Source organism: Solanum verrucosum, unplaced genomic scaffold, assembly GCF_900185275.1.
Source record: "Solanum verrucosum unplaced genomic scaffold, falcon-dt-bn FXZP01000130.1, whole genome shotgun sequence".
Classification (NCBI taxonomy): Eukaryota; Viridiplantae; Streptophyta; class Magnoliopsida; order Solanales; family Solanaceae; genus Solanum; species Solanum verrucosum.
Window position 1 is genome coordinate 242,040 of NW_026020341.1, and position 72,089 is coordinate 314,128.

Genomic DNA, 72,089 nt, shown 5'->3' on the forward strand with positions numbered 1-72,089 from the left:
GTTTTCCTTAGCTTTGAAGAATTGAAGTTTTCCATCTTTGAGAAATTGGAAGTGGGTCTTTGAGATTCTTCAATTGGGAACTTTGTAAAGACGAAATTAATCGTACCAAGTTGATGGAAACACAAATTGGTAATGATTTTTATATTTTTATGATGTCTAGCTAAAACCCCAATTCTTGGGGTGTGATTATGTGATCATGGGATTATTTAGCTTGTGAGTATTGTTAATTGTTAGTTTAAAGGATAAATTACATAAATCTCATAGTTTTAATATGAAATTGCAATCTATCCCTAATAAGTTTCAAATTACATTAATCCCAAAAAAATTTAAAAAATGGATACAATAATTGAAGCTCGGATACATTAATATGTAGCTTAAATACATTAATATGTAGATCGGATACATAATATGTAGCTCGGATACATTAAATGCTGGCTTGGATACATTAAAAACTAGCTCGGATACATAATATGTAGCTCGGATATATTAAATACTTGCTCGGATACATTAATATGCATCTCGAATACATTAGAGAAATAAGGGATTTTTGAGATTTTTAAAAGTAATAGGGGATAATGGAAATAAGTGAAACAAAAGGTGTGTATTTCTGTATATTGTCCTAGTTTAAATGTTGTTTACAAGTGATTTCAATCAGTAATTGTGGTTCAATTTAAAGAATTGTAGTTGCAAATGCAGTTCTACCTTCGTGCTTTTGGCTTGCTCGAAATAGAGGTTTCAAAACCAAGATTACTGAATTGATGGTCTGTGGGTATTGGGTTGTCATGGGTTCAGCTCGACAGAGTGAATCCTAAACCATTTTCCACACATTCAGCTCGAGAGAGTGAATGGACTAAAGTGTAGGTTGTTCTTATTTGCATGCTTGTTGGTGTTCGAGAGAAACCAACTTCATTCGAGGTAAATTATTCGAGAGAAAATTTATCCCCTCTAAATTATAGCTTATTCACTAATTTACAGCTATTTACTAACAATTGCAATTACTCATTTGTGTACATTAGCCTATAATCGAATCACATCCCAAGAACCCGTCTCATTATTGTTATTTTATAGTATTTGTTGTTGCTGTAGTTGATAATTACAATCAAAATCTCCTTATTTGACATTCGTGTCACCCCCTAATTGACATTATGTTTTTATTCGATAATGTCTATTCCTATGATTGACTTGAACATATTCGTACTTTACTTTTGAATCTTAAGCACGTACCATTCTCTGTGGGATTCGACCACAACTCATTTCGTTGGGTTATTATACTGACTAAAGATTGTAGATGCTTAGAACTGGATTAAGTGTCCTTGATAACGTTAATCACTCATCAACATCCTTGGCTCAACTAGAGCCCACCATCGACGACCCTCTCAAAGAATCCTGCACAGCTATCTCAACCATTGCTCCCTCAAGATCTGCTAAATCATCATACATATTTGCGTCTCTAACACCGAGCTTCTCCTCATCAGTCTCAGCCTCAGACTCAACAGTTGCACCCTTTCTATCAATATCTTTGGTCGTAGTAGCTGGAGGAATCTCTGAACTGGCAGGGACACCTGCACTCGGGATATCGAGAATCTCCACCATACCAAAAAGCATCGACAAATCTATGGACTTTAGCTCGTCCACATCTCTTCTCTACCCAGCAACGTCGGCCTTCAAGGCCGTCACAGCAGTAGAATTACCCCAACCCTGTTCACAAGCATCTACCCTCACAACAAGGGCATCTAGTGCAAGTTGGTGTCCATTAATCAACTCTCTATGCTCTCTCATCTCAACCCTAATCAAGGCCAAGGCAGCAGCAATCACTCGCTCCATCATCCCAGGCACAGCGGCCTCAACTCGGGAGGCACGCACATCAGCAGATTGAGCTAGATTGCCCATCTTGTATAGCATTGCCTCGGTGATAGGGATTCGGGAGGCAATAGTAGTAGCAACACAGAGGGAGGGGGTACAACAGATGAACTAGGAGGTGCAGAAGTAGAGAGGGCAGATGTACCTGTAGGCTCACTTGTCAAAGAAGGAATTATTGCCTCAATCGGCAACATATCAACATCAACTACCAAGGACGTATCCACTGATGCAGCTCTCCTCCTATCGGCCTCATCTCTCATGTATTCGGCATCGATCTATCGAATTTCAATAGATGAAGTGGTAGTCACCTCATATTCGTCTTCTTATTCATATGGACATGGGCCCGCCTACATAGCTCAGTGATTAGCATCGAAAAGGGAAGAGAAGTATGAATCTGCTTGGCCCTCATGGCCATCTTCTGCTCTATAATCAAGCCTAAGTTCAGCTTCTCCCAATCCAAGATACAGCCCAAACACGCAGCCTTCGGGTGCCGGAGGATCGACTTATTCTGCTATGGCATAATAATGTTGTTGATGAATACGAACCAATATCTAGCTTCCATGTTGAAATTCTTCTTCTCAATAGGAATACCAGCCTCCATCCACCGCGTCGTGGTTTCAGAAATCAGTGGTGCTAACCAACCCTTCAAATCGTCGAGGGTCTTTATTTGGATTTTCTCTATATAATAGTGCATGAAGTTCAGTGTATACTCGAGTACCTCATTAATATTCGTGTTGCTGCACTTCACATTCTTCCCCCAAACTACCACATAATCAACCGACTTGAAAGCACTAGCTTTTTTCTTTCCCTTCGGCACCAACTCCCCGTATGACGAATAAGACTCCGAATCCAAGTAGGGACGTAAATGCCTTTGGGCTTCGTGAAGATTTCAAATTGTGGAACTTCAAGGTGCTCCACACTTCTTGATACATGTCTACCACACTGTCTGTAGACAACCAATTCTCTTCAAGAATGGTCCTCAAACCCTTGGCCTTTAGCCTGTTGAGTGATCAGGGTGGATGAACCTAGACTGGTGAAGGGGCCTGTACTACTGCCTGAGCTGGAATTGGAAGAGGCGGAGGAGTCACCGGGATCCTAGACGGATCATTCACTGACTTGGAGCATAGCTCCGCTCTCCTAGCCTGTAGGAGCTGGTCATCTTCCGGCTCAGAGACGGAGGCCGGAGAACTACCCTCAGAATAGCCCTCACTCTTAGACGTAGTGAGGTGAGTGGCATAGAAACCCTTACTGTCAAATCTCCTATCTTCTAGTGTGGATTGTATATGAACTTTGCCCTTGCCTTTTCCCCCTTTTGGAAGAAATTTGGAAACCGAGATCCGGGAAGCTGCAGCATCCTCATTAATAACAATCCCTCTAGCCCATTTTCGGGGAGGTTGATTCCTTCCTTCAACCTTGGGTCTAGCAATTTCTACAAAACAAAACCACACACGTTAGATGCAATTCGAAAGAATTTTCAAAGTTTGAAAACTACACAGAAAGACTCGAAGAACCGTTCGGGGAGTCGCCAAACTCCTTTGGCGAGCCAAGTCGGGCTCGTCGAAAGTTTCAGAGTAAAATCTTTCAAATGTAAGAATAAGTCGGTGATGTCCAAGGTCATTCGGCGGATCACCGACACCATTCGGTGAACTAGAAGTAGCTCGCCGAATGTTGCAGAACAATTTCAGGAATTAGGGGCGCAGAAGGGCGATCAGAAGGAACTTTCGGCGAGCTCACGCATATCGCTGAAAGTTATAGATCTCAAGCCAACAAAATGGATAATTCTAAGGCGATCGAGGGGTCTATAGGCGAACCGCTGAACCATTCGGCGAGCTCTACCCAGCTTGCTGAATAGTCCAACCTGCCAAATTTTCACCCCGACCTTCAAAATCTAACCCGCAGCCCACGAAAACAAAATTATCCCACTATTCCATGTGATTGGGTTCAGACCCATACTACTCATGCCCACGGGATACTCATACTTCCCCCGATTTGGCCAAAATTGGCCAATTCAATCTTTTCCCCTTAAGAATGACTTCAACCACTCTATCATTGAGCAAAAAGGTGAAAATTGGCACAATTCAGGGTTACTCAGTCATCACCCCCACTAGACCCACAATAAATTCACCACAACCCAACAAATTTAACATGCTTAGACACGGGATTTCACAATTTACGGTCGGTTACCAACAATTTAAACTAAATACAGGCAAACATTAACGCCATACATTCAACAAATCATAATTAAATAGAGAGAGAAACTACACAATGATCATGCATTCGATTTCTCCAAAATGTAAAGATGGGGTTCGGAAAACCAACCTTATATGCAGTGAATTTGAAAAGTTAGGCAAGAAACGAATCTAAAAATCCTCCCCGAGTTACCGATCCCACACAAAAATCAATTAAAATAGTATGAGAATAAGAAAATATGTAGTTGTGAAAGTTTGGAAGTCCAAAAGTATGAAATGCGGGAGAATTTTGAATTTAAAACGGCTTGGCCTATTTGACTCTTTAGTTCGTGTGCCGATCGGCGATCATGACGTACGTCACCGACCCACTCAGCGAGGCACCGAGTAGCACTTTAGCCCACCGAGTTTTACAGAACCTCCAGTAAGCTAAGTGGTTCAAATGGCGGTCCAGGTCGGGCTCGCCGACCTGTTTGGCGAGTCGCCGACTGGACCTTTGGCTCGCCTAACTGCCCATTTTCCCAAAATTTCAAATTTTCAACCTGCACATTCAGCACCCATTATTCAAACCACAATAATAAAAACTTAAACACTTGTGTTGCCACCTAAGAAGCGCCTTATTTAATGTCGTGGCATGACGTGGATATGCTTTTAAGGTTCATTTTTTGGGTTGGCCAATGTATCACTTGGTAGACCCCCTTTTGGCCTTGGGTTCAAATGAGACGAGATTTGACCCATTTCTGTTTCCAGTTGTTTGATGGATACCGAGTGAGAGGTATCAGTCTGATTTAGTTCGGAGACATGCTCTTTCATTTCTTTAAGCACCTTGTCCGACCCTTCTACTTTATTGAGAATGCGTGCAAGCATGTCTTCAGTACGAAAGTTCTCCAGATCAACCCTTTGCTTTTTTGGCTTTTGACACATATGGGGAGGAACATATATTTCCTTGTCACCATCACGTTCCTTCCAATTAGTCCCACAATCACGCCATTCCCTATCACGGTCTCTCCAACTGTCATCACTCTCTCTATTCCAACCTTGATTCCTTCCCGGCCTTGGATAGTTCAAACGGAAACCTCCTCCTTGATTTGCAAGAAAGTTTACTTCCTCATTATATAGAGCCTCAAAGTAATCATCATTCGAGTTTACCCCACTGACACCAACAGCATTCACAACTTTAGACCCACTACCCATCACATTTTACAACAAAATATCAAATTGGGTCATCATTTTGGCCATGTTTTGGTCTCGCTCCTGTTCTTTCTCTATCTGCTCCTTTTTCATCCTAAAGGCCAGAGTAGACACCTGATCCTCCCGATTGTACCAGGCTATGTTTATCTTGCTCATACCATCGAGGAGATTTGATGTTATTTCGAAAGGTTGCTGCAGATACCTCGAACAAGTTCATCCGCCACACCTTTGTTCATCGAATCTAGACTCCTGTAGAAGTGTTGTAACAACACGTTGTGTGGAAGCCCATGAGTCGGACATTGAAGTAACAACTTCTGAAATCTCAGCCACGTCTCATGGATTGGCTCACCTTCTAAACGTTTAAAGCCCTGAATATTATCTCTCAAGGACATCATCCTCGAAGAAGGAAAGAACCTTACGTAGAATGCTTGAGTAAGTTCATCCCAATTGGTAATGGAATCCCTCGGTAAATCAGCTAACCATTTGCTAGCTTCCCGCCATCAAAGAGAAAGGGAATAACCAGAGACGGACTGGCTCTTATGAGATGTCCTTGAATGAGAATGGACCACACACGTCCACAAAGTTCCGAATATGATCATAGGGATCCTCATGAGCTAACCCTCTGAATAAGTCTTTCATTTGAAAGAGTCGCAACATCGTGATAGTTACGTGGAAGACAGCATTTCCCTCGATCGGAGTTAAACATATAGCACCTACGCCACCCAATTGAATTGGTTTATTGACATCATTCAGATTTCCAATGTCATCTTGGTGTCCAAGTTGGCTACCGTTACTTCCGTTCATACTCATCTCGTCGTATGTTCACAAACAGCTAACAACAAACACAAAACAAGGTAAGTCGATTCAACTACAACACAAAACGATCACAATCTAAACTTCAATAATAGAATTCTAAACACCACTCCCCGACGGTGGCGCCATTTTTGATAAACTCTCAACTACGCCGCATCCAATACTAGGTGTAGGCGGTCACAATCTAGTATAAACCCAACAAAGAGTTGGGGTCGATCCCATAGGGAGTGATACAAGTTAGAATTTCTGTTACGAAGTTATAAATATGGTTTAATCAATTGTAGGAACAGAAATTATCAAAATCATTTAAATAAATCAAAGGGGTTGACATAAATCTCAAATGGGGGAATTAGGTTTATCAATTAACAACTACAACAATTAGAAAAACAAGGGAGTAATCAAGTAGATAATTTGGATACTTGGGGATGTGATCAATTAAAGGCTAATTTTGATATATGTGTAATTATAATTTACTAAAAATTGTTGAATCTAAGTTAGTAGGCTAGGCTATAGATGAAATAGCTTTCTCTCAAACAACTATTACGATTTAATTGAGTTCTCTCGAACCTTGACATAACACTATAATCCGCCCAATACCTAAATTTACCTACTCTCTCAAGCTAGATAGGTAGGATCGAGCTAAGATTCACACTCTTGAGCTAAACCCACAACAACCCAATTACTACAATCATCAATCAATAACCTTAGTTCTAAAACTTCTTTCTCAAGCAAGCCTAGAACACTAAGTTAGAACTGCATTTGGAACTACAATTCATGGGTTAATACATAGCTATCAATTAAACTCACTTCAAATCAGCATTTAAATCAGTAAACAGTAATACCCGTAAGCTAATTAGAATAAATAATCACATGATCACACCCCCAAGAATGGGGGTTTTAGCCACACATCATAAAAAGGAAGAAATCAATACCAATTACGTTCTCCATAAACTGGGTATTGCAATCCACGTCTTTACAATGATCCAAAATTCTCAATATCGAAATATCAACTCAAAATCTACTAAAAACTCCTAAAACAAAATCTCCAACACAAGCTTAAAGTTCTACAATGGAGAAACTACTCAGGAAAAATGACTGGATCTATTTTCTACCATTTAAATTTCAATTTATACGTTCTCAACATTTGGCCTTCAGGACCACTAGGCGAGGTTACTCGAGCATTGCCGACCAAGTCGGCGACGCACCAATAGCTCCATTCCATCACCAGTTTTTCCTTGGCTCTTTAACCTTAGAATTCAGTGACTCTAGGCGATCAGGATCGAGGTCGTCGATCCATTCAGTAGTTCACCAACTATCCATGTCCATTGCCAAGTTGGTTTTTCCATAGGGTTGGCACGCTGGAATTTTTGGCAAGCTGAAGAGCAACTCGGCGGTTCACCGAGTGGTCTTGGCGACCACCAGGAATGCCTTTCTTCAACTTCTTCATCTCTTTTGCTCCTTTTTTCTCGGTAATATCCTTACCTTGCTCCTTCGCCTTCATTTCTGAAAATTAACACTTTAACATCAGTTTAGAGCATAAATTAGGCACTAAGGACAATAAAACTATGAAAACAAAGCCCTAAATGAGTCAAAATCTCAGACTCATCAACCATCAGCTTAAAACAATTTATGGTCATATTTACGGGTGTAAACTGATTTGGTTCAGTTTTCACAATCCTAATTACTCTTAGAGTTTTAGAAGAAATTTCAAGAGAAAAAAGGAGAAAGTTCAAGGCGTTCGTCGAAATTTCTTGCAGATCGAAGGTTGTTTCGCCAAGGGTTTGATCCCTAAAAGGTATGTGAGTTCTCATAGTGTTGGGTTCGTTCATCCACACGTCAATCATGCTATTTTAATGTGATTTCATTCCCAAAGTTGAAGGATTTGAGTTCTTGATAATTTTTTCTTGGAATTACATTCGTAATCTTGATTGTTGGAGTTCTGATAAGTTCTTGTGATGAGAATCTTGTGTTTGAGTATTGTTCTTGAATAGTTTAGAGAGGATTTCATTGTAATTATGTTGGGTCTATGAATCAGAAAGAGTTTGAGGGAAAATGTTGGATTTTAGAGGAGTTAGAGCGTCAAAAGAATAAGAAAATTCTTCAGTTTCAAGGAAAAAGCATGGGGCACCGCGCCACTCAGTGCGCTCCAAGCATCTTTCTGTAAGTAGAGCCCTAGGGCACCGCTCCACTCAGTGTGCCCTATACCACCTGTTGTAGTATATGGGCTAGCGCCCCACATCACTCAGTGCGCCAGGGTCGCCAGGTCCTTTACCCTTCTGTCTTTCTTTCCGGGTACATTCCCCTGAACCATACCTATATTGTCTACTTGATATCCACACTCTAAACTACTTCTAAACATCTAGAAATCATTCATAACATGAATCATAGCCTTAAATTCATAATTCAAATTCAATGTAGAGTTAAGAGTCAAGTCTTGAGAGTTCTTCGAATCATTTTAAGAAGTCTTTTTACAATCTTTTAAACTTTTTTGTAAGACTTGAGCAATTGAGTTTAAAGAAGAGTGGAGTTGAGTTCACTTTCTTTAAAATGAAGTATTCCAAAGAAAAATGTTTTTACATTTTGGAAAAGAGGAAACATCGATTTCCAAAAGAGTTCATGAGTAGTTTTGAGTATTATCTCTTTTAAGAGAAACCTTTTGAGTAATAATCTGAGAGTTGAGGATGAGGAAATATTTTATTTAAAACATATGAGCTAAGTTATATTTTGGGAGTAGTATTGAGCACCGATATGGTGGAGAGTTCTAACAACTCACAGCCCCCATAAACAATGTAGCCAACGTGGGTAGAAAGGGTCATACTTTTTAGACGATTCCTTATTGTTTTTTAGCATAAACTAGTGGATCCACTTAGTTGAGGAGTTATATACCCCTGGCAAGGTATAGGACAGTTCTGGCAGTGTGGGCGAGATATTGTATCATCACATAACTCATAGTGAAGGTTGTCAGTTAAAGAATCTCCTAAACATAGTTTATTTCATATTTTTGCATACAAACTAACTTATATTGTATTTTTCAATACATTGAGTTGTTATCTACTGTTTTTAAAAGCTTTTCTTTATATCGCATTATCCTTATTGCTTTTATATTGAAATAAGTTGAGAATGAGTTGAGTTGAGACGAGGTAAGTTGTTTCTTCAGTTCCAGTTCAATCTTATGTCATGTTTTAGATTTCCCCTCGCATGCTTGTACATTCCATGTACTGACGTCATTTGTCTTGAATCTTTTATGATGTAGATACAGGTAGCCAGGATCAGCTTCCAACGCTTCGTTGATCTAGTTGAGATTCCAGAGTTGTTTGGTGAGCCTCCTTGCTTTCGGAGGATCCCTCAGTTATTTCTGTCATGTTATTTCAGTTTTGTTAAAATGATCGGGGATCTTTTCCCAACATCCCTCATAGTATTAGAGGCTTCATCGATAGATATATAGTAGTTCATGAGTCTTTTGATTTTCATTTTTATGTTGAGACTTGAGTTGTCTCTTTTGCTAGTTGAATGTTTATTTCTAAATCTTTCTGAGTTTATCTTTTGAGACAACTGAGTAAATTTTATCTTATTTTGAGTTAGTCTTCCACGGAGAGTTCATCCAGGTCAAGTGTTCGCATGGGGCCAGCAATGGTTCTCGAGTGCCAATCGCGTCCAGGGTGTAGGCTCAGGGCGTGACAAACTTGGTATCACAGCCCAGAGTTCAAGAGTCCTAGGGTCTCTATGAAGTTGTGCCTGTAGAGTCCTAGTTATCAGTGTGAAGAACACAACATCTATAATTAGGAGGCTGTGACATTTGGGAACTATCTCACTTATTTCATACTCTTTTCGTGCAATAGAGTTCATCTCTACAAAAGTTTCTTTCTAATTTGTGCTTGCACGTATCCTTCAGATCTTGCATCCACGAAGAGTTGTCTAACCTCAAGATCAAAGGGATCCTAATGCACCAGAAGTGCAATCCCGAGGAGTGGTCACTAATGTCGAGTTCTGCGATGCTATCCGGATGTTGAGTCAAATGGTTACCAACCAAGTTGGGTAATAGAGAGGGGTTCGATAGTAGGTGGTTTATACATCCAGGATCCATGAGTTTCTATGTATGAATCCTCCAAACTTCACTGGTTCAAGTGTCACTGAGGATCCGGAAAACTTTGTGGAAGAGATGCAGAAGCTTTTTGAGGTTATGCATGTTGCTGATGTTCAGCAAGTGGAACTAGTTGCATACCAACTAAAGGGAGTTACTAGAGTATGGTTTGACCAATGGAAGAAGAGTAGAGCTGAGGTGTCATGACCCAAGGGTACCCCTTAGACGTAACATGGCACATAGGACCCCAAAAGGCACTATGTAAGCCACTTAGCATATCATAACATAAGTAAAGAACAATAAAGAGTAAAAACATAATTAAGAGTCTTAATATATTTCATAAAGCAAGCGAAAGTCTAGACTTGTCTCAATTAGCCATCTACTATAATCGAGTATCAAAATAGGGTCACATCCTTTACAATATAGTTCTCAAATGAAAGTACAAGAAAGGAAACTAGAAAATCATCATCCGTCCTCAAACCATGAGGACTCACCACTAAGCAAGAAGAGTAATCGATCCAAGCTTTGACCAAGAAGGAAATCACCTCAAGAACCGGGTCCTACACTTATATAAAATGTAGAAGAAATAAGGGTTAGTACAAAAATGCACCAAGTATGATAGCCATGCAAGAAATCGTTAAAACATGTTAAAAAGGACATTTTAGTTGAAAACCATGCACTTTATCAAGTTTGAACTCATCATGAATACATTGGAAAATCACGAGTCATAAGCCTTATTGTCATGCATATATCACTATATCATAATGGCAACATATCATAAATACCCTCGAAATCCACTTGTGCAATGCATAAGTAAGATCCCATAATCATACATATACTAAGTAAAGCTTCTTGAGTAACTATGGTCTATAAATCATATTCTTGTCTATTTTAACATATTAAGGAATAAGCCTTAACCGACATAGACTATGTGAGCTAAACATGGAATCCAGTGTCTACCCCACACCATAAAGGGGTTGTCCTACTTGCCTAAGGTAGAACTATACTCTTAGCTTAGGTAGATCCACTAGCTAAGGACCTATGTGGGCATATAGTTTATGGGATAAAGAGATTGCTTCTAGAAACCCGGACTCTACTAAGGTATAAGGTTTCCATCTCATGAGATAACTACTTTGGGAACCAGGACTCAACTAGTGTATAAGGACCCATTTATAAAGCCAGACTCAACTAGTGTATAAGCTTACATTGGGAAGCCGGACTCAACTATCATATAAGCTTCCATATCATATTCATATCCACTCGGTGCTATGCATTAATTCCCATAGGTTACATATTAAGTCTTGACTCAAGTGCATATTTATGGAAGGGCGTCTTGACACTCAATCCACATAAATCATAATATAGCTCCTAGATTCAAAAGGTGAGACTAGTCTTCCAACCTTAGAATCACTACATGTGACCAACCTTTCAAATCACATTATAATTAATCCAAAGTGTGTACATGAGAATAATCATCCAACCTACACAACAATTAGTTCATAATCACATTCACTTTACTCTCAAATTGATCTAAATGCATATACATGAACCTCATAAACATACATACTTTTCATGCTTTGCCCTTTAAGGATCATAGGTCACATTCAATCAGCATATGTAGAATCACTACATTAGACATGAATGATAGTATGATTCAATTACTATCATTACTATAAGCATGGTTTCATAATACTTCTCTTTCTACAATTCACCCACACCCTTAGATCCAATTTGGGTAAAATAGGGGAATTCATGGGTTCTTGGGAGAATTCATCATAAATCAACAATAAATCATAAATTCAATCATAATCCATCATAAATAAACCATTAGAAACATTTTTGGAAAGAACCCACAAGATTGAAGACAAACCCTAACTTTGGGGAAATCACTAGTTTTGAAATTGAATTTGGAGGGACTCCTTGGATGGAAATTAACCAAGGATGAAAGACTATCATACCTTAGTAATGATTCTTCAAAGAAATTGAATGCATTATCCTTGATTCTTCAAGCCCTAGCTCCAATTTGCTCTTCTTCTTCCTTGAGTTCTATAGAGAGAAATACTTTTGGAGAAGATGAAGTTTTGGGTTTTCTTTTTTATTCAACGAAAGTGACTTAATTGGGGGGGATTTTGAGCCTAAAAAGCTTATATACTTACTAGGGAAAGAGTAAAACATTGTAGGATCATTTTTGGAAGACTAACTAAAGACCCCTAAAGTTCTAACTTAAAACCACCTAACTTGCGCGATTTGGCTCGCCAAGTGGACCCTTGGTCCGCCAAAATTTCCAGAATCCCTCCCCAAGGAAGTAGCCTACTAGATGATGGGGAGGGACCTTAGGCGATGAGCCAACCTGGTTGGCGATCCCCGACCAAGCTTGCCTAAATTTTCAGCAGCTAGGTCTGGGGACAGTCCACTAAGCGACCCCAAGTGCAATTTTGGCGACTCGCCAAGTCACTTGGGCGACCATGCTGCCCCCTTCACCAAAAGGTACAAAGGATAAAATGTTTTCCTTCACTCTTTCTAGGTAGTTTAGGCCCTTGCCCTTTTTCTTGACTCTTACCCCTTTTGTTTTAGTTCTAGTTAAGTCTACAAATTTCCAGAATGTTACAATATCTCCCCCTTGGGAACATTCGTCCTCGAATGACGATCTAGACACCTTAAGGAATTAGAGACTCAAGACTAGCTTCTCATCATGCATGAAACATCAAAATAATGCACAATCCAAAGGAGGAAACATCAACTCCTTCTCAAAACATAATCAATGCAATACAAGGGAGTAGGAACTACATCTATCAACACAATATGCACGAAATTCCATATATCTCATATTCATAGGAGGAACTATCTTCTCCAACTAAAATAATGCTTAACACAACATCATGGAGCCAATATGCAATTACTCTCAAAAGCATACTAAAGCATGTTCATCAACATATCTCATGAAGTCAAATAGGCAACTCATATTAAATGCACAACAACATGAGGAACATAAATCATGAAAACTCATTTTTCTCACTAAACATGAATTTTATCAAGAACATGAATAAAATAAGGAAATCATGGAAGCACAAATTCACACATGACTCCCAAAACACTAAAACTCAAGAGGGACTAATTACCTCAAGTTTGATTAGGAGTAGAAGGAAAGAAATGAGGATATCGAGATTTCATATCGGCCTCGGCCTCCCAAGTAGCACCCTCGACTAAATGATTCCTCCATAAAACTTTAACGGAAGCTATTTCCTTGTTTCTCAATCTCTTGACTTTCCGGTCTAAGATTTCTACCGGAACCTCTTTATAGGAAAGGCTTTCATCAACTCCCAACCCTTTTAGGGGAACAATGGATATTGGATCCCCAATACACTTTTTAAGCATGGAAACATGAAATACCGGATGAACCGGGGCAACTCATTTGGCAAATACAACTCATAGGCAACTTTCCCAATACACTTCAAAATTTGATATGGGCCTATATACCGAGGACTAAGTGTCCCTTTCTTGCCAAACCTCGTCACACCCTTCATGGGTGAGATTTTCAAATAGACCCAATCACCAACTTCAAAGTCTAGGTCCCTTCTCCTCACATCGGCGTAAAACTTTTGCCTACTTTGAGTCGTTCTCAACCTCTCTCTAATGATTCCAACTTTCTCAATAGCCTCATAAACCGATTTGGGACCAATAAGAGCAATTTCACCTACCTCAAACCAACCAACTGGAGACCTACATCTCCTACCATACAAGGCTTCAAAAAGAGCCATACCGATACTTGAGTGGTGACTATTATTGTAGGCAAACTCTATTAATGGCAAGTGGTCATCCCAATTACCCTTGAAATCTATAACACATGACCTCAACATGTCCTTTAAGGTTTCAATGGTGCGCTCCACTTGACCATCCGTTTGACGATGAAAAGTCGTGCTAAGCTTGACCTTAGTACCAAGCCCTTTTTTGGAATGACCTTCAAAAGTGTGAAGTAAATTGAGTACCCCGATCTGAAATGATGGATAAAGGAACTCCATGTGACTTTACTATCCCTCTTATATACAAGTTGGCATAGTCCTCCGCCGAATGTGAAACCTTGATGGGAATAAAGTAGGTTGATTTTGTCGTCCTATCTATAATGACCTAAATGGAATCATGTTGCCTTCGAGTACGAGGCAAACCCAAAATAAAATCCATATTCACTTCTTCCCACTTCCAAGTGGGAATTGGTATGTCTTGTAAAAAGCCTCCCGGCCTTTGATGATCAACCTTAACTTGTTAACAATTAGGACATTTGGCTACAATTCCACAATATCCTTTTTCATGCCATTCCACCAATAGACATCCTGTAGATAACGATACATCTTGGTGGCTCCCGGATGAATAGAATACCGAGAACTATGAGCCTCTTCTAAGATCTGCTTTCTCAAACCATCGACATTCGGAACACATAATCGACCTTGGTACCTAAGTACACCATCTCCCCTTTGGGAGAAAGTCTCAACGGACTTCTTGAGTACCGACTCTTTCAACTCAACCATTAAAGGATCAAGATCTTGTTTAGACTTCACATCAACGACAAAGGACGATGCGGAGCCATTATGAACCATTAAACCACCCTTGGTAGAATCCACTAGTTGGATACCTAGTTGGGACAATCTATGCACATCACAAACTAACTCTTTCTTTTCGTCTTCTATATAAGCCACACTACCCATGGATAATCTACTAACTGCATCTGCTACAACATTAGCTTTGTCGGGGTGGTAAAGTACACTCATGTCATAATCCTTCAAAAGTTCTTACCATCTTCTTTGCTAGAGAATCAAGTCTTTTTGAATAAACACATATTGAAGACTCTTGTGATCGGTGAAAAAATCCACATGGACTCCATACAAGCAATGTCTCTATATTTTCAAAGCAAACACTATCGCCGCTAATTCAAGATCATTGGTCGGATAATTCTTCTCATGCACCTTAAGTTGCCTTGAAGCATAGGCAATCACCTTACCATGTTGCATGAACACACATCCCAACCCCACCCTAGAGGCGTCACAATATACCACAAACCCATCAGTACCCTCTAGTAAGGTCAACACCAGAGCGAAAGTAAGTCTATCTTTGAACTCTTTGAAGCTTTTCTCACAAGCCTCCGACCACTCAAACTTAGCTTTCTTTTGAGTCAAAGCAGTCAACGGAGAAGCAATAGAGGAAAACCCCTCAACAAACCTCCTATAGTAACCGGTCAAACCCAAAAGCTTCTAATATCGAAAAGGGTTAGAGGTCTAAGCCAACTCTTGACCGCATATGTCTTCTTCGGATCTACCTCAATACCCTCACTTGACACAATATGACCTAGGAAATCTACGGACCTTAACCAAAATTCACACTTGCTAAACTTTGCAAAAAGTTGTTGGTCCTTAAGAACTTGCAATACAATTCTCAAATGGTTCACATATTCATTCTCACTCCTTGAGTAGATCAAGATATCATCAATAAAATGATCATAAACATATCAAGGTATTGTCAGAACACTCTATTCATTAGGTCCATGAATGTCGTCGGGGTATTTGTCAACTCGAATGACATAACCACAATTCATAGTGTCCATACCGGGTCCTTAAGGTCGTCTTGGGAATATCAACCCCTCTCACCCTTAGTTGGTGATAACTTGAACGAAGATCAATTTTCGAGAAGTAACTAGCCCCTTGGAGTTGATCAAACAACTCATCGATTCTCGGAAGGGGATATTTATTCTTAATGGTTACTTTGTTCAATTGGCGATAGTCGATGCACATTCTAAGAGACCAATCTTTCTTCTTAAAAAACAACACCGGAGCACCCCATGGAGAGATACTCGGATGAATAAAACCCTTATTTAACAAATCCCTTAATTGCTCCTTCAACTCAGCCGAAGCCATTCTATAAAGAGGAATAGAGATAGGTTGTGTATCTCGTAAAAGATCAATGCCAAAATATATTTCTCGTTCGGGAGAAATACTGGGTAAATCTTCGAGAAAAACTTTCGAAAACTCATTCACTACAGGAACTAACTCTAGAGAAAGGGTTTTGGACTCAAAATCCATTACCCTTACAAGATGGTAAATGCATCCTTTGGAGATCATTTTCCTAGCTTTGAGGCAAGAAACAAATTGACCTCGAGGGATAGAATTTCCTCCCTTCCACTCTAAAATAGGTTCATGTAGAAATTGGAATTTAACCACCCGAGTCCTACAATCTATAGAGGCATAACATGCATGCAACAAATCCATACCCAAAATCACATCAAAATCTAGCATGTCTAATTCTACCAACTCTACCAAATCCACCAAAGTAACTTTATGGGACAAAGAAATAGGACAATTTCTATAGAGTCTTTTTTCCACTATCGAGTCACCAACCCGGGTAGAGACCGAAAAAGGTTCTATTAACACTTTGGGGAATATTTCAAACTTCATGGCCACAAAAGGTGTAACAAAGGACAAAGTGGCACCGGGGTCTAACAACGTATATACATCAATAGAAAATACTTTTAACATACCAGTCACCACATCTGGGGAGCTTCTCTTGGTCACCATGGGATTGGAGAGCATAAAAGTGGTTTTGCTTTTGAGCATTGGAGTTGGAACCGCTTGGAGGAGCTTATTTATCTTCCCTTCCCTTGGCATTGAGCATAGGACAATCTCTCATCTTGTGGCCACTCTTCCGACAACCATAGCACCCATCTGATCCAACTAAGCATTTACCCTCATGTTTTCTACCACATTTTGCACAATTAGGCCTAGCAACATAAGAGCCACCACTATTACCTCCTTGAGGTTTAGGGTTAGAGACCCTATCATTGTTGGCCCTTAGGGGAGCATTAGAGGAGCCTTAGTTAGGGAACCTTTTCTTGAACCTTGTTCGACTTTGTCCATCAGACCTAGCATTGGAGAAATTCCCATCTCCAGCTCTAGCCCTCTTCACTTCTCTATTCTTGTCTTGAAGTTTGTCCTCCTCCATTTGTTGAGCATACACCATGGGACGAGAGAGATCCATATTATCATGAAGCATAACCGAACGACATTCTTTTCTCACCAATCTAGACACACCTGTCAAATACCTACTCATCATGCCCCTTGAGTTCGCCACCATAGCCGGATCATACTTGGACAATTGGGTAAACTTTAGAGAATATTTTTGAACACTCATACCTCCTTGACGAAGGTTGAAAAATTCTTCCACCTTAGCTTCCTCAACTCTCAGGGAAAGAACCTATCAAGGAATGCTGATTCGAACACTTCCCAATCTATTGAGCCCACTCCTACCAGCCTATTGTTCTTCCATTGAGTATACCAAACTTGACAAACACTCTTCAATTGATAAACGGCTACCTCCGCTTTCTCTACCGAAGTCACCCCCATAGCATCAGTTATCTTATAATACTCATCCAAAAATTCTTGAGGATCCTCTCACACTTTAGAACCAAGAAACACGGGAAGGTTCATTCTAGAAAAATCCCTCAATCTAGAAGTTGTGGAATTCACATTAGTGTTCATAGGAGCAATCACCTCTCTATTGGCTTGAGTTGTCACAACTTGAGCCAACAATTGGATAGTAGACCAAAATTCTGCATGGGTCACCTTTTCAACCACGAGATCAACCGGAGTTTGGTTAACTTAAGGAGCTTGATTACCTTAAGGAACTCCTTGATCCACATTCTCCTCCTCCACATTTCTAGCATTAGCCCTTCGTGTATTCATTTCCTAAAGACACAAGAGAGGGACTTTATACAGTAATACTCTATGGAACGACTCAAGAATAATTAAAGAAGTGACATTTTCCTAAACATCTTATAGCCTCTCATTCATAAGTGAGGCGCGCTTCATACTCATGAACAAGACTCTACTAGATGTGGCTTATGAGACATCATCCTAAAATCAATCTAAACTTTTTTCTCTAATTACCAAATTTGTCACGACCCAAGGGTACCCCCTAGACGTAACATGGCACATAAGAACCCAAAGGGCACTATGAAAGCCACTTCGCATATCATAACATAAGTAAAGAACAATAAAGAGTAAAAACACAATTACGAGTCGTAAAAATTTTCATAAAGCAAGCAGAAGTCTAGACTTGTCTCAATTAGCCATCTACTACAATCGAGTATCAAAATAGGGTCACAGCCCTTACAAGATAGTTCTCAAATGAAAGTACAAGAAACGAAACTAGAAAATCATCATTCGTCCTCGAACCATGAGGACTCACCACTAAGCTAGGAGAGTAATCGATCCAAGCTTTGACCATGAAGGAAATCGCCTCAAGAACCAGGTCCTACACTTATAGAAAATGTAGAATAAATATGGGTTAGTACAAAAATACACTAAGTATGATAGCCATGAAAGAAATCATTAAAACATGCTAAAAAGGACATTTTAGTTGAAAATCATACACTTTATCAAGTTTGAACTCATCACGAATACATTGGAAAATCATAAGTCATAAGCCATATTGTCATGCATAAATCAGCATATCATAATGTCAACATATCATAAATACCCTCGAAGTCCACTTGTGCAATGCATAAGTAAGATCCCATAATCATACATATACTAAGTAAAGCTTCTTGAGTAACTATGGTCTATAAATCATATTCTTCTCTATTTTCACATATTAGAGAATAAGCATTAACTGACATAGACCATGTGATCTAAACATGGAATCTGGTGTCTACCCCACACTGTAAAGGGGTTGTCCTACTTGGCTAAGGTAGAACTATACTCTTAGCTTAGGTGGATCCACTAACTAAGGACCTATGTGGGCACATAGTTTATGGGACAAGGAGATTTCTTCTAGAAACCCGGACACTACTAAGGTATATGGTTTCCATCTCATGAAATAACTACTTCGGGAACCCGGACTCAACTAGTGTATAAGGAACCCATTTAGAAAGCCGGACTCAACTAGTGTGTAAGCTTTCATTGCGAATCCAGGCTCAACTATCGTATAAGCTTCCATTGCGAATCCAGGCTCAACTATCGTATAAGCTTCCATTTCATATTCATATCCACTCAGTGCTAAGCATTAATTCCCATAGGTTACATAGTAGGTCTTGACTTCATTTCATATTCATGGAAGGGTGTCTTGCACTCAATCCACATAAATCATAATATAGCTCCTAGATTCAAAAGGTGAGATTAGTCTTCCAACCTTAGAATCACTAAATGTGACCAACCTTTCAAATCACATTATAATTAATCCAAACTGTGTACATGAGAATAATCATCCAACCAACACAACAATTAGTTCATAATCATATTCACTTTACTCTCAAAGTGATCTAAATGCATATACATGAACCTCATAAACATACATACTTTTCATGCTTTGCCCTTCAAGGACCATAGGTCACATTCAATTAACATATCTAAAATCACTACATTAGACATGAATGATAACATGATTCAATTAATATCATAAATATAAGCATGGTTTCATAATACTTCTCTATCTACAATTCACCCACACCTTTAGATCCAATTTGGGGAAAATAGGGGAATTAATGGGTTCTTGGGAGAATTCATCATAAATAAATAATAAATCATCAATTCAATTATAATCCATTATAAATCAACCATTAGAATGTTTTTGGAAAGAACCCACAAGATTGAAGACAAACCCTAACTTTAGGGAAACCATATCTTAGTAATTATTCTTCAAAGAAATTGAGTGCAATAACCTTGATTCTTCAAGCCCGAGGTCCAATTTTTTCGCTCTTCTTCTTCCTTGAGTTCTATAGAGAGAAATACTTTTGGAGAAGATGAAGTTTTGGGTTTTCTTTTTTATTCAACGAAAGTGACTTAATTGGGGGGGATTTTGAGCCTAAAAAGCTTATATACTTACTAGGGAAAGAGTAAAACATTGTAGGATCATTTTTGGAAGACTAACTAAAGACCCCTAAAGTTCTAACTTAAAACCACCTAGCTTGCACGATTTGGCTTGCCAAGGGCACTAGGCGACTCACCAAGTGGACCCTTGGTCCGCCAAAATTTCCAGAATGCCTCCCAAGGAGGCAGCCTACTAGGCGATGGGGAGGGACCTTAGGCGATGCATCAACTTAGTTGGCGAACCACGACCTAGCTCACCTAAATTTTCAGCAGCTAGGCCATGGGGACAGTCCACTAGGCGACCCCAAGTGCACTTTGGCGACTCGCCAAGTCACTTAGGCGACCATGCTGCCCCCTTCGTCAAAAGGTCCAAAGGAGAAAATGTTTTCCTTCCCTCTTCCTAGGTAGTTTAGGCCCTTGCCCACTTTCTTGACTCTTACCCCTTTCGTTTTAGTTCTAGTTAAGTCTACACATTTCCGAAATGTTACATGATGGTGCACCAATTGTGAGTTGGGTTTTGTTCGAAGAGGCTTTCATGTGGTGTTTATTTCCCCATGAACTAAGAGAGGTAAAGGTAAGGGAATTCCTCACTATTAAGAAGGAATCTATGAGTGTGCATGAGTATAGCTTTAAGTTCGCCCAACTTTCCTGTTATTCTTCGGAGATGGTTATGGATATGAGGAGCATGATGAGTTTGTTTGTTTCTGGGCTATCTCATCTGTCAAGCAAAGAGGGTAAGGCAGTTATGTTGATATGAGATATGGACATAGAAAGACTTATGATCCATATGCAGCGGGTTGAGGAAGATAAGCTGAGAGATAGAGAAGAGTTTCGAAACAAGAAAGCTAAGACAACTTGGAACGAGTCCGGACAGCAAAAGAGTAATGCAAACCGGTCTTCTTTTCAACACAAGCCAAACGGAACTGCTCCATCATCTGCTAGTTCACCTTCACCAAGGAGCAGAGGTGAGTTGAAGAATCAGAATTTCAGAGCTAGACCTACACAGTTTCAGGGTAGTGTGGCACAAGGAGGTAATGGGACTCATGTATGTGTTATGTGTGGTAGGAACCACTCAAGAGTGTGTCGTGATGGCTCCACTGGTTACTTCTAGTGTGGTCAAAATGGTCACTCCATGAGAAAGTGCCCTAAGAACAGGCAAGGTAGTGGTAACGGGGGTAATAGAGCCCGATCTTATTTAATGGCTCCACCAGATAGAGTTTCACCTAGAGGAGCTACTTCAGGGATAGGCAGAGGAGCAGACCATCTGTATGTTATCACCAGTCGCCAAGAGTAAGAGAATTCACCTAATGTTGTCACTGGTATGATTAAAGTCTTTACTTTTGATATATACACTTTGCTAGATCTAGGTGCGTGCTTATCTTTTGTGACTACATAAATAGCTATGAGATTCGATATTATTCTTGAAAAACTTCTTGAGCCCTTCAGTGTTTCCACACCTGTTGTTGAGTCTATTCTAGCTGAGAGAGTTTATCGTGATTGTACCATTTCCGTCAATCACAAGGACACCATAGCTGAATTAGTCAAGTTAGACATGGTAGATTTTGATGTTATTATATGTATGGACTAGCTTCATGCATGTTATGCCTCAATCGATTGTAGAACTCGAGTAGTTAAGTTCAAGTTTTCTAATGAGCCAGTTCTAGAGTGGAGGAGTTGTTCAGAAATGCCTAAGGGTCATTTTATTTCATACCTTAAGGCAAGAAAGTTAGTTTCCAAGGGGTGCATCTATCACCTAGTCCAAGTTAATGACTCTAGTGTTAAGACACCACCTATTTAGTCAGTTCCAATTGTGAGTGAGTTTCTAGAAGTCTTTCCAGATGATCATCTCAGAGTCCCTCCTGAGAGAGAAATAGGCTTCGGTATAGATATTCTTCCTGATACTCGTCATATCTCTATTCTGCCATATAGAATGGCTCCAGCTGAGTTAAAGAGCAGTTGAAAGAACTTTTTTTAGAAAGGCTTTATTCGACCAAGTGTCTCACCTTAGGGCACTCCGGTCTTATTTATGAGGAAGAAAAATTGTTCTCTTAGAATATGTATAGATTACCAGTTGAACAAGGTAACTATTAAGAATAAGTATCCTCTTTCGAGAATCAATGATCTCTTCGATCAACTTCAGGGAGCCACTTGTTTTTCTAAGATAGACCTCAGATCAGGCTATCATTATTTGAGAGTAATAGAAAGTGACATCCCTAAGACAACTTGCAAGACCTGCTATGGTCATTATGAGTTTTTGGTTTTGTCTTTTGGCCTAACGAATGCTCCTGCAGCTTTCATGGATCTTATGAACAGAGTGTTTAAGCCGTATCTAGATATGTTTGTTATCGTATTCATTGATGACATTATAATCTATTCAAGGAATGAGAAAGATCATGCTAGTCATCTCGGGGTAGTTCTTCAAACTCTTAAGGATAGAGAGTTGTATGCTAAATTCTCTAAGTGTGAATTTTGTCTTGAGTCTATGGCATTCTTAGGCCACATTTTTTTCTAGTGATGAGATTCGAATTGACATGATTGAGGCAGTGCAGAACTGGCCTAGACCCACATCCAACTAATATTAGGAGCTTCTTGGAATTGGATGGTTATTATAGAAGGTTTGTCGAGTGGTTTTCATCTATTTCATCCCCGTTGACCAAGTTGACTGAGAAAACAGTTAAGTTTCAATGGTTTGAAGCTTATGAGAAGAGCTTTCAGGAATTGAAAACTAGGTTGACTACTGCCCCAATATTGACCTTACCAGATGGTACACAAGGTTTTGTGGTATATAGTGATGCGTCCAGAGTTGGACTAGGTTGTGTATTGATGCACAATGGAAAGGTTATAGCTTATGCCCCCAGACAGCTTAAGATTCACGATATGAATTACCCAACCCATGATTTAGAGTTGGCTATCGTAGTGTTCACTTTGAAAATATGATGTCACTATCTCTATTGTGTTCATGTAGATGTGTTCACCGATCACAAGAGCCTTTAGTATGTGTTCAATTAGAAAGATCTTAATCTCAGACAGAGGAGGTGGTTGGATTTACTCAAGGATTATGACATGAGTATTTTCTATCACCCACGTAAGGCTAATGTTGTTGCTAATGCATTGAGCAGGTTGTCTATGGGTAGTACTCCCCATGTTGAGGAAGACAAGAAAGAGTTACCCAAAGATGTGCATAGACTTGCATGATTAGGAGTCCGGTTAATGAATTCCAATGACGATGTAGTGGTGGTGTGAATCATCATTAGTGTCCGAAGTGAAACATAAACAAGATAAAGATCCTATTTTGCTTGAGTTACAGGCAAATGTTCACAAGCAAAAAGTGATGGCTTTTGAAAAATGGGGAGATGGTGTATTGAGTTATCAAGGTAAACTGTGTGTGCCAAGGGTGGATGAACTTCAAGAGAGGATCATGGAGGAAGCTCATTGCTCCAGATACTCTATCCATCCGGGTTACACAAAGATGTATCGTGACTTGAGAGAAGTCTATTGGTGGAGTAGTATGAAGAGGTGTATTGCAGAGTTTGTTGCTAAGTGACCGAATTGCCAACAAGTAAAGGTAGAGCACCAGAGGCCTGGTGGTATGGCTCAGAACATAGATCTTCCGGAGTGGAAGTGGGAGATGATCAATATGGATTTCATTACTAGGTTGCCACGGTCTCGCAGACAGCATAATTCAATTTAGGTGATTATACATCGAATGACTAAATCAGCCCATTTCTTACCGGTAAAGACTACCTTTTCAATAGAAGATTATGCTAAGTTATATATTCAAGAGGTAGTCAAACTCCATGGAGTTCTGGTGTCCATCGTTTCAGATAGAGGTGCACAATTCACCGCACAATATTAGAAGTCTTTCCAGAAAGGTTTGGGTTCCAAGGTAAATTTGAGTACTGCATTTCATCCTCAGACTGATGGTCAAGAAGAGCGTACGATTTAGACTTTAGTAGATATGTTGAGGGAGTGTGTGATCGATTTCAAGGGTAATTGGTATGATCACTTACATCTCATTGAGTTTGCTTACAACGATAGTTATCACACTAGAATCCAGATGGCTCCTTATGAGGCTCTTTATGGTGAAGATGTAGATCTCCTATTGGATGGTTTGAGTTTGGTGAAGCTGGGTTGATATGACCAGACTTGGTTCATCAAGCCATAGATAAAGTGAAGGTCATTCAAGAGAGGTTGAAAACAGCGCAAAGTCGTCAGAAATTTTATACTGATATTAGGAGAAGAGACTTAGAGTTTGAGGTGGATAATTGGGTTTACTTAAAGGTTTCACCCATGAAGGGTGTTATAAGTTTTGGTAAGAAGGGGAAGCTTAATCCTCGGTATATTGGTCCTTACAGGATATCCAAGAGGATTGGCAATGTAGCTTATGAGTTTGAGCTAGCGTCAGAGTTAGCAGCAGTCCATCCAGTATACACATTTCAATGTTGAAAAAGTGTATGGGCGATCCTTCACTTATTATACCGACTAAAGACATTGGTATTAAGGATATATTATCTTATGAGGAGATTCCCGTTCAGATTCTGGAGCGTCAGGTTCGCAAGTTGAGAACCAAGGAGGTAACATCAGTCAAGGTCTTGTGGAGGAATCAGCTTGTTGAGGAAGCTACTTGGGGGGTCTAAACTGATCTGGTTCAGTTTTAGAAGAAAATTCAAGAAGAGAAAAATTGAGAAAAGAGGAGAAGGTTCAAGGTGTTCGTCAAAATTTCTTGCGGATCGAAGGTTGTTTCGCCAAGGGTTTGATCCCTAAGAGGTATGTGAGTTCTCCTAGTGTTGGGTTCATTCACCAACACTTCAATCATGCTATTTTAATGCAATTTCTTTCTCAAAGTTGAAGGATTTGAGTTCTTGATAAGTTTTTCTTGGAATTCCATTGGTAATCTTCATTGTTGGAATTTTGATGAGTTCTTGTGATGAGGATCTTGTGTTTGAGTATTGTTCTTGAATACTTTAGAGAGGATTTTGTTGTAATTATGTTGGGTCTAAGAATCCAAAAGAGTTTGAGGGAAATCGTTGGATTTTAGAGGAGTTAGAGTATGAGAAAGAACAAAAAAATTCATCGGTTTCTGGGAAGGAGCATGGGGAACCGCACCACTCAGTGCGACCCAAGTATCTTTTCTGTAGGTAGGGCCCTTGTACTCCATACCACTCAGTGTGCCCCAACCCACCTACTATAGTATATGGGCTAGGGTACCACGCCACTCAGTGTGCGAGGGTTCCCAGGTCCCCTACCCTTCCTTCATTCTTTTCGGGTACATTCCCTTGAATCGTACCTATGTTTTCTACTTGATAGCCACACTCTAAAATACTTCTAAACATCTTGAATTCATAATTCAAATTCAAGGTAGAGTTAAGAGTCAAGTCTTGAGAGTTTTTCGAGTCATTTTAAGAAGTCTTTTTACAATCTTTTAAACTTGTTTTAAAACTTGAGCAATTGAGCTTGAGGAAGAGTGGAGTTGAGTTTATTTTCTTTAAAGTGATATACGGGAACTAAGTATTCCCAAGAGAAATGTTTTTTACATTTAAAGAAAGAGGAAACACTAATTTCTAAAAGAGTTCATAAGCAGCTTTGAGTACTATCTCTTTTAAAAGAAAACTTTTGAGTAATAATCTCAAAGTTGAGGATCAAGAAATGTTTTCTTTAAAACATAATGAGCTAAGTTATGTTTTGGGAATAGTATTGAGAACCGATATGGGGGAGAGTTGTAACAACTCACATCCCCCATAAACCATGTAGCCAACGTGGGTAGAAAGAGTCATACTTTTTAGATGATTCCTTATTGCTTTTTAGCATAGACTAGTGGATCCACTTAGTTGAGGAGTTCTATACCCCAGCAAGGTATAGGAAAGTTCTGGCAGGGTGGGCGAGACGTTGTATATCACATAGCTCATAGTGATGATTGTCGGTTACAGAATTCCTCAACAGAGTTTATTTTGTATTTTTTCATACAAACTGAGTTATATTGTATTTTTCAATACATAGAGTTGTTATCTACTTTTTTAAAATCTTTTCTTTATATCGCATTATCCTTATTGCTTTTATATTGAAATAAGTTGAGAATGAGTTGAGACAAGGTAAGTTGTTTCTTCAGTTCCAGTTCAAACTTAAGTCATGTTTTAGATTTCCCCTCGCATGTTCGCACATTCCATGTACTGACACCATTTGACCTACATCTTTTATGATGCAGATAAAGGGTAACCAGGATCAGCATCCAGCACTTCGTTGATCCAATTGAGATTCAAGAGTTGTTTGTTGAGCCTTTTTGCTTCCGGAGGATCCCTCAGTTATTTCTGTGAAGTTATTTCAGTTTTGTTAAGATGATCGGGGGTCTTGTCCCGAAATCCCTCATAGTATTAGAGGCTTCATAGATAGATAAACAGTAGTTTGTGAGTCTTTTCATTTTCAGCTGTTTATGTTAAGATTTGAGTTGCCTCTTTGGCTAGTTGAATGTTTATTTCTAAAGCATTCTAAGTTTATCTTTTGAGACAGTTGAGTAAAGTTTATCTTTTAAGTTTATCTTATGTTGAGTAAGTCTTTCGCTGAGAGTTGAGCCAAGCCAAGGGTTCGCTTTGGGCCATCAAGGTTCTCGAGTGCCAGTCGCATCCAGGGTGTAGGCTCGGGGCATTACAAGGAGCAAGTGCCAAGTAGTGTCTTGTAGATCGGTATATTTACGTATGTATTCCATCCTTAAGAGGCTCTAGGACATTCTTAGGAATACTTAATTGTTTCTTGTTTCATATCATGCATTGGTTATTGTAACAATATCTAAAATCCATTTGTTTCACTCTTTCTTAGATGGCTAGGATGAGATCGTCTGTGGGTGGGCAGAGCCTCCCGCACCTCCGCGTGGAGCCACAGATAGGTGTAGAGGTCGACGCCGATTAAGAGGTCGAAGTAGAGCAAGGATTGTAGCACCAATTTGAGATCAGGAGAGGGCATTATCACCTGATCTTGAGATACAGGCAGAGCATGTATAGCACCAGCCGGATGGTAGAGCAAGCCAAGCCTCAAAGATTTATGGTCATGCTAGTGCTACAGGATACTTTGGCCAAGATTCTCAGCTTCATGGAGGATATGCCACAAGCATGGACTTTGCCTTGCTCTTCAGCTGAACCCCAGGTTCAAGGATCAGACTTGTAACATCCCGCCCTATAAAGAGCTAAATTTAGAAAGCGTTAAATTGGAAATAGCCAAATCTGGAATTTTACAAGTTATGCTTGAGTTATAAGTTTTGGGTCAACTTCAAATGACCATAACATTCAGTACAGGATGAGTTAGTGGCACATAAGATATCAAATGAAAGGTCTTGGAATCCTCTTACCAACACCACTGAGTTTGCTACATTTTGAGCTCGTATGAGGGAGATATGCCTATTTAAAGTTAGGTTGTCCAGTTAAGGAAAGTCACCCGAAAATATGAGGGGTATTTTGGTCTTTTCCTAACCCAATCAGATTAATTTGATTTTTAGTAATATTTTGGGGTCAAATCTGATTTGGTTTAGTTTTCATAAATCAAAATATGCTTAGGGTTTTGAGAGCAGATCGAGAAGAGGAGAGAAGGAGAAAAGTTCAAGGCGTTCGTCAAGATTCTTGAGTTTTGTTGCGGATTTCACCAAGGGTTTGATCCCTAAGAGGTACGTGAGTTCTCATAGTATTGGGTTCGTTCACCCACACGCCAATCATGATTTTTTAAAACAATTTCATTCTCAAAATTGAAGGAATTGAGTTCTTGATTAGTGTTTTTGAAGTATTGTGTTCGTTCTTGAATTAGGATGGGTTTGATGAGTTCTTGAGATAATTTTTAAGAGTTGTTGTTGAGTAGATTCTTGTGTACTTTTGTGGAGTATTTGATTCAAAGTGATTGGGCAAGAAACCATTCGATTCTAGGAGAATTAGAGTTAGAAATCGAAGAGGAAAATTGATCAGGTTTTCTCAGCAGTGCCTGGGGCGACGCGCCACCGATGCGCCAGCCAGGGGTGGCTGGCTCCCCGCGCCACTCAGTGCACCAGGGTCGTCTGCCCCCACCCCTTCTCCGTCGTTTAGCCCGTCTGAGTTCTTTCAAAGGGTACCTTTACTCCCCTTTGATTCTAACTATTCTAAACTACTTCTAAACATCTAGAAATCATTCACAACATGAATCATAACCTTGAATTCATAATTCAAATTCAAGGTAGAGCTAAGAGCCAAGTCTTGAGAGTTCTTTGAGTCATTTTAAGAAGTCTTTTACAAAAAAAAAATTAAAACTTATTTTAAATGACTTGAGCACTGAGTTGAGGAAGAGTAGAGCTGAGTTAATTTTCTTTAAAATGATATATGGAAACTAAGTATTCCCAAGAGCAGATATTTTTACATTTAAGAGGAGACGAAACACCAATTTCCAAAGAATTCATGAACAGTTTTCAGTATTATCTCTTTATAGAGAAACCTTTTGAGTATTAATCTCAAAGTTGAGGAAGAGGAAATGTTCTCTTTAAAACATAATGAGCTAAGTTATATTTTGTGAGTAGTATTGAGCACCGATATGGGAGAGAGTTCTAAAAACTCACAGCCCCCATAAACCATGTAGCCAAAGTGGGTAGAAAAGGGTCATACTTTTTAGATGATTCCTTTATTGCTTTTTAACATAGACTAGTGGATCCACTTAGTTAAGGAGTTCTATACCCTGGCAAAGTATAGGACTGTTCTGAAAGCGTGGGCTAGACGATATATCATCACATAGCTCATAGTGATGGTTGTCGGTTAGAGAATCTCCCAAACATAGTTTATTTTGTATTTTTGCATATAAACAGAGTATTGTTGTATATTTCAATACATCGAGTTGTTATCTTCTGTTTTAAAGTTTTTCTTTGTACTGCATTATTTTTATTGCTTTATATTGAAATGAGTTTGAGTTGAATTGAGACGAGGTAAGTGTTTCTTCAATTCTAGTTCAAGCTTATGTCATGTTTTAGATTTCCCCTCACATACTCGTACATTCAATGTATTGACTTCATTTGGCATGCATCAATTTATAATGTAGAAACAGGTAATCAAGATCAGCAACCAGTGCTTCGTTGATCCAGTTGAGTTCCAGAGTTATTTGGTGAGACTCCTTCCTTCCAGAGGATTCCCTATTTACTTTCAGTTAATTCATTTTGATATTAGGATGTTGTGGGTCTTGTCGCGACGTCCATCTCAATTAGTAGAGGCTTCATAGATAGATAGACAGTAGTTCATGAGTCTTTTCCATTTTCAGTTTTAAAAGTTTAAAGACTTAAGTTGCCTCTTTGGCCAGTTGAATGTTCCTTTACAACATTCTGAGTTTACTACGTGAGTTTATCTTTTGTGTTCTTTTAAATGTTGAGCAAGTCTTCCGTTGAGAGTTGAGTCAGGCCAAGGGTTCACTTGGGGCCAACAATGGTTCTCGAGTGTCGGTAATGTCTAGGATGTAGGCTCAGGGCGTGATAAAACTCCAGCTAGGTAAGCACTCAGGGTGTTCAGACTCCAGGAGCATATCATGTTGTTGCGTCTCCCCATTTAGTAGTCATGCCGGTTTTGACTTTTGCTCCACCTATGATAGTGATGAGTCCACAAATTGGACTCATTCAGGGGTTTATTTTAATAGAAATAGTGTCCTTGAATGCTTGTTTTATCTCAATACCTGATTAAAATGCTTAAGTTTCAGGCATTTGAAGTTTTACTGGAAGCATGGATACTTAGGCGTAAAATGGAGCAAAATGCCTGAAAAGAACAAGAAATGAAAGTCTGCGGATCACCGAGTCCAACTTGGTGAGTCGCCGAAGTGACATGCACCGCCCTTTGTTCCAGTATGCAAAGCCTCGAAGGAAGTGGATCAAAAGGTGAGGAAAGGAGCAGTCGCCAATTAGTTAGACGAAGCAGTACTGTACCGCCCAATGATCCAGAATATGAGGATGCTGAAGGCAAGACACTGAAGGCGATGAGCTGATTAAAGGGCGGATCGCCGAGTTCATCGGCGATCTCGACTAATGCCGCCGAACGATCCTCCGCAACACAATATGTGAAAACTATAAATACTAGTTAGAGTTGTAGTCTTAGAGAGGAACATTTTTAGAGTAAAAATTATTATTAGTGTATAGTATTTTTCTGTAATTTTCTCTCGAGTTTGGAGAGGGTTTTGTGGAGACTTGAAGAAAGCAGTTTATCTTCCCCAAGTTGGAAGTGAGTCTTCTTTATTCTTCTTCCGTAGCTTAATTCAATGTTTAATTTCTTATACCCAGTTGATTTCTTTATCATGTTAGGTATAATTTCTTATTTCTTGATGTGTGGCTAAAAATCCTCATTCTTGGGGTGTGATTTAGCAAATATGGGTTGATATTCTTGTTGGGTCTTGCTTGCTGATAGGTTAGATGTATGTTAATGGTGATTTCACCTAGTGGTTGTGGTTTAATCTAAAGGGTTTGTAGTTGCAAATACAAAGCCACCCATGTGTTTTTGGCTTGCTCGAGAGGGAGGTCGCGAAACCAAAACCACTAGACTAATGGCTTAAGGAGTGGTTCGACATGAGGTTCAGCCCGAGAGGGTGAGCCCTAGTACCATATCCTAATACTCAGCTCGAGAGAGTGAGTAGGGTAAGGCGTAGGCTGGTCTTCATGCGGCAAATGGGTGTCCGCGAGGAACGCATTTGAAACGGGGTAAGTTGCCCGAGAGGGAACTTATTTCCATTTAAAGCTTAGCCTAGTCACTATTGTCTTGCAAATTTCCTATTGAAAGCATGTACCCAACGATTTTATCTCAACTTGTATTGCGGTCACATCCCAAGAACCTTTCCCCATACTTGATTTTCTTGTTTATTTTGTTGTTTTATCACTTGTTACAAAACCCCCATTTGATATTTGACACTTATGTGTCACCCTCTTTAATTTACTATGTTTTTGTTCGTTATATCTTTAGCTACGACTAGTTAGAATGTAATTTTATTTTTCTATCAATTCTCAAAACCGGTCCCTTGGGACACGACCCCAACCTTTAGTTGGGTTCCTATACAATCGATGATCGTAGACACTCATATTGTAGGTTAGTGTCGTTGGTCACGATAAGCATCAGGTAGCTGGGCCAACTATGTCTTCTGAGGAGCAGAAAATATTGGGACAATTCATTATATTAGGACCTCTCAGGTTCTTAGGTGTTTCGAGCAAAAATGCCCACGAGTTTCTAATCACTTGTCAAGAGAGGTTGCATAACCTCGGGTTAGTGGAGTCTCATGGGGGATTACATTACTTTTCAACTAGATGGGTCAGCAAACCAGCATTGGAGGTCCTATCTTGAGTATAGGCCAGTCAGGTCACCTTTGTTGACTTGTGCTTCACAGCCTAAGGGAGCGGATGAGCTCACAGACTTGACTCGGGGATCTATGTTAGTTTCTTACTATGAGACACAATTCCATGAGTTATTTTAGGCAAAATAAATATTTTTCTTTCTAACTGTTAAGCAATTATTTTAGACAATCGTTAAACTTTCAGCCACGTATGTATACACATTTTTTAAAGTAACTATGGAATCTTGGCGAGCGACCAACTACCACGATTTGTATCCTTAGCAGACTGAAATTGCTTCAAGGCAATGACTTACCACGATAAAATATTTATAATAAATTATTTACTATTTTATAATTTTTGTCAAATATCAATAATATACTATTTTTTTTCAACATAACGCTTTAATCATTTCTCGGCATAATAAATTTATCACTTAAATTGTTGTATATCCGCGATAAAGTGAATACTTATTCCTCTAATGGAAGACTATTATAATAATTCAGTTAAAATTTTAATAACATAATATAACTATTACATCAAAGTTATAAGGAGTAAAAACTAATTCATGTAAAAGATAGAGCTTGATTAAATTTGTTAATATTCGAAGATAATTATAATATTTTTCTTGATTAATTGAAATACTCGAACTCATATATATATATATATATATACACACACCAATATGACATGTAAGATTTCACTTAAATAATATTTAAAACAAAGAGTTATATATCTTTTCATTTCAAAAGATTAATTCAAAACATATTCTTTATATTTTCAATTTCCTCATTTACTCTCGTGATTTCATATCATATCATCATCATCGTTATTACGATAAAGGAGAATTTTTTTTGACCTTTTTTTTGTCTATCCTATATGATATATAATTTCACTTTCCTCATGCATTAACTAATATTTTTATCTTAATAGTTGTCAATTTCTATTAGCAATCATATAAAGCGAGAATTCAAAAACATATTTATTAATATACTAATATTTTTCAATTTATTTGTTGACTATCAAAAATAACACAAATATTATTGTATATCCATTTGAATTTCAATGTAGTGAGACTTACGACCTAAGACTAAAAATTTTCATTGAAGAAAATTCGCAATAGAGTAAAACTTTTTTGCGTATGTCAAGAAATACAATTCATTTTTCCGCAAATAGTAAACACAAACAGTAATTTTGATGAAGTCCCAAAATTAGACGAAGTACACTCCAATCATATGACTTACTCTCTTTTTTATGGCTATTTACCTCTAAAATTAGTTAAAAGATGGTGAAAAATATTTTTTTGTGTATGAAAAAAATGTGCATTTAAAAAGACACATACAGACTTTGACTTACCATATTCTTTATTAAATACTTCATTAAGTATATTCAATTAACAATGACCATTCAAATATATTTATACTAATAAGATAAATAAAGTGTAATCATTCAGATATACACTTCATTTTATAAATATATCCAACATATTACTTATAATAAATTAATTGCAACTCTTCAAATCTTTTTATTATTATTTTGGACAGCATGATAACATCTTAAATATTCATTAATCAAATGAATTAAAAAAACCACTAAGTTAAATGATTATATCATCGTATTAGCATCACTAAAAGAAATTCTCAATAATATATATACATATATATATATATATGGTAAATGAATATGTGTTCATACAAGAATGAACATTATTTACGGTTCCTTCAAAATTCATTAATAAACTATAAAATTAAAATAATAATTCATCTATTTTAAAAGAAGCAAAATATATTCAAGAATTCAATAAATCATAGAAATTAAAATAGCAAATTAAATTTAATTAAAATGCTCAATTTACAAATCAAGAAAATATCCAGTCAACAATATATAAAATTTTGTTCTTGCCAAGTATGAAAGTCCATTGAAAATTTACCACCAGCACATAGCCATACAAATATAAATTAAAAATAAAGATATCAAACTATGAAAAGTAAAAAAAAAAAAAGCAAAGAGTACATTCGAATTGTGGTGAATAAATAAGCTTCATTACAACAAAAATAGAAAACATAAAAAAGTTATAAATTAGATAATTTAATTTAAAGTCGATAAATGAGAGAAAAAAAATAGAGAAAACTATAAAAAAAAAAAATTACGAACAATCAAGAACTTATATAAAGTACAAACACAGCTAAAATTTTAATCCATCAATTTATCTTCGTGATCAGATCTCTTCATTTAGACAATGCCTCAAATTACTTGAGCTAATATATTTATAAAAGTAAAGAAAAAATGGGAGAGACCAAATAGTATTCCTGATAAATGTTATTTAATTATTACTCCCTCTGTCCAATAATAGTTGTCTACTATTGACTTGGCTCATCTCTTAGGTAATATTACTATATTATTCTTTGACTTTATTAAATTTAGTGCCTTGAAAAAATGTGTTAGATGATAAATAATATTTAATAGTAAGGATAAAATAGACACAAAAGGTAAATTATCTCTTGATTTTCTAAATTGGACAAATATTGTTGGACAACTATTTTTACTATACTAAACAACTATTGTTGGACGGAAGAAGTATATGATAATTTGATTTTTTGTTTACTTAATATTCTGAGAGAAGAAGAAATATTTGGTTAATGCACTAAATTTTTATGGCATTATATAATTTTTTAAGAATATAAATAATGTATTGCTTGGTTGATACATAAAATTTCAGGTCAATATGTTTTTATTTACCTCATTCATTTATATTATTGTCATGTATGAGAAAGTAATGCAATGTATTTGACCTTTTATATTCAATGCTGCCCTAACTAAAGAATTCAAGTGCAGTTATGGAACTTCAAATTCTGTCACAATGTAATTAAAATATTAGTATTTGATTAACTATTTATTTAGTATAGAGATAAATGATAATCTAATTTTATACTTTTGAGATTTTTACTTTTAATAATATATGATGATATATATAATATATGATGTATATACCAAATAAAGAAAAATTAAGAATTTTTTTCACGATTTGAAAGTCCTTATTTTTTCAGGGAAACTAAGCAAATACCCCACTAAATAATTGATTAATGAGTAATTTCTAAACAAGAAACATTAATGATATCAATACAATATATAAATAAATTTTATATATATATATATATATATATATATGTGTGTGTGTGTGTATTAGGAGTCAATATAAATTAAATAATGTTTAAATGAAAAAGAAAAAGAAAAAGAAATAAATATAGTAGGTGGAAAGAAGGACTATGATATATTTGTTGAAAGGTACGCGTGTCAATATGGGTGTTAGTTAGTGTTGTAGTAGCTTCTTCCTTGTATTGTTTGTATGTATGTAAGTTGCGGGATTGTTGAATCTCTAACAACTCTTTATTTATTATAATAATACTCGTATCATATAATCCATTAGTGACATTATTAGTGAATTCACATTGTTTGTTTGATATGGAATTGAATGATGGGAAGAAGATAAAGATAGGGGTTTGTGTAATGGAAAAGAAGGTGAAAAGCGGCCCGGAGGTTCTCTTCTTTCATTTGTTTTTGTTTCAATTTCTCACCAATCACCATGCACACCACCATTAACACTCATTTCGCAGGTATTTTCTGCTCCCATGGGACAGATTCTTGATAGATTAAACTCATTTGGCGAATTTCAGGTAATTTACATTTCCCTTTTTTTTTCATTTCTATTGTATATCGATTGATTACATGTACATGTAGGTAGTGCATTTTGGGGACAAAGTTATTCTCAACGATCCAATTCAGAGGTACTTTAATTATTCATTCTACAATATTCTCAATTCCTAGCTATTTAATTACTACTTCTTTGTATTTGCAGCTGGCCCTGTTGTGATTGCTTGATTGCCTTCCATTCCACTGGATATCCTTTGGACAAGGTTGAACAATATGCTGCATTGAGAAAGTATGCAACTATTTTCTCCTTCTTCCTTTCCTTGTCAAATTTAAACTACTCTCTCAACTATCTATCTGCTCCTCTCTCTTAGGCCTTTCCTTGTCAATGAATTGGAGCCCCAACACCTTCTTCATGATCGCAGAAAAGTATATGAGGTTCCTACCTCAACCTTTTTTATGTTTATGTTCATGTTCCCCCATTATCCTGTTGACAACCCCCCTCCCAACTTACCTTGTATAAAAGCAGTGACTTCTTGCTATTTGCATCTCCATAAAACCAGCACATAATTTAGACACTTTTTTCATTTTTTGCTTTGATTTGTGGGATTTCAGCATCTAGAGATGTTTGGGATCCCGGTTCCCAGATATGCTTGCGTTAATAGAGAAGTGCCTTATCAACAACTGGATTATTTTGAGGAAGAAGATGACTTTGTCCAAGTTCATGGGAATCGCTTTTGGAAACCTTTTGTGGAAAAGCCTGTTGATGGTCAGTTTTCCTGCCTTGCGAGGATTTTGTAAGCTGTTTGTTTAGCTTAATATATCATTTGCATTAGAACTGCAAATAATAGACTGGTATACATCAAAAGGAAAAACTCATATTTTTGTGTTCCTTGAAATTTTTGAGAAATAAATAATTAACTCAAATAGTGGGATATACATTGATGCCTCTTAGTTAAGTTCCGCTTTGATGAGAAACCAAAACTGTACCATATTATATTATGTTGTAACTGCTAAATGGAGTTTGAAAAGTTTAATTTGATTTGAGCTTAGACCTCAAGTCTATTACTTATATCTGATGACTGCTATCAGAGTGCAGGTTTCTCTAACTGTTAGAATTTGCTTTCGCATCTGCCGCATTTCTGATATTATGCAAATACCATTTACCGTGTCTTATGCAGTCTCTCATTGTTTGAGTAGGTGATGATCACAGAATAATGATATATTACCCTAGTTCAGCAGGCAGCGGAATGAAGGAATTGTTCCGAAAGGTAAAAATTAAAAAATGACATTGTTTTTTGCACAAAAATTTGAAATTGCTTTGGCAAACTTCCTTTTGAGTCAGACACTGCAGCTCCTCTGTTATGACTATTCTGCAAATGTTCTTGTATTATTTAATCAACCACTCTCCTGTATAGAAACCCCTAAATCCTAATGGGTGATTGAGGATGATCTGTCCTGATTCAGTTAGTTGTCTTTAGCTGTGGCTTGGATGCAAGTAATTTTATTCTAAAAATTTCAACAGAGATTTAGACATTTTTCTCGAAAAGAGGTGCATTTGTCTGCTTTGCAGTTATAACCTCAATTTCTTTATACATTTCCAGGCATTCCGGAGAAGGATTTGATATGTTCCGCAACTTAAATATTTCTTTCAACATCACTGAAGATACTTAGAGAGATGGATTTTTCATTTCTTTCATTGGGATAGTGTCAAGACTTATTTCAGTTTCCTGCTTCTCCTTTGGCTTCATAGGCTTCTAGGTGTCTACTTGTGACATTTCTTTTGTACTGAAAATTATGAGAGAAAAAAATTGTAATCCTGAAGCGAGCGTCTCCTTGTCAGTTGCTTATCTGTAATAGCAGGATTCATATCTTTTAAAAACATTGCAACTTTTAACAATTGAAGTTCTCTTATTAAATCATCCATATCCTCCACCATAGTTTGTGTCAATTTGTCGGATTTATACTTGACGATAGATTTGATAGTATGTTGTACATGCAATTCGGTTTGATGTTCTTTAACTTCTTTCTTTTTCTTCAGGTTGGTAACCGCTCAAGTGAGTTCCATCCAGATGTTAGAAGAGTGAGACGTGAAGGATCATACATATACGAAGAATTCATGCCTACAGGAGGAACAGATGTTAAGGTTCCTTAGTTTATTTTTTGGTATCTTAGAGTGAATGAGCTTAACTGTCATTGGCAATTAAACTTGATTTTCTTTTTATGGTGGGTAGCATATCTCAGGTATTATTATGTCTGGCATAAAGATGTTAGTGGGCCCATAACTTTTTGAATTCTTTTTGTTGGATAGTAGATGCTGTGAGGAGAAATTTTAATTAGATTAAACATTGATGTAATACATGACATGGGATGATATAATTAACCATACTTTATCAATACTTGAAATTGTGGCACACTTGATCCCTCTATACATGTTTAATAAACACTGTTAGCATTTCATTAATTCTAAATTGTGAAAAAAAAAAAATTGAGAAGGAAACAAACATTAAAGATGGTAAAATATTTTAGAGGGAAATAGGCTATAAAGAAGTCTCAAGGAAAAATTAAAAGAAGGGATAATGAGCTAAAGTAGGAGATAGAGTAGTGACAAGGCTAATTTTTAAGAACTTGGGTGGTACTTTTGGTTACATATTCTGAAGAGATAGATGGAGCAAGGAACACAAGTTTTTTGGACTCCGGGAATGTCTATAGTGAAGATAGTAACTTCTCAATATTTCCATGTTACTGGTCTCATAGAGCTAAATGCACTTGTCTCCGGGAGTACCCATCATGAGATGGTGACTTTTTAAAATTTCCATGTTTCCTTCGATATGTTCTTTCCTATAGCTTCTTCCCAACCCTCACAGTCCCCAAAAAGGAAAGGTAAAATGACAGAAAACCATACCTCATATACTGATCTCATTTATTTATAGTAAGAGCTAGCAACTTTTTCCATCTACATCTTAGCTCCCATGTGTTTACCTCTTGGACTCATAAAGGATCTTCATTAGAGAAAACTTAATGGAAATCCTTTTTCACAACTTTGCTCGTGATGTGCGCATATCCTTGATCTTTTTTTTTATTAAATTTACATAGGTGTATACTGTTGGCCCAGAATATGCACATGCAGAGGCAAGGAAATCTCCGGTTGTTGATGGAGTTGTGATGAGAAATCCTGATGGAAAAGAAGTTAGTAATTTCTTCAACATATCATCGGCAACTTTTGAAGTCCGCGTTTTGTCCGTTCCTTTTTTTTTTTGTCAATATCCTGAGGCACACAGTCAGAGAAGAAAAGGAAAATAACGGTGATATCATCTTTTTATTTACTGTGTGCATTTGGCTCAGGAGACAGAAGTAGTTTTGACAAAGTAATAACTTATTGATGTGGGAAATTTCCCTATATACAAGGCTCATGGAGAAACGTATCATGTCCCACTTAAATGTCTTTTGTATATAAGTAAATTTGTCAAAGTACTGATCTTTTCCTCTAGCAGCAGATATGTTCTTATATTTGGCTACACGTTCAAAGTTGCTTCATTTTGCAGGTCAGGTATCCTGTTCTATTAACCCCTTCAGAGAAGCAAATGGCAAGAGAAGTTTGCATAGCTTTCAGGCAAGCTGTAAGTCACTTAAGTCTTCCAATATTTTTCCACAACATCTGGAAATATGAAGTTAGATACTTCTCATCTGGTCTTCATGCTTATACTGTGGGTGTATATTCTATCTCAAAATGGGGTAAAACTTTGCTCCAGTTCTCTCTAACCATTGGCGGAGCCTTAATTTGTGGCATGTGAAGGATCATCCAACTGCTGACGATAGATGATACTAGTCCCCCCAGCTATAATACAGTTACTTGACTGATTTCTTACTTTGCTGTTTATATTATTTAGAAATACGTGAATATTTGTTGAATTGTTTCCCGGACCTCTAAACTGAGGCATACTATGCTGGCAGTTTTCGTTTGATGGTGTTGTAGACTACATTGATGGAAAAGAAAAGGATGACAATTTCTCTTCCTTTTGTTTAGGTTTGTGGCTTTGATCTGTTGCGTTGTGAGGGGCGTTCTTATGTTTGTGATGTGAATGGCTGGAGCTTTGTGAAGAACTCTTACAAGTAATGTTTACGATGCTTCATATTCTTCACCAACAAGAAAGTAAATGAGGAAACTTCCTGTCCAGTCTATTTACTGTTTCGCTTTTCAGCATTACTCCTTTCAGCTTCTTAATACAAAATGGAACATGTATCTTATGCCCTAATTGGCAGAAAAAGAAAATGGAGAAAGTAAAATGGAATCTCTTCCTTAAATGGAAGGGAGAAATCGATGACTGGATGGGGTATATAAAATATGCCTTTACTGGGGATAAGATTACTGAAATAAAGGTGAAAGTAATCGTCTACTTCCTCTTGAATCTGAGATCTCAAGATATATTAACCATCAGAGAACTTAATTATGGACATCTGTAATGTAGCTGATTTTTTAAAATTCCCTTCAAGAGATATCATAATCCTCGCGAATGACGCTTTATCTACTTTCACATAATGAAATTCATACGGGCTCCTACCAAATGGAGTACAATAATGACCAGTACTAAGTAGGATAAATGACACCCAAAAACAGGTAAAAAGATAAAAAAAGAAAATGTTGAAACCTAACCTATGTGTTAAGAGAATATGTCAACATCAATATGTTCACTTGTAGTTTTTATCCTGACACAAGGATTTAAAGATTTATGTGCTTGATTGGTTTAAGACCTTGTGTTCTGCCCCATATATGTTTTGACTGGAATTCCCTTTCTCAGAGTGGTACTCCCAATGGTAAGAGCTAGATTTTATAGTTGAAGATTTCATTCATACCTGTATCATGAGTTTAAGTTAAAATATTTTTCTTGATATTTTGATTATTGTTGGTCGTGTTTTCATTATTAACATTATCATTACTGTCATGGAGTACAGCAGAAGTGGTAGCACTATAGTGTCATCATCTGTACCCACATTATTGTTTCGGTTCTAAAAGGGAGTTATTGCTATGATGTCTGAGAACAGGTACTATGATGATGCGGCGTGTGTGTTGAGGAAGATGTTTCTAGATGCAAAAGCTCCACATCTTTCATCCACGATACCACCAACTTTACCATGGAAGGTTAATGAACCTGTTCAGCCTTCTGAGGGACTAACACGTCAAGGAAGTGGGCTTATTGGCACATTTGGACAATCAGAGGAGCTTCGATGTGTAATTGCAATTATTCGGCAGTAAGACATACCTGTTTTCTTCATTTCCTTTGTTGCCAAAAAACTTTTAGTTTCCTCTTTAATCATTCTCAATTTGTGCAGTGGTGATAGAACTCCAAAACAGAAAGTGAAGTTCAATGTCACTGAGGAAAAGCTCTTAAATTTGATGTTAAAATATAATGGGGGAAAACCAAGATCTGAGGTGCTTCTTTGATTTTCGTTGTCCTATCTGCTTTTTAACTATATTCCCGATGTTTTAGAGTACAGTATTGTTATTTACTCTCCACAACCTGCTGCAGACAAAGCTTAAGAGTGCCGTGCAATTGCAAGATCTTTTGGATGCCACCAGAGCTCTGGTACCACGTACTAGTTAAGTAAAACTTATTGTCATTCTTAATAGAAGCTCTATCTCATTAATTTCTTAAAACTCATATTTTGCTATTGCCTTCTGCTTTTGATCTTCATCCCCAAACCTGGATAACATCAGCACGTTTCACCTATAGCTATAAGAGTAATTATGAAGACTATTAACCTGATAAATAATAGTACTTTTTATCTGGACCTCACTTGTGAGATTACACTACATATGTTGTTGTATCAACTTGACAGATTTTGGCTTTTAAAGATGTAAAAAAATTGGTTCTGAGATCAATTAAAGAGGACTGACTATTAAACAATGTTTATACTGATTATCATCCAGGCTTTAATTTATTGGAGATGACACCTAGAGTTCAAAAAAACAGGTATATCATTCGAACAAAAGGACATTCATACCCCTCACTTTCAATCTTAAGATTGTGAGTTTGAGTCACCAAGGGAGCAAAAAGGTGGGAGTTCCTAGGAAGGGGCAAGAAAAAAAAAAGGACATTCATATGTTAGTGATGTAACAAAGACCCTAGTATACTAGTGCACACATTTCATGGTTAAAGGAGGACGGAGAGGCTCAAAGTTAAATTGATTATGTTTGCTCGTAAAATCTTGACTTATGAAATTTTTGATATTATATTATCTCAAAAGTTTCATGGATAAAATCTATGTAAATTTCATAGATGGTCACATAACTATCACTTTTTTTCATAAAAGTCAATTAACTATTATTTCTAACAAAAAAGTCTCTAAACTTTGAGTATACTAACACAAAAATCACACAACCAGGAAATACTAACTTTCTGGTGGATAACTCATTTTTTGCTCTTCTTTAAAAAGCTAATAAATAAAAATTCAATTAAAAAGCTTCGACCCGACCCAAAACCCATATGTAGAAAGTAAATAACCCTTCATATTCTTCCCTTTTCCCTATAATTTAAACATGTTTGGTTTGAAAAAATAATGGTAAACAAAATAACTTCCATCCAGATGAAAATATTTGCTACCGAACACTAGAAAATACCTTCCTAATTAAATTATTTACCTTAAAATTGACTTCTATCATACAAAATAAGTAACTTTTTGTTTTGTTTCATATATAAAACAGTAGAAAAATAATCTCATTAAACCTTGCAATTAAATCAAACAACAATGTTGCATTTGTCCACTCCATGTAAAGAGACAAGTCAAAGAAGAAGAATACTATTCATATATGCCTTTTCTTTTTGTTGATATTTAATTGGACATGGAATGTATGATGTTCATTTAAATTTATAATAATAGTGACAAACATTATTAAGGTGATGATCAAAATTTTGATTTAGTATAGAAAATATCAAATAAAAAATATATTTAAATAGTTAGATAAATACAATTCTTAAGAATTATATGAAAAAGTGGTTTATAAGATGCTAGTAAATTTTATATGTTAAACGTATTTAGATTCTCCACAGTACTAAACGTATCATATGTTACTGCAAGAAATATAGAGTAGTATGCATTTTGAAATATATATAACAAGTAGCAGTAGTTATAATAGTTGAGATTCTCCAACTAGTTCCAATATTAACCATTAACAAAGAATAGAAAAGAAGTAATTCAAACATTTAAACTTTTTTGAATAAAGAATGTGAAAGATTAAAAATCAATATGTGAAAAATATGTGATAACATCTATCTATCTATCTACCTATTTATATATATTTATTTATATATTATTATTATATTATACTACCTTAAAAGGATGAACTCCCCTAACTTGAATGTTAATTACCTTAATTTATATTTATACTACCTTAATTTATATTATCTTACATTTATTATATTGTAAAATATATCAAAAGCCTATAATTTTTCACATTAAAGGTTGGGACTTTTTCAAAAAGTTCTGACTTTTCCAAAAAGTTGTGATTTCTCCATGAGTTGTGATCTTTTCAAAGGGTTGTGACTATTCCAAATGGTTGTGATTTTTCCCAAGAGGTATGACTTTTTTAAAGCGTTGTAAATTTTTGGATGAGTTGTGACTTTTCTAAAGGATTGTGTCTTTTCTGATAAGGCACAATAAGCACATGTTCATATTACCTTTATTGGCTATAAATAAAGGGTTACCTCATATTTTTAAACTTCAAATTTTCTATGTTGTGTATTCTTTTTCTTCTTCTTCTTAAAACACTAAAACACTCAATTCAGTACATATTATTCTATATTTATTTATAATATAGTATAAAATATATTAAAAGAAGACACTTTTTCACATTGAAGGATTGTGACTTTGAAGGGACGCAAGAGTTGAAGAAACGGGTTTTAAGGTAAAAATACAATATGGGTAAAAAACCCCAAAGTACGAAAAAAAACATAAAAGTAAATTCCTGAATTCTAAGGGTGCCACGTAGACTGGCCTAGAATTTTCTTTTATATATATAAGATTCAAACCAAACATGTTAAACTGGTAGGGAAAAAGGATTAACTAGTATGAAGGGTTATTTATTTTCTTCAAAAGTGAGTTATCCACCAAAAGTTAGTATTTTCCTATTGTGGGATTTTTGTGTTAGTATGCTCAAAGTTTAGTGATTTTTGTGTTAGAAAGGATAGTTAAGTGATTTTTGGTAAAAAAAAAAAGTGATAGTTACGTGCCCATCTATGATATTTACCCGATAAAATCTTGAACTTATCAGAGTGATCTGCTTTTGGCCCTACCTCACTTTGAAGGACTTTATTTACACTCTTTAGGGGTCGTGGTAGAGTGTATTAGCAAAAATAATGCATGCATTAACTTTGTGTATTAGTAGTACCTTGTTTGGTACCTTTTCATGCTATATATAATTAATGCTTGCATTAGTATACATTCTAATGTGTATTGAGGAATATATTACTAATACCATGAATTTCTAGGTATTAGTAATGCAAAGAGATTTAATACATGCATTAGCATGATTAAAGACCTAATTACTTCTCAAACCCCTTTTACATCTTTTCCACCAATAATTGTGGAGGATACATTTGATTAAATACATATTTTTATGCAATGCATGCTTTTATTAATATACCAAACAAAACAATGCACACAAAATATTTTATATATAATTAATGCAAATATAACTAATCAAGCATTACTAATACACTCTATTTAGCATTATTTTTATACACCTTTTACTGTGATCTGTGTGTTGCAAATTATTGTTGATCATTGTTTCTCATTCTTTTCAATCAGTTATTATAATATATTTTTTTGTAAGGCTTCTGTTTGTTCCAGGATTGTGTGTTTTTGTACTATGGGTGTAATGATAAACAGAAGGAACAATCTTGTTTGTGTCCTCATTCTCAAAATACAACGTACTTTGGGTAGTTGTTGAATTTGTTGTTGTTGGGTTCAGTCTATCTCTTAGACTCATACTGATGATATATGATAGTCATTGTTGCTTTCACTGCTCTGAAAACTAGAGAGGAAGTGTTCTAATTATAATTATCATTTTTCACCTTTCTTGACCTGATCGTGTGAAACCCTGTTCCCACAAGAAGCCCAAAGTAAAGGAAAGACTAAAGAATAAAACAACAAAATGTTTTAGACTAAACGTTTACTTGGATCATACGTGTATAACATGTTTTCCAAGTAAACGTTTGATGTTCCTTTTCTGCAGAAGCCTAAGGGGTTTCCTGTCTTAAACAAGACTGGGCAACTTTTAGGTTATTACGCCTCTTGGGACCACTATAAATAAGGGGAATTCAACTGTTGCCCCTAAAAAGAGTTGCTTTCCATGTATGTTGGAATATGCTATCTGATGCATTACACCCTTTACTGACCAATTTTTTCTATTTTTGTCCTGATTCTATTCAGTCTCTGCCATTCTTATAGAATAAAATGCTGTAATTTGCAAAGAAAAAATGGTTGTTATTTACTAATTGGAAAAGGCCAATCTGAATTTGTTACTCACTCTTTTTTATAGACCTGGTAGGGGAAGTGATAGTGAAGCAGAAGATTTTGAGCATGCTGAGAAGCTACGTCAAGTTAAAGCAGTTCTTGAGGAGGTCGACACTATCTTCTTGCTCTATACATTTAGCATGTCATACTGTCATTGTTAATACATGTTGTAATGCAAATTATTTTCATTTTCTTTTCTTAAAAAACATGAAAGGAATATCGTAATAAGCTAGAGGATAAGATCTAATATATTTTACTTTTAATTCTTTACTTTCTTCGATATCTAGGTTATGTCATTCCAGATTATAATTTATTTTGAAGTAACTTTTGTTACTTTGATTCCTTTGTGTCCTTTGCTTTGCTTTTGGGGTTACATGCCATTCAACAAAGAGAGAATATAATTGAAGTTATTAAATTTGGGACATTGAAAGGTGAAACCTTAGCGCCCCCCCGCCCCCCCCAAAAAAAAAAAAGTTGAAACCTCTCCTTAATTCTACTAACATGAATGGTATTGAGGATTACCCTGATCAAATTACCTCCCTTGTGGATTTCAATATTAAATAAACTTGGTCTAATTTTATTTTTTAAAATTGCATGTTGCTTGTCTATTTGATTTTACATATAGAATGTGTTACTCCGTAGTCTTTCAAAACTTGACCATTTATTTCTTCTGGATTTTGTTTTCAATCACTTTTCTTAAGAATTTTCTTCTTTCTTCACCAATCATTTCTATGGGAAGTTAATATTAATAATATTTTTTAGTTGTCCTCTTAAAATTGAAATTATGCTTATTCAGTAGATAGTGAACTCTGGGAGCTAGTGGTAGAGGTCAGGAGGGTGAATGACAGGATGATGAGCATCAAGCTAGTTGTTGGAGGGCTTACTCTTAATGTTATGAGTGCTTACGCACTGCAAATGGGCTTGGACGAGGAGGTCAAAAAGAACTTCTTGGAGGATTTGGACGAGGTCATACGATGTATCCTTCTCACTGAGATAATATTTTTAGGAGGAGATTCCAATGCCTAGACTGGGACAACTTCAATGAGCTTTGATGATGTGCATGGAAATTTCGGTTTTGGGGATAGAAATTTAGGAGTTGCACGTTTGGACTTTGCAAGAGCCTTGATTGGTGATAGTTAACTCATGTTTTCAGTGGGAGGAGGAGCACTTGGTCACTTCTTGAAGTATGGTGGCCAAGACCCAAATCTACTACCTACTCTTTAGGAAGAGTAATAAAGGTTTAGACAAGGACTGCAAAGTTATTTTGAGTGAGAACCTTAAAACCCAACACAAACTCTCAGTAGTGGATCTAGAGATTAAAAGAAATAGGACGAAGAGGGCTTTGTATGGCCAACCAAGAATTAAGTGGGGTGGATGGGGGGATTTCTTAAGGATAAAATCCAAGAGTTGAGAGAGAAGTTTATGGCTATGGGGGCATGGGAGAGTAGTGAGGACGCTGAAAGTATGTGGAGTAGGACAATTAAGTGTATTAGGGAAGGAACTAAGGAGATGTTAGGGGTATTGAAGAGAAATTTTGGTGGGCATAGACAAAACAGGAGGTGGAATAGAGAGTATTGAAGCCAAGAAGGTTGCTTACAGGAAGTTCAACAACAATATACCCCATGACATCCCACAAAGTGTGGTATGAGGAGGGTAGAGTGTAAACAGGCTTTAGTGATGTTCTGAAAGATCCTCGACTCAAACAAATCAAGTCGTAATTAAAAGAAAAATGGCAGGGGAGAGAAACATGACAACTAATAGCTTATGGAAAGTTCATAGAGACAAAATACAAGGAGGAGAAGACAACGAATAGGGAGAGGTATAAGGAAGCAAGGATAGTGGTCACGACAACTAAAATGACATTATTCTAATGCTTGTACGAAGAACTAGAGGATATAGGCGGGGAAAATATTGTATAGGCTCTCCAAGACCATAGAAAGGAGGACATGTGATCTAGACCCAAGTGAGGTGCATTAAAGACGACGATGGTTAAGTATTGGTGAAGAAGGTTCTCATAAAACGAAGATGGCGGACTTACTTCCATAAACTCCTAAATGAAGTGGGGACAGGAATGTTGTGCAAAGATCTAAGAGTTTTCTTTTCTTCTATATAAATTCAATTGCTTTAACACATGTATCAAAAGCTATTTGTAACGACATGTGGTTAAGATTAACCTGCTGGCTTGTGGAAAAACAAGATTCTACAATTCTCATAGCGAAAAGTGTGTGTAAATATTTTATCCATTCTCATAGAAATGCTGGCCCTTCCGTACTTGTTCTAACACTCCATTTAGGGAAGTGAAAGGGTGTATTTGTGTGGGGGTGGGGGTGGGGTGAGGAGTTAATGATTTAGTTCTTGTGTTACATTGTAGTTTACTCAAAAGGCATTGTTGGAGTCGGAGATTACAAAATGGTTGTGAGAAATATGGGAGAAGAATATTATTAAATTGTGTATCTACATTATTACATTGAGGCCCTATTTATAGACACTATATTAGGATCATTTTCTAAATAAGATTCTATATACTATTCCTGCTCCTATTCTTATTCTAAGTAAGATTGTATATACTACTATTGTTCCGATTCATATTCTAGCACTCCCCCTCAAGCTAGTGCATACAAGTCATATGTACCTAGCTTGATACAAATGTAGTTAATACAAGGACCGATAAGGGGCTTGGTGAGATATTTGCTTGTTGATCACTCAACTTCACAACATTGGTAGTCAATCTCAATGTGCTTAGTCCTCTCATGAAATACTGGATTTGATGCTTAGTGTCGATAAAATACAGAGTGATAAATTCCTGAATTATAGTGTTGCACTTCCCAAATCAAGCTTGAGAAGACTGTTTCAGACCATAGAGCGACTTACATAATTGACATACAAGGCTATCAAACTCTCCTGAGCAACAAAATTACGTGGTTGCTCCATATAGACTTTTCACAATGCAGTGGTCGTCGGAAAGTGCTGAAAATCTGGTATAAAATATATGGATCGTCTTGGAACCAATAAATGAGTTGATATTAAATAAGAAAGTCATTGAAAAACTGGTTGTAACATGCTTATGCATCGGAGTATTAGATTTGATGGCGGAAAGTGGTCACAATATGAGAAATGAAATTATATGCGTAGGGTCGGAATGATGGCACGACCCTACACAAATAAGAAAGTAGTCAACGAAAAGAACTGTGCTATGCAAATCAAATATGAAAAAGTAGTCACCAGAAAGATGGCACGGTGCTACATAAATTAAACATGAAAAAATAGTCACTAGAAAAATGGCATAGTGCTACACACAAATTAAATACGAAAAAAGTAGTCACCGGAAAGATGGCACGGTCTACACAAAATAAAGTAGTCACCGAGATGATGGCACCATTCTACACAAGAAAGTAGTGCAAATCAAATATGAAAAAGTAGTCACCGGAAATATGGCATGGTGCTACATATATTGAACATGAAAAAGTAGTCACCAGAAAAATGACATAGTGCTACACACAAATAAAATATGAAAAAAGTAGTCACCGGAATATGGCACAGTCTACACGAAATAAAGTAGTCACCGAAATGATGGCACGGTTCTACAAAAAATAAAGTAGTCACCGGAAGGATGACACAGTGCTGCACAAAATAAAGTAGTCACCGGAATGATGACACGGTGCTACATAAATCAAATATAAGAAAGTAGTCACCGGAAAGATGACACAGTGTTACACAAATTAAATATAAGAAAGTAGTCACCGGAATGATGTCACGGTGTTACACAAAGCAAATATGAGAAAGTAGTCACCAAAAAGATGGCATGGTGTTACACAAACACTAGCGGATACGGGTTGACATAAAACAACCTTAGAAAGTCACCGGAAATTGACGCACGGTGACCTTTTTGACTAAGTTTTCTTCCCCCAAATACGTCAATATGGGGTTCATGCATATGTCATTGGCCCTAATTTGTTAACATAACCAATGGCCAGACGGGCAACATATATGGGTCATAGCCACCCACCGGCAGCGGAAGCTGTTTTTTTTTTAATTTTCTACCAAGATTGTAGAAGCTCTTATATCATATGAGAGATATTGGAAAAAATATTATTGAATTACATTGAAACCTTATTTATAGACACTATAATAGGCTCTTTTTCCAACCAGGATACTTCATTATAATCCTTTTCCAAATAGGATTTTATATACTATTATTGTTCCTATTTATATTCTAACACTGGTAATGGAATAAATCCAAGTGGGGCTAGTGTTTGCTTGCCTGTAGTTTGAGAGGAATTTAGAATTGGGTCACTGGTGCTTTCAAGGGGCGAATGGAAAGGAGTCTAGTTTGTAGGTCTAGCTTGGGTCCGTGTGAATTGATGGTATGTTGGGGTGGATAGATGAGGAGAGGTCTATGGTATAAAATGGTGACAAATATATTTTTTAGTATGACAGTATTCTTGTTTCACTTTCTCCATTGCTGATTTCTGAAACTGGAGATTATGTGGCTAACTTGTTCAAAATTGACATGCAATCAAGTGCTCAGTTCTTACCAATTGTTAAGATATATGTTGGATTGCAGGGGGGACATTTTTCTGGGATCTATAGAAAAGTTCAGCTAAAGCCACTACAGTGGGTTAAAGTGCCCAAATCTAATGGTGAAGGTGAAGAAGAAAGACCTACTGAAGCTCTTATGGTTCTAAAATATGGAGGTGTTCTCACTCATGCTGGAAGAAAGCAGGTTCGACTACACAGTAATATTTAGTTTAATGTTTCCTTCTGTCTTGCCCAACTTTAACCTTTCTTCTTGTTTTTTGAAATTTCTTGGCAGGCTGAAGAGCTTGGAAGATACTTCCGTAATGACATATATCCAGGTTTGGCATGAATTCTTGGACGTCTCACATTTCCAAACTTTTACTCCAAAATTCATATCATGTCATCCTTTTGATAATGTTTTCTGACTTGACATTTAGAAATTTCCAGATAAACTACTTCCTACTTAAACCCCTTGTAAAAGAATGCTGTGTCCAATCTCTGTAGATGCAGATGATTAATGATTTTTGACTGAACTTTTTTTTTCCGCGTTTTGGTCAGTCAGATATCTTGTATTTGGGGTGTGGGGTGAGGTAATGGTTATTGCATATACTATATTCACTCTGATTTGAACCATAGGTGAAGGTACTGGCCTACTTCGTCTCCATAGTACATATCGTCATGACTTAAAGATATACAGCTCAGATGAGGGTCGTGTGCAGGTTTTCTTCTTTTCTCTTCCTAATATATTATTGAATATTGGAAGTGTCGACTGTTTTTCTCTTTGTTCTCCAATTCTTTTTCCATGTAACTCTTTGGCATGTCAAATTATCTCATATGAGTTCTCTAGACTATTCAGCTCTTATGTTTGCAAAAAACTATATTTATTTTCTTTTCTAATTGTTGAGTTTGCGTTGTACACAAATTGTTGGTAGATGTCCGCCGCTGCATTTGCCAAAGGTCTACTTGACTTGGAAGGACAATTGACACCTATCCTGGTCTGTATTCATGTTCAAATCTCTGCTTCTTGTATTGAATTCACAACTGAAATTAAATGAAGTATATATTTCTTTTTCACTTGAAGGTATCACTGGTTAGCAAGGATTCATCTATGCTGGATGGGCTTGCCAATGCCAGTGTTGAGATAAAAGAAGCAAAGGTTGTTCTCTTCTTGCATTGAATTATAAGTTTGTTATTATATTTGAAGATCTATATCTAGTTCTTATTTGAGTATGTGGTTGTTTTTTTATCTTTAGTTCTTTTTTTGTTCGAGGATACGTCCATTTTCTGATATGGATTTTAGTAGTGAAGAGTTCAAATGATCTAGCAGTAGCCACAGGGTCCAGTGAAAGCTTAAAGTAGTGATCACATAAGCTTAACCTTTTTGAAATTTTTTTACGTACTGTGATCATATTCAAAGAAAGCTGGCTACTGAATTTTCCCCTTTCGTATTAAAACATGAAGTTGTTGTCAAAGAGTGTTATCATATTTGACTTCAATCTGCTTGTGGACATGACCTTACCACCTATGTTCTACCTAAAATAAGTATTCTTTTATGTAAATTGAATATGAAGATTACATTGGAACCCAAAGTGCATGCTGCAAATATTTGCTCTATCATGGTGTTATTGTGATGCATTTGAAGCATATGAGAACCATTGGAATTTGATGGTCTAATACCAGAATTAAGGTACTTTTGACAGAGTGGTTTATCGAATGTCAGAGCCTCCTTTTAGCTTTTGGAAATTACTCGATAGTTTAATGATGCAAGTCATAGATAGTAGTAAATCTTCCAGCATATTGCTCCCAATGTGAGGATCTTTAGGACCTTTGAATTCTTACAAGTTTGTGATTGTTAAGATAAGCTTTCCCCTTGTTACAGGCGAGGTTGAATGACATAATTACTTCTGGACCAAAGACTAGTGGATCTTCAGAAAAGCCTTGGATGGTTGATGGAGGTGGACTCCCACCTAATGCATCTGAACTTATGCCCAAGTTGGTAAGTCTTAATTTGAATGTCCTGATGGATCAATCTTCTTGACAAAATAAACCTCAAGCATCTGCAGCATGTTTTTCATTCTCATTGTTGCATTTTTATCCTGTTTATGCCCCTGCTCCACTTCCTTTCCTTCTCTGTGACAGTTTATTTTCAAGCTTTTGGATTTGGTTTTTTGGTGTATTCTTTTCTTTTTTTGTTTTTGGTTGCTTTGGGCCTTTCTATTTTCATCATCTCAAATCTGTCTTGCAATCAGGTGAAATTGACTAAGATGGTGACAGAACAAGTGAAGCTGCTTGCTAAGTATGAAGATGAAGAACTCGCAGAGACAAGTTCCTATGATGTGATTCCTCCGTATGATCAAGCTAAAGCACTTGGTAAAACAAATATAGATGTTGATCGTATTGCTGCAGGCTTACCTTGTGGCAGTGAGGGATTTCTACTCATGTATGTGCGTTGGAGAAAACTTGAGAGAGATTTATATAATGAACGCAAAGAGTAAGCTGTTTCTAGTTGAATTTAACTTCTTTTATAATTGAATATTTTATAGCTACTCAGACCTGTAGATACTTTGCGATTGTCCTTCATTGAATCTGTGCTATTGATTTTTTTTATTAAAGTGGTATCTTTATTGCTTATATTCTCCCTAACACACTATTCAATTACAGTCGTTATGATATCACTCAAATTCCAGATGTTTATGACTCTTGCAAGTAAGTCAGCTCTCTGACATGCCTTATCGCTTTCTTAATGCAAAAGACATGAAGGATTTTCTTCATTTAAGTTCCACTGAAAGACCATAATATACATAGTGTCTGTTTTAGCTATTTTCTGAATTATTTCACAGGTATGATCGTGTGCACAACTCACATCTAAAGCTAGAGGATTTGGATGAACTCTTTGAAGTTGCAAAGGTACAAACAAGTTAGAAAAAAGTGTACTGTTTTGAGCTCCCCAAATTTTTTCTCAGTAGTGACAAATAACTGTGATGGTGCTGTTGATTTAGTGGCTTATCTTTAGGCTACTAGTTTCCTGTGTACATTGTCTATATTGTTGTACAATGAAGATTTTGCAGTGTTGACTAAAGAGTAAGCATGTCTAACTCCTATAAAATATTATTCTGCTTTTGTATTTCAGCTCCTCGCAGACGGTGTTATTCCCAATGAGTATGGGATCAATCCAAAGCAGAAGCTGAAGATTGGATCAAAAGTAAAGTTCTTCAGAGCTATTTGCATTTTTCACATTTTTCCTCTGTGAGTTTGAATAATTTATACCTACTTCTTGTCTACCTACTACATGTACTGTCACTGATGACCCAAAATTAATTTTTAGTCTTAAGAGTGAACAAAGAAGTGGATGGACTTTGAAAGACAGTTTTGGTATGTCTCTTAGCTTGCAGAGTTACCTTCTGCTTCTGTTAGGGTATATCTAGATGGAATCCTCTGCCCCTATGCCTCTAGTCAAATAATAGTGTGCGCTACAACCTAGAACATCTGGTTTATGAGTTAAAGAGTGTTGAGGTTTACCACTGAATATTGAGGCAAGGAATGCAGGCAAGTTCATGTGGATGACTTTTTTGCTTGCTGATCTGACTATGCTAAAAATTAACATAAAAGTAGTTCTGAGTATGGTCAGGAGTCCCTTTAATTACATTTAAATCATATATCTGGTAGACCTTTGCTTTATTGTAAATGAAAGCTACATAGAGACTTGAATACATCATCTAAGATTTTGACATTTTAGATTGCTCGCCGATTGTTGGGTAAAATTTTGATTGATCTGAGGAATACTCGGGAAGAAGCTCTAAGCGTTGCTGACTTGAAGAGTAGTCAAGACCACGATTCAGCAGTGAATGAGACGGGGAATGAAGATACAGAATATCATCCCAAGCTTAACAATAGGAGTGATCACAACCTTAAAAAAAGAGGTAGCTTCACCAGTGAAAAATCAACAGACCAGGATGATGATGAGGACAAAGAGACCAAGTACCGGTTAGATCCAAAGTATGTGGTCTTTATCATTAATAAATAAAGATGTTTGCTGAATCCGTATTTCATCTTATGGACATTTAGACATTGCTCCAAAAATAAAGGAAAATCTGCTAATACTTCTACTATATTATTTGTGATGTTTTCTGATTTTCTTTTGTCAGGTATGCAAATGTGAGGACACCAGAAAGACATGTGCGGACACGCCTTTACTTTACATCAGTGAGTGAAAACCTCCAATTGAGTGTTGTAATTATTTCTAATTTTCTACTGTTGTGCAGCAACTGCCAGTGCTTTTCTTCCATTCCTCCTCTTAATCCTGAACCCTACATCCTTAATTTTCTAGCTATAACTGGCTAAACATAAAAACAAAAAGTATAACACGTAGAAATTGACAGTCCATAAATATAAATAACGGTGGCAATACATGTTTAAAGGTGTGAATGAGAAATGAAGGATTGTGACTTTTCCGAAGAGTTGTCCTTTACGAAAGGTTGTGTCTTTTCTAAAGGGTTGTGACCGTTCTTAAAGGTTGTGCCTTTTCCAAAGCGTTTTGACCTTTCTAAAAGGTTGTCCCTTTTCCAAAGGATTGTGACCTCTCTGATAAGGCACAATTAACACATTTTCATACTACCCTTTTTATTGGCTATAAATAGAGGGGTTTTCTCTCATTTTTCTGCATCGAATTTTCCTTCTCTTTCATACATTTTCTTTAACGAAATAGAGGCTTTGTGTGATCTCGTTGTTACTAATTGAGTTCGACAAAGTTATCGAAGTTTGAGGTACCATTACTTCTTTAATAGTTTATCCGTTTTATCTTGGGAGGAAATAATCCACAACCTTGGGTACAGTGAGCGGATTAAATTCAGGACACACAATCATTTTTGTGGACTCGGATAGTTTATTTATGTAAAGTCATGCTGAAATAGCAGGGAGCAAAGTTCAAGTCAACTTTTATGTGGTCTAACATGAATGGTTTTCACCTGATTCTGACTTTTAAAGTCTGGGGAAAACACTTGATGCCAGCAGCAGGATGAAGTGATGATGTTACGTGAAGTGCCTCAAAAACCTTTTCTTATCTTTCTTCAACTGGCTTTACGTTATGTTACAAACTCTATATTCCCATAGCTTTGTATTTCCTTCCTTAAAATATCGATTCTGCTAATTTTCTATGATTAAATTATTGTTTAATTCTTATAGTGCTTTTCAATCTTTGTTTTTTTTCTGGTCTTGTCTGTTTTAGATTTACCATTAATTTTAATTTGTATTATTTATCTTCCCTTGTCTAACATTCTAGTTTTACAATTGTTTGATGGCCAGGAGTCACATATACATTCCTTGATGAATGTTATTCGTTACTGCAACTTGGATGAGTCTCTTCATGGAGAGGCCAGCCTTGTGTGTGACAATGCTTTAGATCGCATGTTCAGAACCAAGGAGCTTGACTACATGAGTCATATTGTATTGAGGATGTTTGAGAACACAGAGGTTGGTACAACCTAGTGATCCTTAACTGAGGCACAAATAAAAACAAAACCACGGTATTACTAGTTACTGAAGTGTATACCTGTCTTTTTTTTTGCATCCGTAGAATTGATTTGAAGTTAAAAACCTGCTTTACTTTGTGTTTTGAGAAGGTAGTGATGGTGCATCATTGCCTCTTCCTCTTGTTCTTGCTATTTCACAAATAACAAGTGTTATCTTGAATGTGAGGTGTATAAGAACTGAGAATAACTTTCAACCTTTTCATTTATATTCGATAAGATAAAAAGGAGTTCTTTCCAAACCTATTCAGCATAATAAGACCCTCTGCCTTCTTCGTTGGTATAAAGTCAGGTATGATTCTTGATTTTAATGGACATAGGGTATGGATCAATGGAAAAGATAATGCAGCTAAATAAATATGCATTATTTTGAGACCTAAGAATAGATTATAATAGGCAACTTAATACAAGTATAAATCCAGCAGATTTTACATCTTCCAGTGTTCCCATTCAAACTGTGTTCAAAAGGCAACTTGTTTCGACGGAAATATATTTTTGGCTATTAGAAGTAAATGTGTGAAGTACAAATCAAGATTTGTGTTTTCTTATGTTGGAAATGAGAAACTCATGTGGGAAATGTCTACCGGATTCATTTCCTATCTTTATTTGTTTTAGGTGGCTTTGGAAGACCCAAAAAGGTTTCGCATAGAAATGACTTTCAGCCGTGGAGCAGATCTATCATCATTAGAGGTACTTTGTATCCTTTTCAAGTAATTAAAAAAGATATCTATATCCACTCTGTGAAGTCCTAGAGTTATTCTCACGTATGGTCACACAACTGTATCCACTATAACAATAAAGTCATATTTTGTCACGTTAAAGTAATTGAACTTTACCCACTATAAAATAGTAAATTCTCTAAATTTACCCACTATAACAACAAAACGTACCCATCAAGGTGACTTTACAGATACAATTGGTAATATTTTGTGATTTTACTGGTTTTAATGTGAAGAAAAGCAGTTCTGTGGTGTTATAGTGATATATTTCTGTTACATTATGTGTGACAATTAGTTTTGTGACTTTGTTGTCATTGTGGCTAAGTTTAGCGACTGCAAGTGAAATTAAAACCGTGTTTCATTGAGGGTGTGTTTGGTATGAAGGAAAACATTTTTCAATTTTCTCATGTTTGGTTGGGTTAAATGTTTTGAAAATGTTTTTCAAATCAACTCATTTTCCTCAAATTTAAGGAAAATGACTTTCCTTTTAAACTTAAGGAAAACATTTTCCAAAACTCTCTTCCAACTTCAAATTACAATTATTTTTTTGTTGAAAAAATCAATTTATTTTGTCCCTACCCTCAAACCAACCCCAACCACCCCCCCCCCCCCCCCCCCAAAAAAAAAAAAAAAAAAAATTTTTAAGTTATCCCACCCTCATCCCTACCCCCACCTCCTCCCAAAAAAATATTAAAAATTGTTTTTAAAAGATATTTCTAATTCTAATTTCAATCTTTTATTTTTTTACCCCCAGCCCACTACCTTCGCCCCCCCCCCCTCCCCCCCACATCAACCCCCTATCAGCCCTCAACCCGCTTCAAAAAGAAAAAAATTTAAGTTTGTTTTTAAAAAATATTTTTAACTTCAATTTTTTATTTTTTCATCTCGATCCTCGATCACCCACCTCCCTCTTCGGTCACCCCCCCCACAAAAAAAAATTGAGTTTGTTTTTAAAAAATATTTACAAATTCAAAATTTCATTTTTTCACCCTACTCTCGACCTCCTACCCAGCCTCCCACCCACCCACCCCTACCCCCCCCCCCCCAAAAAAAAGTTTGTTTTTAAAAAATATTCTCAACTTCAAAATTTCATTTTTTCATTCTACCCTTGACCCCCCCCCCCCACCCACACCCACCAGCCCCCCTCCCCCCACAAAAAATTTAAGTTTGGTTTTTAAAAATATTTTCAATTTCAAAATTTCATTTTTTCACCCCTAGAACTCCCATCCACCCACCCCCCCTCCCCAAAAAAAAATAAAAAATTTCAAGTTTGTTTTTAAAACAATATTTTCAATTTCAAAATTTCATTTTTTCACCCCTACCCTCGACCTCCACCACCCACCCCCTACTAGCCCCCCCCACCCCCAAAAAATAATTTTAAGTTTGTTTTTCAAAAATATTTTCAATTTCAAAATTTCATTTTTTTCACCCCTACCCAGTCCCCCCCACCCCTACCCAACCCCTACCAGCACCTCCCCCCCATGCCCAAAAAAAATTTTAATTTTGTTTTTAAAATATATTTTCAACTTCAAAATTTTATTTTTTCACCCCAACCCTCAACCCCCTACCAGCCCCCATCCCCAAAAAAAAAATTTAAGTTTGTTTTTAAAAAATATTTTCAACTTCGAAATTTCAATTTTTCACCCCTACCCTTGATCGCCCCCCTTCACCCACCCCCACCCCCAAAAAAAATTAAGTTTGTTTTTAAAAACTATTTTCAATTTCAAAAATTATTTTCTACTCTAGTAAAAATAAAAGATATTTCTCAAAAATATTTTTCATTCATAAATCAAACACTAAAAATCTTTTTCGGAAAATATTTTCTACTCACCAACCAAACATGAGAAAATGAGTCAAAAATCAACTTATTTTTCAGGAAAACATTTTCTATGGAAAACATTTTCCTTCATACCAAACACACCCTGAAGGTCTAATAATTTCTGAATAGTGTTCACAGTAGAAGCACACTCACATTGATAAGTTTGCAGAAATTCGAGTCGTTTGATTTAGTTTGTTTGCATGCAGAAAAATGATAAGGAAGCGAGTTCATGGCATCAGGAGCACATATTGCCAGTTATGGTTCCTGAAAGGCTTCAAGAAGTGGGATCACATCTTACATGGGATAATATGGAAAATATGATTCATCCATTCGCCATGCCGGCTGAAGATTTCCCCCCACCATCAACCCCTCAAGGTTTCTCAGGCTACTTTTCAAAAAGTGCATTAGTTCTAGAGCGCCTCGCTAACTTATGGCCCTTTCACAAGTATGGGAACACTAGTGGCAAGTAGTGCCTTCCTTTTTGTTTTCCCTTTTCGTTTACTCTAACCGAGGTTTGAGATCGTCATATTGAGGAAGGAATCAATAGTAGCTGGAGAGTTCTGGGAAATCATTTTTGAAAATGTCTTCCTTTTTTCCTTGATACCATCATTATCATTCATTCATATAAGTAATGGAAAGTTTTGCAATGAACCACCACCTCACATAAATGTTTAGAGAATCAGCCTAAAACTGATTTACTTGAGATTCTTAGCAGTCTCTTGTGTATATGCTTGATGTTCTAGAGAGAATAAATTATATGATCACCCATAATAGCAAATTATCTATGAGTCTTGTTTCTTTATTTTATACAAACAAATTCACTTAACTGATATTATTTTTCTTACAATGTAAAGTAAGTAGTTGTTTTCGAAAGACCATCATACATCTTTTTCTTTAGTGAAGAACCGGTAGAGAAAGATTAGAAATATTATGCAACTTGGGCACTATTTAATTCTTTTTTTTGCACGGATTGTTTCTTGAAAAAAAAAAATGGTTATAAAATTAATTAAATAAAAGAATATATTATAAGGATAAATATTAATTTTATTATATATATATATTTATTAATAATAATTATGTCAAAAGAAATGTTAAGCAAAATGAAGCATAATATCATTACCACAAAGGAAGTAGGTGTCATAAATCAAACTTGAAACGAAATTTATGTTTATGGTACCACATAGGGATGTACAAAATCGAACTGAGAATCGAATCAAACTGTAAATCGAGTTAAATCGAAAAAAAATCGACTAGTAGTTTGGTTTGACTTGGTTTGGTATTGAAAAAAAAAATCCAACTATATTTGGGTTGGTTTAGTTTTAACTAAAAAAAAATCAACTCGAGACCAAACTAACCTGACATTATATAGATAATTTTAAAATTTTATTTTATACACAAAAATATTTACTTTAATATAATTTTTAAATATTTCTTATACTTTTTCATAGTTTTTATCTTTTAATATATTATTTCAAGTTTAAAACTTAAAATTCTGAATGGTCCAATAAAAATTATAGTCCATAGATGTTGATAATTATAATAAAGCTTAAATCAAAATCAAATTAATATTAATGCAAAAAGAAAATCAATTCAACACTAAGAATGACAATAATATTGAATATTTGTTCTTTAGTTTTACATTGGTTTAGACAATTAAATACATAATCTAATTTTAATTTCCTTTAATATTTAGTCATGTAACTAATACTTATTAAACTTATTTTAGCATGATTTACTACTTTTAAATTAAGGATAAGGGTCTGAAAAATACTTCAACTTTGGTCGGATTTGTTGTTGCGATACTAAACTTTCATAAGGACCTATTACCTCTCTAGACTATTTAATACCATCTTTTTTACCCCCTGAACTATTTAACAGTGTATTTTAAAGGTATATATGTGCCCACGTGGACACATTACTATTTATAATTTTGCATTATTTTTTATGTTCACGTGGGCAAATATATATGTTTAAAATACGGTATTAAATAATCTAGGGAGGTAATAAGTCCTCATGAAAGTTTAGTATCGCAACAACAAATCCGACCAAAGTTGGGGTATTTTCAGACCCTTATCCCTTTAAATTATGATCATTTTCATTATGACTTATTAATTTGCAATATTTGTTTTACGCGATTTCATTATTTTTTTTTTGTTGGATATTTAGTGTCATTAATTATATCATATTTTGTGTTATTTTCTTAAGAAACACCTTAGATAGTTGTATTTTGGTAGGACTAAAGAAATATTTGAAGTACATATAATTATATGTTTGTGTGAATACTTAAATGGAAAAACCCAAAAATCCGAAAAAAATCCAAGGTTGAAAAACCCGAGTTTCATTGATTTGATTTGGTTTATAAATTTAAAAATCCGACACAAATAGTTTGATTTGATAGTTGAAAAATCCAAACCAACCCAGCCATGTACATCCCTAGTACCACAATCGGATTTTTTCACTTCCAATATCACTCTATTTGTCAAAACTTTCTTAAGTTTAGTACATGCACAAAATGTAATAGAGAAAAACTACCACCCTCACTTCCTTATAACAATATTTGTTTTAAAAGATACTCACTAATGTCCAAATGAGAGAAATATTGGATGATGTAAATGACATGCATTGTTTGTATCAGTTTGACAATGATTTATTTAGGCCAAATCCATCGGTGATCCCTTAAAGTTGGCACCAAATTTCACTTAGACATTTTAACTGGGCAATATTCATTTTAAACACCTTATGTAGGGTCCTGCTATGTAATTTTGATATTTTTTGACAATAAGCAAAAAGTTGAAGGAGAGTGTAATACACTCGTTGATGATGTGGCAAACAACCAATTAAATGATTACATGTGTAATTTTAAGTAAAAAATTACCTTAAAATCTATTTAGTAAATAAAATAAAAATATTATTCTAAAAAAATCAATTTAACCCCCCCCCCCCCCCTCCCCGAAGGTAGTTGTCTTCTCTACTACACCCAACAATTTTTTATTTTTTTTATCAACTTTTAAATTGTTTCAGATCTCTTTTTTTTTCTTTTTAGTGTTGTTTTGTGGGAAGAAAAGAGGGAGATGAAGAAAGAAAGAAAGAGAAAATAAATATGAAATATGACTATTGGTATCCATTTTTCCAGTAAAAAAGGTGAAGGGAGGTGATTGTAGATTTAGAAAAGTAATACAATGAAGAAGAAAAATGACTTGAAAATGGATTTGATTAAAAAATTCGACCTCCATCAACATATTTCAAAGTTTCTTCTCTCTCAAGTTTCCTCTCAACCAAGCACTAGGGTTCCAAGCTTTAAGTCTTCATTCCAAGAACCAAGACAAGGTCTCTACTCCTGGTATGTGGGATTTAATAACCGAGTATTCCTTCGCCCATTGAGTCTCAAAGAAACTTTAGATTTTTAAGTTTATGGTTCCTACAAGCTAAAACTTTTTATGATCTTCATGTTTTTTCATTGTAAATCGGTTTCTCTTCATGATCAGTCCAAATAGCATGATTTGATTATAATTCCATGATTTAAATAGTACAATCATGAGCCTTAAATATACAAGTAATTTTCATGACTCGGAATTATGCTATTTCATATGCATGTCTTAGATTATTAATTTTTTTTTATGATTTAGATGCTTTTAGATAAAGTATCTTTCAGATTATTTTCAGTTATCATGATATAAGATGCTTCATATATATAAAGTATCTCTTAGTATGTTTCTAGTTATCATGATTTATGAGCTACTCAATGTATATAAGTTATTAGTATGATTTAGGATTATCAGATTAATACTATTTTCAGATTATGCATATTTCTGTTGGGGATATACTTAACAACAAGCAACTTTAGGAATGAAGCTTTCTGGTCAGAGTCAGTAGAATCTCTAAGTCCCAAAGCTACGTGCCACCATATGACTTGTCTGGAATAGACATTAACTAGTGGATTCACCTTAGCTTATTTATTAGGTCCCTTTTGATAGTAAGTTTGGATACCCTCTTTTTGGTGTGGGGGGACAGTACACTAAACTTCATGTAGTAGATCACATGTTTTACATCTTTTTTAGTATCTCTCACAATCATATTTTATGTTATTGCATGACCTTATACTTATGCATTTCAAATCAGTATATCTCAGCTTCATATTATTTTACTTGGTCTTTGCATCAACATATTTTACTGTCTAAGTTTATCCAAATATCATGTTTATTATGCATATTACTCATACTAATTACATTCAAAGTACTGACCACATACTTTGCCCATCTGTAACATCATTGCCCATAACTGCAGTGACTTGTCTTTATCTGGAGATATTTCTAAGTCATGGTGCATAATTTTATATATTAGTATTTACTTTTTTCTTTCTCGTCTAATGCTTGTAATTCTTTATGAAGATCTTCAAATGCATCCAATACATTTTATTTTCCCTCAGCATGTTTGCGTTGGCCATCCTCTAGTTTCACCTCAAAAAATAATCTATTATATTTCTATACTTGTTTAATCATAGGAATATAATTTCCCACTTGATGAAAAGAACATAACACCATTATCTGATTCATTCTGATCTAAAACTTAAAAACTTGTTGGAATAAATTATTTTTCTTTTTTAAGAGATTAACAGTGCGTGCTTTATCAAACCGAATCAACTTTATTTCAACATTTTTATATTCTTTTGGGTCTTATTTTTCATTGCAAAAACAAATAATTAAAGAAGCTAAAATGTCTTTATTGAATAAGCTGGAGTAATTTTTAGAGAAATACTTGCGTAACTTATAGTTGGAGCGTGAGTGTATTGTAGTATTTATTTAATGTTTTCGATCTTGTTATAAGTTTTTATCAGTCGTAGATATCATATTTTACCTACAAAATAAGAATTTTTTTGGTAAAAGTACACAGAGGCGGATCCAGGATTTAGAGTCTATGAGTGCCAAATAGACTTATCGATTAAATTAATTTTATATTTGATTAAAGTATTCGTCTTTTCGATAAATATGATAAATCAAACAATAAAATATAAATAATTAGATATTACAAATCCACACTCCACACTAAAAGCATGAAGTTAACAAATTTAAAACTTTCAATAATATTACTAATATTATAAATATTCATCATTCATTTACAATTGTCCTCGGCGAGTTTTCATATTCTGAAAATGATCAATAATGACATCATTACTAACATTTGTAAATACATCACGCTCTATGTAACATACTAGACAATCATTTAAATATTGATTATCAATGCTATTCCGCACTTTATTTTTATATGCTTCATTGACGAAAATGCTCTCTCCACAGTTACTGTAGCAACAGGTAAAATCAAAGTTAACTTTACAAGTAAATAAACAAGTGAATAAGTCTCCGCAAGATTTGCTTCAACCAATGCCTTCGCCAATTCACGAATTCCTTGCAAGTTGGAGAACTTGGGATTACCACTTCGCATATGAATAATGAAAGTATCGAGTTGGTAGCTCAAATCTCGAATTTTCCATCATCAAACTCACTTGGATAACACTTTGTTAAAGTCATGATTTTACCTTTGTCACAATTAGAGAAAGAATTGACCGGATTCAAGCTACCCATCCCAAGAAGCAAATCACTACTCACTACATCAAAACGGTCATTAAGCTCTTGAAGTTGCACATCAATGACAACAAAAAAGACTTCAACACGCAAGTGGTGCGCATAACTAACACCCGAAGACTTACGTTTTCACTTTTCAAAAAAATAAGACTCATCCAACTTGAGAATCAAGATATCATGCACATCACAAAATGAGAAAACATCATCCAACAAAGATTTCCATCCATTTCCCCTCATATCTTGCAATCTTTTCTTTGTAATATTAAGAAACTCCACGACATTAATAATATCTTGATCTTTTTTTGTAATATCTTACTCAACTCATTTGACATTGCCAACACTGTCAACATCAAGTGAAGCACAAAAATAAATTTAGATATCATGGCATACCCAAACACAGCAAGCAAATAAGAACAATTTTCCCACTGCAATTATCATAAAATTAAGTAGATGAATGCAACTAAATCCAACGAATTAAGGATAAATTTTGGAACATGCTAAGTAGAAAACATATTATGGATAATGATTCTTCAACAATGCGCTTTTACTTGGACAAAAATCTCGAGCAAAAAACTCTCAAGCCTCGAGTCTATGGGTATAATGAGGTACCCAACTTACCCATCATCAGTTTCAAAAAGAGTTGTCAAAAAGAGTTGAGAATAAGAATGTACGATGTCAGAATGACACGACGTTGGTTGAAACAACCACCTAAAATTATTTTTTCAGTCCAGAACTACCAGATAAATTGCCACAGAAACAAGTCTCTTCTAATTTGCTCAATAGCCCATTGTCTATGGGTGATTGTCCTAAACCTCTGACTATGCCTATGGCTTAAGAGCCAAGGCTAGTCCAAATTTAGCACTTTTGTCAACAGCTTTGGTGTCCACCTCTCCTGAAATGGTGAAAAGAGACTTTGGACGCCACTCATGCTGGATCAGAGCAGTTGCCGTGCCAAAGTTGTTAACCCTTGCCTTAACAGTCGTCAAGGGATCCAATTGATGCTGAGTTCCAACAGTGATGGTGTTCTCACTGGTAGAGAAGCTATGGGTCACCTCCGCACCAACAGCAGTACTAGTCAGGGGGGTGACTATGTGGTAGTATGATGCACTCAAAGAATCTCCCTTGTTATTACTGAATTTTCACCATACATGCAAAAAAAAAGCAAGCTAATCAAACACTGAATAAGCATTCCAAAAATCAGTCTGCAACTAAAATTATTTCATCATGTACTGTTTGCAACAAACTTTGATCACATGTGTAGCATTGGAACTAGGTTGACAAGTTAAATATAGGTCATACACCCAGGTCAGCAGTAATGCATAGACAATATCAAGCAAGACATCTGACAGCAGTGAAAACAACTCACAGATTCAAGGAAGTAATGAGGTCGGCATTTGTGAAACTCAAGCCTGCATTGCACTTTGTGATAGCTCCCGCCTTGGTGTCAAAGGATACATCAGTTCCTAGAGCAAGAACATTGGTTCCCAAGACACCAGAGAAGTTGACAATGGGGTTTGCTGTCAACCCAACGCTGGTGCATATCCCAGCATAGTCATGTAAATATTGAAGTTCCATCTATCATGCAATACAAATAAGAATTTAAGCATCAGTAGTACACATTTTTACACGTTAATCCTATAATAATTATAGGAAGCAATCTTAGCTAAACCAATATAGTTGTTTACCTTTGCAGAACTTTGATCAGGAATTCGGCAACTAAAAATTGTCTTCAGCCCAGGAGCAGCTTCATCGACAGTAACAGTTGCCAAAAGCTAGCATTGGAGACAATTAAGTAAAGACTAAGAATCTTATGATAACATGTCCCAAGAAGAAAAAGGCTTCACAGTTTATGCTAAATAATACACTTTAGAGCCGATGAAAGGAGGATGAAGAAAGTAGATCAAAACAAACCTGTAATTGATCAAAGAAGTTTTTAAGACTTGTAGAGTGTGTGCTTGTGTGTGTGTGTGTGTATCTGGGTTGTTGAAGTGGCTTATGACTTATAGGAAGAGACAAGACACATGAGGGTTATTGTCAAATAAAAACTAGGAAAAACTTTAAAGATCACAAGCCAAGACCACAAGAACACACCATAGGTGCTACAGCAAATATATTAACTTAAAATGAGTGAACAGAGGTACTCACATTTGAGTTCGTGTCTACTTTTATATCAGTTGTGATATTCTTGTTCTTCAACTGAGTGTTAACATCAGCCAGAAATAGATCACCTTTCTTCAGTCCAGATGAAGTAATAGCCTACCAAAAGAAAGAGAAGGATACTTAACTTATGGAATAACTTGTACTCCTAAGAAAATGAAGAGCAATACACGCGCATAAATATATCCCCACATTTTTCAGTGAGTTAAGAAGCACTAGTGCTTGCAATTACGATCAAAGTAGATCAATATTCAGACAAATTTCTGTTGCAAAAAGGACAGCGACAATCAGCTTGGCGCAAGTGACCATATTCATCATATCAGAAAATACGATGAGGAGAATACCAAAATTCTACAGTCGAGCAAGGGCAAAAGATAGTGCAGTCTATCATATCACAACGTAAAGTAATGTTCCTAACAACCAACCAATCTTAAAAAAGGTGTATAAACCACCCACATGGTCCTTTGGCTAGTAGTAAGTTGCGTATGAATTATAATGTATTGACTGTGGCATGACTATTGATCACCAGTTTTTTTATGGGATGGCTTGATTATTTTGTATTGTTAAATTGGAACAAGAATTGCAGTGGCAATCAGCATGACACAAGTAACCATATTCATCATATCTGAACAAATCATCGAGAGGGTGTTTCATACTCTCCTTTTAGAAAGGAGTATCCTGATTACCAGAATCCAGGACATCATTAATTGACCCGGCCCCACACTAGACCATCTTACCTTGAACCTCGATCAAGTTGAACATTAGATGAGGATAAGAAAGTGCAAACTATAGTGCAGACTATCATGTATCACAACGGGAAATAATCTTCCTAACAACTATACAATCAGAAAAAGATGCACTTCACCATCCACAGGGTCCTTGGCTCATAGGAGTTATATATGAAATGTAATGTATGGTTGTGGCATGACTATTGATCCCCAGTTTTCTTATGGGATGGCTTGATTATTATTATTGTTGTTAAATTGGATAAAAATTGTTTCCTCATTTGGCTTAGTTCTAGTACTTTATATGGTTTGCCCTATGTGATTAAAACTAGTATACATAATAAGAATTAGAATAAAAATTATAATTATGTAATTTAATCATCTCAAGGTAAGAATAATTTCAAAAGGAAATTCTAAGGCGACATATTATAAAGGAACAGATAAATGAATAGAGCCTATACAAAACATGAAATTAGTCCTAAACATTTCGTCCCAAAGAATACTTGAAACAAATGAGAGAGCTAGTGTAGGTTAATTACATTTAATAGTGTAAAAGACATTTTTAACCATTATGTGCTCAAATGAAGGCATGTATTGCATTACGTAATATGTGTGATTGAAGCCTACATGTTAATGAATATTTCGATCAAGCACCGATACAAACATTCATTTGAATCCATATATAGTTCATAAACCCCCCTTCAGAAAAATAATCATATATATTTATAGTTAACAGACGAGTCAGATCTTATTTTTCCATAAAACAGCAACAGCAAATTATATACAGATACATAGAAAAGAATCCTAGCTAACTCATAGTAAAAAAAAATAAAAAAATAAACAGATCCGCAGCTAAGGAAGGAGAAAACTCACAACTCCGGTAGGAGAGTAGGTCGTAATTGTGAATTTGTGGTCAGTCTGGTAATCCCTGTACAGAAGATCTGTTCAACACAATAGAGAAGTCAACACCGCATTTCGTCTTGCGAACAGCAAAGAGCAAAGTTAAATTAAAAAACTATAGACTAACTCCGCCGTGTATGTATAAACAAACCTGTACTAATATGTATCTACATGTTCATCAAAAAAGACATGCAGTCATTTTCAAATTCTAGATCCGCATCTGTCCAATAATATATCAAATAATCTGGTATATGCATACATTTGAATATGTGTATCCAAATTCTAGATCCAATAATTTCGTAAGAAAAAAGTGAAAACGAACCTCGGGTCTTCTTGCCGATATCGGAGTAGAGACCAGGTCCTTTTCCCATGATTGAATCGAATATCACAGAGAAGAAGAAGAAGAAATGGAGACAAAAGCTCTGCAGCTATGGAGAAGAAAACAATACGTAGAAGTAGAGTGCAGAGTATATAAAAGCAACAAAAGCCCTAATTTGTAGCCAGTTGGTGATGAAACGGTGGTCTTACTACTACGTGTACTCTGCGTCATCTGGACCGTAGATTGAAGGTTCTCATGCTTTAATCACCGTCAATTCTATCGTTGAGATGCGGAATAGTGCGACACGTGGCATGTCATACAATATGCCTTACGATTTTAATTTCTTTAGCCACAAGACAAGATAATGGAAGACATGTATTGTTCATCAAGAAAACGTTTAAATTTAAATTAAATATGGACCATTTGTATATATACTTTTATCACTAAACAAATTTAAAATATTATTTAAAAAGTCTAATAAATATGAATTTAATTAATTGTTCAATTTTGTTGGATTAATTCTTTTATTTGATCACACTAACAATCCCCTCACTCAATGGAAAAGAGGCATGCTTTCTCTCTCGGTGCAAGTTTGCATAACTTGCACCTACCATGGGTAAGAGATTTTGTATACCATCTCAGAAGGTGATAATGGAAAAGGAAGCACAATTCATGAAAGGAATTTCTCGATGAGGTAAAGAATCAGGTCAGGCAAGGGAAAATAATGCAGAATCTAGTACGAAAGATGCTGATTCAGGCATGAAGTCGGTTGAATCTAGAGAAGAAGATGACTCACGATTAAGAACGACAGATCTGACGTCAATGCAACTGAGGAACAAATCTAAAGTGACAAGTGAGGTGCAGATCAAGAATTTACAAGAGGAAACCAATGGAACAGTGATAGCAACTAAGGAACATGTAAGACAAAAACAAGCTCAAGCTATGGGAATTTGGACTGAGAACATACAGTCGTCAAGAGGTGGAAGTCAAGTTGAATCAAGGAGTAGCAAACCGTCGTGGGCAAATGAAGTAGAGGAGGAAGTTGCTTCACAAGGTAGACATAAACGATTTGGGATGACTTTGATATAGCAAAATTGTCGAATGCAGGGTACAAATTGGAGTATGTAGCTCCCTCAAAAGATGGAGAAAAATAGGTAGTGGAGATCGAGTTGGATGATATCAGATCTGAGATCAAATTTTGGGGGAATGCAGTAGTCTGCTATGTGCTTGGAGCGTATCCTCATTTCCAAGTAATATAGGGTTATTTACAACGTCTATGGGGGAAGTATGGAATTGATAAGGTGGCCATGATGAAGAATGGGGTGGTAGTGGTGCGATTTGCAACAGAGAATAGGGAAGCAAGAGGTGCTACAAGGTGGAATCTACCATTTTGACAACAATAAGCCATTCATTGTCAAAGAATGGACACAGGAATTAGAGTTCACAACGCAGGAACTACAAACTGTGCCTATTTGGATTAAATTGCCAGGTTTAGATTTCAAATACTGGAGCATGAAAGGGTTGAGTAAGATTGGTAGCCTGATAGGGAGACCTTTTAATGGTAGATCATAATACCGAAGAGAGAAATGGATTAAACTTTACTCGACTACTTGTTGAGGTTGGGCTGGGAGCACAATTACCAGATGAGGTGAGATTCAAGAAAGAGAAAGAGAAGGTGATTAAGCAACCAGTACAATATGATTGGAAGCCTTCACTCTGTAAATTTTGTACTAAATATGGACATATGGAGGAGGAATGTAGATTGAAGAAGAAAATACCTAGACCTGGTCAGATAAAAAGGGCAGATGGGGTGATGAAATGGCAAAACAAGCAGAAACAAGTAAAAGAGGCAGATCCACAACCAAGGCAGACAGAGGTAGTGATACAACAACAGTCTGAAACAATTAAAGGGGATAAAGAGGGAAATAACAAAAGGGAGGGATGGAAAACACCAGTTAGATTGGGGAAGTCAACTCCAAAGACTCCAGGGTAAAATTCTCCAATTATGAGTGCAAATTCTTTTCAAATACTCCAGAAGAGGAATGAATATGAAGGCAGTAAAGGTAATGTGGGAAGACAAACTATGGTAAGGTCTGGTGATGGTTAATTTACTTAGTTGGAATGTGAGAGGGTTAAATGCCCCTAATAAGCAAAAGGAAGTTAAACTCGTTTGAAATGAAGAAGAGGTGAGTTTGATTGGCTTGCTGGAAACAAAAATAAAAAGTGGAAGAATAGAAAAGTTGGCTCAAAATATGTTTGTAGGATGGCAGTTATAACACCTCGGTTTTCGAAAGAACTAGAATTAGAAAGAACTAAACCTAGAAATTTTGGCACAAGTTATTGTAAGTATGAGTTTTAGGTCAACTTCAAATGACCATAACTTTCAGTACAGGATGAGTTATGTAAGATCTCAAAATGAAGAAAATTCTAGTTTTCAAAAAGCTGGTGCCAGTACCGACGAAACCACCCACGGACCGTAGATAGAACCACGAACCATAGGTGGGGTTCCATTGCTAAGGTCCAAATTTTGATAGTCTTTGATCCCACCCACAATTGACCAGTATGGTCCGTGGTTGGACCTACGGACCGTTGGTGAGGTTCAACAACCAATTGGATGGAATTGGTTGTTGGGTCAACTTCAAACGGTCATCTCTTTTAGCACTGAATGAATTATTTGGCCTATGACCTATCAAAGGAAAGATAATTGAATCCTCTTTCCAACGCCACTGAGTTTGCTAAAATCCCATCTTCGAGCAAAAAGTAATGCTCATTTTAGTGAAGCCCTGTCGGGCAGAGCTTGACCAATGACTCCTACCGACGGTTGGTAGGTCAATCGACGGCCCGTCAGTCCTGTAGTAGGTGGCACTCGTCAGATTTAAGTTAGGGTCATTTTGGTCCTTTCCCATATGCATTGGGAACTTAAACTACGTTGTTTGATGCCTAAACTACGTTGTTTTACTCAATTTAAGCCTAATAAGTTAGTTAGACATACCCAGAACCCTCATTCACCTAAAAGCATCCAAACTTAGAGCAAAAATGAGAAGAAGGAGGCGCCAGTTTCCTAAGAACAATCAGAAGGTTTGCCTCAAGTTTCAGCCCTGAAATTGAAGGATTTCTTCATAGATTTTGTGACAGGTATGTGGGATTTCACTAGTGGGTTCCTTTCATCCACTAGGTCCATAGAATTCAGTCAGCTCGTTGATTCTCCATATCTTGTTTTGACCTAGGGTTTCTAAAGCCTTGGATTTTGTTGTGATTTAGCTATTGTAGTATCCTTAATCGGAATAACATGTTTTCTTGGAAAATTTGCTTAATTCCTTGTATGAAACTTAGAACCGTAGTTTGTGTAGATTCTCCTAGTTCATGAATCACACTTGCTAGGTCAGTTAAACATATAATCATGCTTTAGATTTCGAATATCACATTATTAGTATATAAATGTTGCATTCTCAGTTAGTATGTCAGTATTTTGAGCTATTCAACATTTTTGTCACATTTCAGTCATATACATATTCAGTTTGGGGCAGATTTAGCACCGAGTTGGACTTGGGTTCAGTGTACCCTCATAGTCCCAAAACTACGTTCCCTCGTAGGATTATAAGTCCCCTCTGTTGGGCATCAGATTTAGTGATCACACCAGTAATGCTTTTATACCCTTGGCAAGGTATATTGGATTCTCTTAATGAGGCGTATACATCGGACTCCACGTTTAGCTCACGTGGTTTTATGTTAGTTAATAGTAGCTCCCACAGTTAGACTCTCAGTGCATTTGACCAGGTTTTCAGTATATACTTCAGCATTCAGTTCATCATGTTATTTTCATGATTAGTACTTGGTCATTGCATTTAGCTTAGCTTTTTAGTTATGTTTCTATATTTACATTCTTGCTCAGTTATGATATGTTCAACTTATATATATTTGTTCAGCTTAGTATCTATATCATGCATGCTCAGTACATTCCAAGTACTGACGCATACTCCGCACTACATCGTTTCATGATGTAGGTTCAGGTACTCAGTATCCAGATCATGCTTAGATCGATTCTCGGTCCGCATTCAACAACTTCAGTGGTGAGTCCTCATATTTCGAGGACAATAGACATGCTTTCACTTTAGTATTTTTATTCAGTTTTTAGTTTGGTTAGAGTTAGTTGGGGGGCATGTCCCAGCAACTCAATTCAATTAGAAGCTTTTCAAACATAATAGTAGAATCATCTTAAATTATTAAGTTTTTCTTTCAGTTGTTATTAATCTTAGTATGTTTTATACATTCAGACTAGTTGGGTATTCCCCACTTTCAGATATCCACTATTTTTAACTTCCGCATAGTTAATGTTTTACTTAGTTATTTTCAGTATGCTTATGCTATGCCAGACTCAGGATTATCTTGGGGTCACTCATGATCCTTGGTCATGTGTTACGTCAAAGGGTTGCCTCGGGGCGTGAAAAACTTGGTATCACAACATTAGGTTCATGAGTCCTTGGATGTCTGAAAGCTGCACTAAGTAGAGTCTCTTTCATGGGTGTGAAGTTCACCACATCTATGATGGGGAGGCTACGAAGAGTTTTTAGGAAAAACTTCACTTTCCTTGCTATTCGTATCGTGCGTGAGTATGAACTCTATTTAATCTCCTTCTAACTCCTGCTCTTCGCATTTCGTAAAATGCCTCCCAAAAGAGCTAACGCAAGGAATCAGCCAACAACTCCAACAGACCCATTGAAGGATCAAGTCATGCATGCTGAGTTCAAGGTTGCTTACCAAGTACTTGCTTAGGCCATGACTACCCAGGTAAATCAGTAGGTTGTGGTCCCATCTCTGCCATACACTAACACTACTACAGCAAGAATCCAAGACTTTACTCGAAAAAACCCTACATAGTTTCATGGGTCTAAGTCAGAATAAGATACAAAAGAGTTTCTCGACGACATCTAAAAGGTAAAAAACATTATGGGTGTCATTCAAGTCGAGAGTGCAGATTTGGCCGCCTATTAGTTGAAGGGAGTGGCCTACACTTGGTACCAGCAGTGGAATGAATCTTGTGGTATTAATGCATGTCCAGAAACTCTCTCAGAACCTTTCTCAGTCTCTACTCCAGTTGGTGACCCAGTTATAGCTAGACGGGTATACCAAAATTGCCCTGTCACAGTCTCTCAGAAAGTCACCTCATCAGATCTTGTAGAGTTAGAAATGGTAGATTTTGATATCATTCTAGGCATGGATTGGTTACATTCATGTTATGCCTCAGTCGATTGTAGAACTAGAATCGTTCGGTTTCAATTTCCAAACGAGCCATTCTTAAGAATGGAAGGGTAGTAGCTTAGTGACTATAGGTCGATTTATATTTTACCTTAAGGCCATGCAGATGATCTCCAAAGGGTATGTCTATCATCTTGTTCAGGTT

The 72,089-nt window shown here is 36.3% G+C and overlaps 2 protein-coding genes across 2 annotated transcripts; one reads left to right on the top strand and one right to left on the bottom strand.

Moving 5' to 3' along the window:
* The first annotated feature begins 34,744 nt into the window (after positions 1-34,744).
* Positions 34,745-57,549, top strand: LOC125837325 (inositol hexakisphosphate and diphosphoinositol-pentakisphosphate kinase VIP1-like). Its single transcript, XM_049516468.1, has 30 exons — positions 34,745-34,803; positions 34,881-34,940; positions 35,005-35,051; positions 35,123-35,206; positions 35,289-35,352; positions 35,530-35,683; positions 36,115-36,185; positions 36,956-37,060; positions 38,011-38,103; positions 38,460-38,534; positions 38,942-39,027; positions 39,958-40,164; positions 40,246-40,345; positions 40,443-40,510; positions 44,450-44,534; positions 48,992-49,150; positions 49,241-49,283; positions 49,582-49,664; positions 49,878-49,940; positions 50,027-50,101; positions 50,825-50,941; positions 51,195-51,436; positions 51,607-51,651; positions 51,786-51,852; positions 52,076-52,147; positions 52,682-52,941; positions 53,091-53,148; positions 54,247-54,414; positions 55,086-55,160; positions 57,215-57,549. Exons 1-30 carry the CDS (start codon positions 34,774-34,776, stop codon positions 57,476-57,478), a joined length of 3,120 nt encoding a protein of 1,039 aa, XP_049372425.1. The 5' UTR covers positions 34,745-34,773; the 3' UTR covers positions 57,479-57,549.
* Positions 57,550-63,048: 5,499 nt separating this feature from the next.
* Positions 63,049-67,020, bottom strand: LOC125837323 (mitochondrial outer membrane protein porin of 34 kDa-like). The gene is made up of 6 exons (XM_049516466.1): positions 66,692-67,020; positions 66,343-66,410; positions 64,733-64,843; positions 64,273-64,359; positions 63,954-64,162; positions 63,049-63,718 (listed from the first exon to the last, which is right to left on the bottom strand). Exons 1-6 carry the CDS (start codon positions 66,738-66,740, stop codon positions 63,412-63,414), a joined length of 831 nt encoding a protein of 276 aa, XP_049372423.1. The 5' UTR covers positions 66,741-67,020; the 3' UTR covers positions 63,049-63,411.
* Between the last annotated feature and the right edge of the window lie 5,069 nt (positions 67,021-72,089).

Bases quoted from the DNA above. Each gene is read 5' to 3' on its own strand.
- LOC125837325 (XM_049516468.1), top strand. From the start codon at position 34,774: ATGGAAAAGAAGGTGAAAAGCGGCCCGGAG. The intron at 38,535-38,941 runs GTAAGTCACTTA...CCTTTTGTTTAG, and splicing joins GCATAGCTTTCAGGCAAGCT to GTTTGTGGCTTTGATCTGTT. The intron at 52,942-53,090 runs GTATGTGGTCTT...TTCTTTTGTCAG, and splicing joins AAGTACCGGTTAGATCCAAA to GTATGCAAATGTGAGGACAC.
- LOC125837323 (XM_049516466.1), bottom strand. From the start codon at position 66,740: ATGGGAAAAGGACCTGGTCTCTACTCCGATATCGGCAAGAAGACCCGA. The intron at 64,360-64,732 runs GTGAGTACCTCT...CTCCAATGCTAG, and splicing joins AAGTAGACACGAACTCAAAT to CTTTTGGCAACTGTTACTGT. The intron at 63,719-63,953 runs GTGAGTTGTTTT...GTGAAAATTCAG, and splicing joins CTCATTACTTCCTTGAATCT to TAATAACAAGGGAGATTCTT.